This window comes from Mustelus asterias, unplaced genomic scaffold (genome assembly GCF_964213995.1).
Source record: "Mustelus asterias unplaced genomic scaffold, sMusAst1.hap1.1 HAP1_SCAFFOLD_560, whole genome shotgun sequence".
Taxonomy (NCBI): Eukaryota; Metazoa; Chordata; class Chondrichthyes; order Carcharhiniformes; family Triakidae; genus Mustelus; species Mustelus asterias.
Window position 1 is genome coordinate 184,220 of NW_027590510.1, and position 71,719 is coordinate 255,938.

General features: G+C 46.0%; 3 protein-coding genes and 1 pseudogene across 4 annotated transcripts; 3 read left to right on the top strand and 1 right to left on the bottom strand.

Annotated features, from left to right (window-relative positions):
- Positions 1-7,115: 7,115 nt before the first annotated feature.
- On the bottom strand, positions 7,116-11,199 carry LOC144487049 (uncharacterized; annotated as a pseudogene).
- Positions 11,200-13,330: 2,131 nt separating this feature from the next.
- Positions 13,331-15,727, top strand: LOC144487050 (uncharacterized). Its single transcript, XM_078205097.1, has 2 exons — positions 13,331-13,420; positions 15,200-15,727. Exons 1-2 carry the CDS (start codon positions 13,331-13,333, stop codon positions 15,725-15,727), a joined length of 618 nt encoding a protein of 205 aa, XP_078061223.1.
- Positions 15,728-24,297: 8,570 nt separating this feature from the next.
- Positions 24,298-28,373, top strand: LOC144487043 (uncharacterized). 2 transcript variants are annotated; one of them, XM_078205090.1, is made up of 2 exons: positions 24,298-24,457; positions 26,816-28,373. In XM_078205090.1, exons 1-2 carry the CDS (start codon positions 24,327-24,329, stop codon positions 27,582-27,584), a joined length of 900 nt encoding a protein of 299 aa, XP_078061216.1. In that variant the 5' UTR covers positions 24,298-24,326; the 3' UTR covers positions 27,585-28,373. The 2 variants fall into 2 exon arrangements, with proteins under 2 accessions (XP_078061216.1, XP_078061217.1); XM_078205091.1 differs by having other exon boundaries at positions 24,369-24,664.
- On the top strand, positions 27,931-56,417 carry LOC144487051 (uncharacterized; the record flags this gene model as incomplete). The annotated part of the gene is given in 4 exon segments (XM_078205099.1): positions 27,931-28,106; positions 41,781-42,622; positions 55,571-56,338; positions 56,341-56,417. Coding segments are annotated over 4 exon segments (1,863 nt in total), but the record flags the coding sequence as incomplete, so codon positions are not given.
- Between the last annotated feature and the right edge of the window lie 15,302 nt (positions 56,418-71,719).

Genomic DNA, 71,719 nt, shown 5'->3' on the forward strand with positions numbered 1-71,719 from the left:
CCACAGACTCAAACTTCACACACAGACTCAAACTTCACCACAGACTCAAACTTCACACACAGACTCAAACTTCACCACAGACTCAAACTTCACACACAGACTCCAACTTCATCCTCTGGACAACATCTGTGAGGAAAACACTTTCTTTCTCCCCCCCCCCCCCCCCCCCCTGGGAAATACAGAGACAGAGAAATTCTCTGGAACTGGAATTAGAGCCAAATATACTGAGGGGAAAATGTTTGTGATTTTGTGGAACCTGTTTTTATTGTCTGAGCTTTTTAAAGTGTAATTTATCTTGTCTATTCAAATACCGTTTCTCTCTTTGCATGATTTAGTGATGCTGATTTTAGATAAATTTCTGAAGTAAAAGTTTTTAAAATGTGAAACGGTGTCCTTCAATATTCCATTGGACTTTTCTGGAAATATGTTTACTTTTTAGGTTAATAACGACAGACATATGTCTTGTGTTGATAGAAGGTACATCTTGGTATATTTTTGTTTCAGTAATAAGATTCATGTATTGTTAGTTTTATTCTTGTTATATAATATAAAATCACAGAATCCCTACAATACAGAAGGATGCCATTCAGCCCATTGAGCCTGCACTGACAACAATCCCACCCAAGCCCTATCCCCGTCACCCCAAATATTTACCCTGCAAATGCCCCTGAAACTAGGGTCAATTTAGCATGGCCAATCAACCTAACCCGTACATCTTTGGAGTGTGGGGGTAAACCGGAGCACACGGAGGAAACCCACGCAGACACGTGGAGAATGTGCAAACTCCACACAGACAGTGACCCAAACCAGGAATCAAACCCGGGTCCCTGGAGCTGTGAGGCCACAGTGCTAACCACTGTGCTACCGTGCTGCCCTGCATATGTAGCTTTGTTATACATTTCCAGTCAAAGTGACATTCCAGTTCAGAAGGAATCAATTTGAAATCTTGAATCCATGTCAACTGTTTTTTGGAGAAATTCACTCAGTCCCATTCACCCTCTCTATCCCCTTAACCCTGCATATTAACTTCCTCATTGTCCATTTGATCTTATTTTGAACGCATTCGCCTTCACTTCCACCATCCTTACCGACCTCTTGCTGTCTAAATAAAGGTTTCTCAAATCCCCCTCCCACCATCTGTCTCATTAAGAAATGCTATACTGTCTACCACACATTTTTAGTCCAGTTATATGACCACAGAAATGAGACTTGTCCATCCTGAATTTCTATCCTGTACTGACAGTGATGATTTTTGTAAACCTCTTTGCAGAATAACAGAGGAGGAGGATTTACAGATTGAAATCTCAAAGCAAATATCAAGAATAATTGTTTGATTATTGGGACCAGAATATCATCGGCATTTGAGTCCAGGAGAAATGTTTCTCTCTTCTATCTGCTTCATAAGATTTTGAACATTGGTGTGACTGGAAAAGCAATGAGACACATGCAGCTAGACATTATACAGCCTGAAAGAACATCACCGTTTACAAAGGAGAGACCGTACACAAAGTCTGTGTGTGGACAACTCAGGAACCTAGAGAGACACAAGGACACTCGCACCATGGAAAAACTGTGGAGACTGTGGAAAGGGATTCAGATTCCCGTCGGAGCTGGAAATTCACACTGGGGAGAGACTGTTCACTTCCACTAAGTGTGCAAAGGGATTTACTAATTCATCCGACTTAATGACACACCAGTGAGTTCACACAGGGGAGAGGCCGTTCACCTGCTTAGAGTGTGGGAAGGAGTTCTCTTGGTCCTCCAATCTCCGGATACACCAGCGAATTCACAGTGGGGAGAGGCCATTTACCTGCTCTGAGTGTGAAATGAGTTTCAGTCGGTTATCTCAGTTGCAGACGCACCGGCGAGTTCACACTGGGAAGAGGCCATTCACCTGCTCTGAGTGTGGAAAGGGATTCTCTCTCTCTTACAACCTACAGATACACGAGGGAGAGACTGTTCATCTGCTCTGAGTGGGAAAGCATTCGCTACTTCATCTGACCTGCTGAGACACAAGCGAGTTCACACAGGGGAGAGGCCATTCAGCTGTCTAGAGTGTGAGATGAGATTTAATTGATTATCTCACTTGCAGACACACCAGCGAGTTCACAACAGGGAGAGGCTGTTCAACTGAGTGAGAAAGCATTCATTGATTCAGCCAACCTTCTGACACACCCGTGTCTCCATGCTGGGGAGAGCCCATTCACTGGGTCTGTGCAGGATGGCATTCACTCAGTTATCCAATCTGTTCAGATACCAGCGAGTTCACAAATGATTACAGGGACTGGATTCTGCTGTTATTGCTGCTGTTATTCACATCCAGAACTGAACCATGTTCACTCTGACAGTTTTATTTTTATTCAGTGTGGGACATGGGTGTCGCTGGTCAGCATTTATTGCCCACCTCTCGTTGCCCTTGAGAGGGCAGTTGAGTGTCAGTCACATTGCTGTGGCTCTGGAGTCATCGTCGGCCAGACCAGGTAAGAATGGCAGATTTCCTTCCCTAAAGGACATTAGTGAACCAGATGGGTTTTTTTCTGACAATCAACAATAGTTTCATGGTCATCAGTAGATTCTTAATTCTAGATATTTTTTATTGAAGTCAAATTCCACCATCTGTCATGGTGGGATTTGAACCTGGGTGCCCAGAACTTTAGCTGCGTTTCTGGATTACTAGTCTAGCGATAGTACCACTAGGCCATCGCCTCCCCAAAGTGGGACCATCGGAGGGTTTCTTTCTGCTGGACTGACTGGTCTCATGACTTTGCTTCCAGTGGGCTGATGCTCTTTGAGCTGCTCCGCCATTCAATATGATCATGGCTGTTATTAATATGTACAGAAAATTGTAATATTCTAAATAGGATATTCAGATGGTGATACATTTTCATTTCTTCCTGAGGAAGAGGTTTGTGTCTATCTGATCATTCATGTTTTAGAAATAAATTTTTAGTTTGAGAATTAGTATTTTTTAACGAAAGATAAATGAAAAACCTGGGTTGAGAATCTGACAAAAACACCTGAGGGAACTCGCAGTCTCAAGGCGTGGCCCATGTTTGCTTAAAAAGTCAAAACTGGAAGGGTAAGAACTGTGAAAGGGCAGCTGGACTGTTCCTCTCTGAGTCACAGTGAGACATTTCTAATTAAATACACAGAGGGAATTCCCTAAGTTTTGACATGTTCATTCAAAAAGATTGCAAATAATTTGATTCAGAAAAAACAACCAAGGGTTATTTGATTATTGTGGATACTGAAAATCACATTTCTGGATTGTGAAAAGCAGCTGGAAGTAGCACAATTAATGCAAGATTTGGGACATTTAGATCTTTACTGACCAGAATGTAGCAACTAATGCTGTAAAAAGGGGGCTGGGCTCAGCCTCTTCAGCTGGAGATCTGGAGACATTGGATCTGACATTTAATGTCCTGTCTTTATTAGTGAGGTGACTTCTTCTAGCAGACTCAGGGTTACATGTTTGGTTTTGAAACTACAAGTTAATTAATTTAAACATCTATTGGATATGCTAACTGGTCTCCGTTACCATGGAGATAAGTGATTCAGAGTGGAACCTTGGTTGGAATTCTGGGTAGTTCTCACAGAAACCAGGCAGTCTGCAGTGAGCTTGCAAACCGTCAGCTGTGGGACCAGAAGCTGTGAACTAGCTGTGGGAGCGGGAGCTGTGAGCCACGAGCCAGCTGTGGGAGCGGGAGCTGTGAACCAGCTGTGGGAGCAGGAGCTGTGGGAGCAGGAGCTGTGAACCAGCTGTGGGAGCAGGAGCTGTGAACCAGCTGTGGGAGCAGGAGCTGTGAACCAGCTGTGGGAGCAGGAGCTGTGAACCAGCTGTCGGAGCGGGAGCTGTGAATCAGCTGTGGGAGCGGGAGCTGTGAACCAGCTGTGGGAGCGGGAGCTATGAACCAGCTGTGGGAGCAGGAGCTGTGAACCAGCTGTGGGAGCAGGAGCTGTGAACCAGCTGTGGGAGCGGGAGCTGTGAACCAGCTGTGGGAGCGGGAGCTGTGAACCAGCTGTGGGAGCGGGAGCTATGAACCAGCTGTGGGAGCGGGAGCTGTGAACCAGCTGTGGGAGCGCGAGCTGTGAACCAGCTGTGGGAGTGGGAGCTGTGAACCAGCTGTGGGAGTGGGAGCTGTGAACCAGCTGTGGGAGTGGGAGCTGTGAACCAGCTGTGGGAGCCGGAGCCGAGAAGGTCATTTGGAACCAGGGATGTTCTCAATGTTTAAAGCCCTCAGCAAGAAGGCAGTGAAGTCCATGCTTGGATTGAGGAGTCCATGTTTTGAGTCAATTCTGAAATCTCAAAGGAAAGTTGGAGAGTTGTTTAGCCGAAAGCTCATCGAAGGATCCTCATGAAATCTTGGAGTCTGGAGAATAGCTGGAATATGGAAAGTTTGATTTTGTTTAAAAACCTGGAATCTTGTGATGGGTGTTTGGATTTCTCATTGAACGTTAATATTCTCAACCCGAATTATAACAACACACACAATATTTCAAAACTATTTGAAAAATATGGTCTTTATTTTGTACAAAGTATTACATTATAAGACACTCCTCTTCTAGGATCTACAGTAATTTCTTAGCTCGAGCACCAGTGAAACAGTCAATCAGACAATAAATGAATAAAAATTGTACTAATTGTCATCCCTTCTAAATCAGGAGGGTTATCCCCAGCACAGAGGGTCATTTGGAATTTTTCCTGCAGACCAATTAACAGGGATTATACTCTCCAACCACCTGAAGTGAATTCTTTACATGAACCGTCCAGGCCGGTGCAGTTACCAACTTGCAGTTTGGCTGATCAGCTCATATTTTCTGCAGCATTTCATCGATCACCGTGTGATTCCTTTCACAGAGTCCATCTTTCAGCTGCTGTGTTCCTGACCAGAATGTTCATGTGTTCACACACGTCTCAAAACTCATCATTCAGAAACTGAGCTGGTGCCGCAAAGTCTGACCATGTTTCATAGGCACCCATCGGATCATCTTTCTTGTAAATCACATCAATGAAACCTAATAAAAGATCCAAACCTTGATCAGTAGCCCACTGAAGGACATCCAGCTCAAAAAATGCTTTGTTGCTGATTTTCCTTTTGTTAGGAAGTGACAATGCCAAGGCCAGATCTTGTTTCCTCCTTGATCGGGATGTAACCCGTGTCCACATCGCCACTTCATTCTTCCACTGGTTGTAAGGTTCAGACTCCGAGAGCATCAGCAGGTAATCAGACCCTGACAATTCCCACTGCCTTTCAGTCATTTCTCACAAAAGCTGCTGGGATTGGAAGCTTCTGTCTGAAATATACTTTCCTTTATTTTCCAAACTTCACCATTAGACAAACATTCCCTGTTACCATGTTATAATCCCGACAGTTTTATAGTGAAGGAAGAAATTGGAGCTAATCTTTACTTGGAATATAATTAACTCCTAACTCTTTATACATACTTTCTTCATACACACTCCTATAATTATCCAATCAATGCCCTCTATCTACATATTTAAACAGAATTGATACAATTAACGCCCATAGTCAGGGCAGGGACCCGGGTTCAATTCTGGCCTCGGGTCACTGTCTGTGTGGAGTTTGCACATTGTCCCCATGTTTCATTAGTGACAGACAGCATGGTTTTGTAAGAGGGAGGTCGTGCCTTACAAATTTGGTGGAGTTTTTTGAGGAAGTGACAAAAACGGTTGATGAAGGAAGGGCCGTGGATGTCGTCTATATGGATTTCAGTAAGGCATTTGACAAAGTCCCACATGGCAGGTTGGTTAAGAAGGTTAAGGCTCATGGGATACAAGGAGAAGTGGCTAGATGGGTGGAGAACTGGCTTGGCCATAGGAGACAGAGGGTAGTGGTCGAAGGGTCTTTTTCCGGCTGGAGGTCTGTGACCAGTGGTGTTCCGCAGAGCTCTGTACTGGGACCTCTGCTATTTGTGATATATATAAATGATTTGGAAGAAGGTGTAACTGGTGTAATCAGCAAGTTTGCGGATGACACGAAGATGGCTGGAATTGCGGATAGCGAAGAGCATTGTCGGGCAATACAGCAGGATATAGATAGGCTGGAAAATTGGGCGGAGAGGTGGCAGATGGAGTTTAATCCGGATAAATGCGAAGTGATGCATTTTGGAAGAAATAATGTAGGGAGGAGTTATACAATAAATGGCAGAGTCATCAGGAGTATAGAAACACAGAGGGACCTAGGTGTGCAAGTCCACAAATCCTTGAAGGTGGCAACACAGGTGGAGAAGGTGGTGAAGAAGACATATGGTATGCTTGCCTTTATAGGACGGGGTATAGATTATAAAAGCTGGAGTCTGATGATGCAGCTGTATAGAACGCTGGTTAGGCCACATTTGTAGTACTGCGTCCAGTTCTGGTCGCCGCACTACCAGAAGGACGTGGAGGCATTGGAGAGAGTGCAGAGAAGGTTTACCAGGATGTTGCCTGGTATGGAGGGTCTTAGCTATGAGGAGAGATTGGGTAGACTGGGGTTGTTCTCCTTGGAAAGACGGGGAATGAGGGGAGATCTAATAGAGGTATACAAGATTATGAAGGGTATAGATAGGGTGAACAGTGGGAAGCTTTTTCCCAGGTCGGAGGTGACGATCACGAGGGGTCACGGGCTCAAGCTGAGAGGGGCGAAGTATAACTCAGATATCAGAGGGATGTTTTTTACACAGAGGGTGGTGGGGGCCTGGAATGCGCTGCCAAGTAGGGTGGTGGAGGCAGGCATGCTGACATCGTTTAAGACTTACCTGGATAGTCACATGAGCAGCCTGGGAATGGAGGGATACAAACGATTGGTCTAGTTGGACCAAGGAGCGGCACAGGCTTGGAGGGCCGAAGGGCCTGTTTCCTGTGCTGTACTGTTCTTTGTTCTTTGTTTGCGTGGGTTTATTCTGGGTGCTCTGGTTTCCTCCCACATTCCAAAGATGTGCGGGTTAGGTTGATTGGCCATGCTAAATTGCCCCTTTGTGTCAGGAGATTAGCAGGGTAAATATGTAGGGTTATGGGAGTGGAGCCTGGGTGGCATTGTGGTCGGTGCAGACTCGATGGGCCAAGTGACCTCCTTCTGCAATGTAGGGATTCTATGATTAAAAAGAAAAGGTCTCTAATCGGTGTGAACTTGCTGGTGTGTCAGCAAGTTGGATGACTGATTTAAACTTTCCTTGAACTCAAAGCAGGGGAATGGCCTCTCCTCAATGTGGACTTGCTGGTGTCACAGCAGATTGGATGAATCAATGAATCTCTTCTCACACACACAACACATTAATGGTCTCTCTACAGTATGAATACATTGGTGCATCAGCAAGTTGGATAACTGAGCGGATTCCTTCCCACACTCAGAGCAGGTCAGTGGCCTCTCACCAGTGTGACCACATTGGTATTTCAGCTGACTGGATGACTCAGTGAATCTTTCCCAAGGAGCAGGTGAATGGCATCTCCCTGTTGTGAATTCACTGGTGTGTCTGCAGGTTGGATGACTGAGTGAATCCCTTCCCACACACGGATCAGGTGAATGGCCCCTCCCCAGTGTGAACCCGCTGGTGTGTCAGCAAATGAGATGACCGTGTGAATCCCTTCCCACACTCAGCGCAGGTGAACAGCCTCTTCCTGGTGTGACTGCGGTGACTCACCTGAAGAAGGGGCTTGGAGCTCCGAAAGCTTGTGTGGCTTTTGCTACCCAATAAACCTGTTGGACTTTAACCTGGTGTTGTTAAACTTCTTACTGTGTTTACCCCAGTCCAACGCCGGCATCTCCACATCATTAGAACCTTCTGAAGCAGACAGAACACCATTTCTTTATACACGCTTTCTTCATACACACTCATATAATGATCCAATCAATGCCCTCCATCTGTACATACTTCAATTCAATTCTAGACTGAAAGACCAATGATATTCAGGTCCCTTTGAATTGAGTGAATGTGTCAGGTCTTGACGTGACGTTTGGTTTTGAGATTTCTGTCTGCAAATCTTCTCCTTCTCAAAACCTGTAAAAGGAATTTACAAAAGTCATCCCTGTCAGTACGGGAACAAAATTCAGAATTCACAATTTCATTTTTAGTTGCACATTCTTTCTGGACTTGTTCACCAAAAGCTGTAAATCTCAATCTCATACATTATCTCTACTCTTAAACTGCTGTACCTCATATATACCCTCCCAATTCTTGTGAAGGTGCTGATTGATTCTGACTGACAGACCCATGCTCACTGCTTCCTGACCTGGAGAACTAAAAACTTTGATGCAGACGGCTAGACTAAATGCAAAACATAGGTACAGATTCTGGAGGAAAACATGTGTTTAATCAACACTGCTGCATTACTTGATCAGAGATTGTCAGAGAGGACTTGATCAGAGAGGTCGGGAATGTAGCCCAATCCATCACGCAACCCAGTCTCCCATCCATTAACTCTGTCTACACTTCCCGCCGCCTCAGCAAAGCAGCCACCATAATTAAAGACCCCACGCATCCCGGACATTCTCTCTTCCACCTACTTCCGTCGGGAAAAAGTTACAAAAATGTGAGGTCACGTACCAACTGACTCAAGAACAGCTTCTTCCCTGCTGTCATTAGACTTTTGAATGGACCAGCCTTGCATTAAGTTGATCTTTCTCTCAACCCTAGCTACGACTGTAACACTACACTCTCTCATTTCCTTCTCTATAAATGGTATGCTTTGTCTGTACAGCGCGCAAGAAACAATACTTCTCACTGTATACTAATACATGTGACAATAATAAACAAAATCAAATCAAAAAATATTTACGACCATTTCATTAATAACTTTATTAAGGTACGGAGTGTTCACAAACACAAACTCACTGCTTATGAGGAAGGTGGAATTAGAGATGATCCAAGATTTCAACTGAACTGGCTGGACAATTGGAGGAAATAATCTTGTGAGATACAGGGGAACAGCGGGAGAATGGGACTGACTGGATTGCTCTACAGAGGGTCAGCACGGACTCGAATGGACATATTCTGTGCTGTAATGGATCAATGACTGGAAAGGTATGTCACGACAGTGCTATATTACAAACTTGAAATAACAATAAATGAAATTTATCACAGAACCATAAATAATATATCTAATAGGTACCTAAAAGCAAAACTAGACATAACTCTGTGCTACATAAAATTAGTGTCCCACAAAGAATCATAAATTTACACCAAAAATACACATACCTGTCATACCTTATTACTTTGTCCCCTTCAATGTCAGCCATTTCCTGGGGAAACCAACCCTTTAATCATGAACATTAGGAAACAGACCATCCTTTTAACCAGACAAATAAATGTGTCAAGCTGAGGGAGCAAAGGATGTCAATGTCTTTAAGAGAGAGAGAGAGACCTGGGCCAACCTTTCCAGAGTCTGCAGCCTCCCTGGATTCACTTCCTTTCCCTTCAGTTGCTGCAAGTCCCCAATTTCCCCCAGAATGAGAAAAGAAATGGAAAGGGGGAGAAAAGAAAGTGTTTTACTCACAGATGTGGCTGAGAGACTGTGAGTGCGCGAGAGAGAGAGAGACTGTGAGTGCGCGAGAGAGAGAGAGAGACTGTGAGTGCGCGAGAGAGAGAGAGAGACTTTGACTGGCTGCACTCAGTAAAACCATTGTCCTACAGAATGCAGGCTCCGTCTAACTCATCCCATCAAACTCTGCTGTATCTTGCCGTTGGCTGAAGTTTCACAAAACGTATTCTAAAAGCAAACTGCATCCATTTTATAATTCAAAACACATGTTTTAAATGAGGAATACTTGTTATTCAGTTAGAGCTGTCTTTTATAATGACAGCTCTCGTCAGTGCTTTAAGATCATTCACTCTTAAGTCAGTATTGTGTTAAAGTTCTCAAACATTGTTTGCTATTAGCCTAATTTAGCCCCACTACACTCAGTCTCCACATTTCCATGGTTTCTCCCCAATGTAACTTTTTTTATTCATTCATGGGATATGGGTGTCGTTGGCTGGCCAGCATTTATCGCCTATCCCTAGTAGCCCGAGGGCAGTTGAGAGTCAACCACATTGCTGCGGACCTGGAGTCACATGTAGGCCAGACCAGGACATTACAGAAGGAAATCTCCCCGACAACTTTTTCAACAATCAGCAATGGTTTCAAGGTCATCAGTAGATTCATAGTTCCAGATTTTTCTAATTGAATTCAAATTCCACCATCTGCCTTGGATTTGAACCCAGGTCCCCAGAACATTAGCTGAGTTTCTGGATTAATAGTCTAGCGACAATACCATGAGGCCATCGCCGCCCCTCTCGATTGTGATTGTGAACAGTGGTGTCCTTTCATGTTCAAAATTCTCTGCTTTTCTGGTTATGATCAATTGTGCGACTCCATCCAATCCTAATCTGATGTTTTGTGTGAGTTTCCTGACCCCTAATCCACCTCTTCTAAGACCAATTATGTTAACACCTATTAACAGAGCTGGAGCTATTTTTCAATTCTGCAGAAAAAGATCCAAATGAACATGGTTCAGTCTGAATATGGATGACAGCAAAATCCAATCACAATAGTTACTTGTGAATTCGCTGGTGTCTCAGCAGCCTGGATGAGGTAATGAATCCCTTCCCACACTGGGAACAAGTGAACGGCCTTTCCCCAGTATGAACCCGTTCGTGATGTATCAGCGTGGATGACTGCTTGAATCCTTTCCCACACACAGAGCAGGTGAACGGCCTCTCCCCAGTGTGAATCCGCTGGTGTTTCCGAAGGTGAGATGAGTGAGTAAATCCCTTCCCACACTGGGAGCAGGTGAATGGCCTCTCCCCAGTGTGAACTCGTTGGTGTTTCAGCAGATTGGCTGAGTGAGTGAATCCCTTCCCACACTGAGAGCAGGTGAACGGCTTCTCCCCAGTGTGAATTCGCTGGTGTAACGCTAGTTTGGATGATTGATTGAATCCCTTCCCACACACAGAGCAGGTGAATGGCCTCTCCTCAGTGTGAATTCGCTGGTGTATTGCTAGGTTGGATGACTGATTGAATCCCTTCCCACACACAGAGCAGGTGAATGGCCTCTCTCCAGTGTGAATTCGTTGGTGTTTCAGCAGCTGGGATGAGGTAGCGAATCCCTTCCCACACCAGGAGCAGGTGAATGGCTTCTCCCCAGTGTGGCTGCGCCGATGAGTTTCCAGCTGTGATGGAAAATCAAATCCCTTCCCACAGTCCCCACATTTCCATGCCATCATCCGTTTGTGACTGCAATAACAGTCTAAAAGGCCCGATGAGTGATTGAAGTCTTGTCCACACACACAACGTGCGTACAGTGTCTCTCAACTGTGAACAGTGCATTTTTCTTCCATGTTCAAAATACAATGACATTCAGGTTCTGATAAATTGGTGCCGGCTCCATCAGATTCTGATGTGATATTAGGTTTCAGTTTCCCAGCTGCAAATCCTCCTTTTTTGAAAACCTGTGAACTTGATTTAAAACAGGAAAAAGGGAATGAGAGAGAACCCACAAAAAACAAATCCATCAGTGTGAGTGCAGGACAGAAATTCCCCCCATTCTCTCCTCCTGCTCCAGGGTCAGTAAAGTGAGTTAAAGATGATTCTCATTAACAAACCCATTGCTGCATTTCCTTCCTGAAGCCACATTTGTCCAGTGGGGCCTGGCCCCGGGAGAAAGCGCTGCAGCTGCCGTTGTGTTGGGTGTTGAGGCGGTGCCGCTAGTTCCTTATTGGGGGTGTTGAAGCCTCCACTGGGTGTGTGGAGCCTCCCCTCCCACCCACTGCCCCTAACGCTGCCTCCGCTTCTCCGCCTCCTTCCCGCCTGAAGATCAGACAAACAAGCGCCAGTCCCTGGACATGAGCCGCACTGCGCATGCCCCACGTCACAATGCCCAGGGACTGGTTGGCGGCAGCTCTGGACCAATAGGAAAAGGGGGCGGGCCTGGAGGAACGAGCAGGAGCGGCTGGTCCTCCAACCAATCGGAGTGAATGAGGGGGTGGGATCTTAAGCATGCGCAGTAGCGCAGTAATGGCGACAGACAGACGGTTTTTATTCGAATCCACAAACGGTACAAGGAAAATTGCGGGACGCGGGGACGGTGGATCTGGCGGGTGGGTGAAGAGTTTTTGTAAACATGTTGTTCAGGCCCATCCCCAAAAAAGGATTTTATGTTTCGCGCCGAGCGGGGCCGTAAAGTCCATTGTTCGGCTCGGGTTAACGGCTGCCATCTTTATTGGAGGCAATGAGCAGCAGGGCTCATGCGTTCCGCCATCTTTGTAGGGGGCAAAAGTGTCAATGAGTGGGAGGGGCTTGTTCCCCATTGTTCAGAATGGAGACAACTTGTCCATCAAACTGCATCAACCCTCTGCCTCGGGTAATCTGACCCTGGTTTTTACACAGAGCCAGATGTTTAATTGATCAGGCAAAGTGGCAACATAACAAGGAAAGGAAGCAAATTCTGCTCTCCAGATCCCACTAATTATTTTAAATTTTAATGCTTATCTATTAGTCACAAGCAAGGCTTAGATTAACACTGCAATGAAGGTACTGTGAAATTCCCCTAGTCGCCACACTCTGACACCTGTTCAGGTCAATGCACCCTAACCAGCACTTCTTTCAGAATGTGGGAGGAAACTGGAGCACCCAGGGGAAACCCATGGAGATGCGGGGAGAATGTGCAATCTCCACACAGACATTGACCCAAGCTGGGAATTGAACCCGGGTCCCTGGCGCTGTAAAGCAGCAGTGGTAACCACTGTGCTACCGTGCTATTTGGAGGTCCTGCCCAATATGTCCAAAGATCTCCGCTTCAGTTCAATCTCATGAAGACCCGTGGCAGAAGCTCTCAACGCTGAGTAGACATCATCCTCAAATTGAGGAACAGATAACAGCAACTGGCAATGCGCAACAGGGCATGATTTTGATTTAATTGGATTTATTATTGTCACATGTACTGGGATACAGTGGAAACTATTTTTTCTTGTGCTATATTTGCAAAACATACCGTTCATAGAGTACATAGGGAGAAGGAAAGGAGAGGGTGCAGAACATAGTGTTACAGTTGTAGCAACGGTGTAGAGAAAGATCAACTTAATATCCCATTCAAAATCTGAAGACAGCAGGGAAAAAGCTGTTCTTGAGTCAGTTGGTGCATGATCTGACTTTTTGTAACTTTTTCCTGACAGAAGAAGGTGGAAGAGAGTATGTCCAGATACGTGCGGGCCTTGATTATGCTGGCTGCTTTTCTGAGGCAGTGGGAAATGTAGATGGAGTCAATAGAACAAAATCTGCCAGAGTCACTGTATTCATCAAAACCTAAATGAACGTATGTCTGTGAAAAAGATTCAAACATGTGTGAGACTGGAAATGGGGAAAAGCAATGTCATGGAGGGATTTGAAAAGAAAGATGAGAATTTTGAACTGAGTTGCTGCTCAAACGGGAGCCTGTGTAAGTCAGTGAGTCATTGAGATTCAGTGCAGAGATTTGGATGAACTCTAGTTTATCACAGCTTGAATGGAGGCTGGTCAGGATGTGAAAAATCGTCAAGTCTAGAGGTTATAAATGAATGAACGAGAGTTTCAGGAACATGTATTTGGACCAAGTCGAGTGATGGGAATTAGATTTAGGGTGGCACGGTGGCACAGTGGTTAGCGCCGTTGCCTCACATCTCTAGGGACCTGGGTTCAGTTCCCGACTTGGGTGACTGTCTGTGTGAAATTTGCACATTCTCCCTGTGTCTGCATGGGTTTCCTCCGGGTGCTCCGGTTTCCTCCCACAGTCCAGAGGTGTGGATTAGGTTGATTTTCCATGCTAAATTGCCCTTTAGTGTCCTGGGGTGCGTAGGTTAGAGGGATTATTGGGGTAAATATGTGGGGTTACGGGGATGGGCCGAGGTGGGATTGTTGTCAGTGCAGACTTGATGGGCTGAATGGCCTCCTTCGGCACTGTAGGGTTTCTATGAGATAGAAACTCATTCTTGGAGGTGGCAGAGATAAATGGTCAGAAACTCAGCTGGCAGCTCTGAAGAAGAGTTATAGGGACTCAGAACATTAACTCTGTTTCTTTCTCCACAGATGCTGCCAGACCTGCTGAGTTTATGCAGCATCTTCTGTTTTTATTTCAGTTTTTGCTTTTATTTCAGTGAAATAATTTTCGATCGTTGCAAACAGTCTGGTTCAGCCTCAAACTGTTGTCAGGGAGAGGGATGGAGTCAGTGGGTATGGAGTAGAGTTTGTAGTCGGGTCTTAATCTTCCCAATATTTAAATAGAGGAAATCTTTGTTAATCCAGTGCTGGATGTCAGACAAGTCAGGGTGGTGTGTGACCTGAATGAGAACTTGGAGTTGCTGCTGTTCACATACACTTGCTACCCTGACTCTTTGAGGTGCCAGAGGCTGAGATCGGGGAAATTCTCTCAAAGTTCTGGCAGAGGTTTAGATACATACAATCCATCACCTTCACTCATTCTGCTCCCAGCTCTCTGTCTCTCTTCTCTCGAGATCCAGACTATGTGAAAGGTTCACTTCCTGAAGGATATTAGTGAATCAGTTGGTTTTTTTATAACAATTTAGCAGCTTTCATGGTCATATTTTCCTCGTGCCGGCCCCACAAATTGCCAGATTCATTCAACTCTATTTCACAACCTGCCTTTGTGTTTTTGTGCGTTCTCTCACTCCCTTTTTTCTGTTTTGAATCAATTTCACAGAGTATTGGAAAGGTTCGCAGGCAGGAAAGTCAAACCAATCACCACATCACAATCTGCCAGAGTCACTCGATTCATCAGGACTTGAATATCATCGGCCTTTGAAAATGGAAGCAAAAAGAACCGTTCACGCCAGGGAGAAACCATGGGAATGTGGGGAATGTGGGAGGGGATTCAGATCCCCATCTGAGCTGGAAACTCATCGGCGCAGACACACCGGGGAGAGGCCATTCATCTGCTCCAATTGTGGGAAGCGATTCATTCAATTAATTTGCCTTCAGAGACACCAGCGACTTCACACCGGGGAGAGGCCGTTCACCTGTTGTGTGTGTGGGAAAGGATTCACTCTCTCATCCCACCTGCTGAAACACCGGCAGGTTCACGAAGACAAGAGAGAGTTTAAATGCTCCGACTGTGAGAAGAGCTTTAAAAACCCACACGCACTGAGGGAGCACCAGCTCATTCACACTGGGGACGCACCGTTCAGCTGCTCACTGTGTGGGAAGAGGTTCAGGACATCTCCCCACCTTCAGACACACCAACGAGTTCACACTGACAAGAGACCTTTCAAATGTCCAGAGTGTGAGAAGTATTTCAAAGGTTCTGGGGATCTGCAGCACCATCAACGTGTTCACACTGAGGAGGAACCATTCAGGTGCTCTCACTGCAGTACTGGGTTCAAGCAAGCATCTCACCTCACTGCACACCAGCGCACTCACACTGGGGAGAAGCCGTTCATCTGCTCCAAGTGTGGGAAGGGATTCGCTCAGTCCTCCAACCTGCTGACACACCAACAAATTCACACTGAGGTGAGGCCGTTCACCTGTTCTGAGTGTGGAAAGGGATTCGCACGATCATCCCATCTGCTGACACACCAGCGCATTCACACTGGGGAGAGGCCGTTCACCTGCTCCGAGTGCGGGAAGAGATTTACCAACTCATCTGCGCTGCTGACACACCAGCGAGTTCACACTGGGGAGAAACCCTTCACTTGCTCCATGTGTAGGAAGAGATTTAATCGATCATCCAACTTGGTGAAACACCAGAGAGTTCACAATTGACTGCACTGCTCTGATTCTGCTGTTGTTAATCAGATTCAGGACTGAACCTTGTTCATCACGACACTGGGGAAGTGTTGATGATGTTACTGCTAACTACAGTAACTGGGCTGGAGCTGATAGAACTTGCATTCACATAGCACCTTTCACAACCTCAGGACATCTCTGTGCACAGTCAGCCTCCACAAACAGCAATGTGACAATGAGCAGTGATCAGTTTGCAGTGAGATTGGGAGAGGGGTAATATTGGTCTCACCAGGGTGAACTCCCTGCCCTCCTTCCAAATAGAAGCCGTGTGATCTTTCATCTCTGCCTGACAGAGCAGGTGGGGCCCTTGGTTTAACATCCTCATATTAGTGAAGTGAAGAGCCTTAATTCTGAGACAATTGAAGAATAAGCAATTAAACAATAGTTGTACTTGTCAGGCTGGTAATATAACCTGGAACACAAAGGCTGTAATTCTTTATTATTATAAATAATGTGATTTTAAGTACACTGGTCATAAATCATGAGAACTGTCAAATTATGTTTTCCAGCCAATCTAGAAAAATAAGGTAGAGCTCACAAAACATTTATGTCTTTGACAAGTTACATTCAGTTGGGGAATGAATGGGACTTTACTCAAGCTGTCTCATTTATTGTACGAAGACATCAGGAGATAACAAAGAACAGTACAGCACAGGAAACAGGCCCTTCAGCCCTCCAAGCCTGTGCCGCGCATTGGTCCAACTAGATCATTCGTTTGTATCCCTCCATTCCCAGGCTGCTCATGTGACTATCCAGGTAAGTCTTAAACGATGTCAGCGTGCCTGCCTCCACCACCCTACTTGGCAGCGCATTCCAGGCCCCCACCACCCACTGTGTAAAAAACATCCCTCTAATATCTGAGTTATACTTCGCCCCTCTCACCTTGAGCCCGTGACCCCTCGTGATCGTCACCTCCGACCTGGGAAAAAGCTTCCCACTGTTCACCCTATCTATACCCTTCATAATTTTGTACACCTCTATTATGTCTCCCCTCATTCTCCATCTTTCCAGGGAGAACAAGCCCAGTTTACCCAATCTCTCCTCATAGCTAAGACCCTCCATACCAGGCAACATCCTGGTAAACCTTCTCTGCACTCTCTCTAAGCCTCCACGTCCTTCTGGTAGTGTGGCGACCAGAACTGGACACAATACTCCAAATGTGGCCTAACCCGCGTTCTGTACAGCTGCAACATCATACTCCAGCTTTTATACTCTATACCCCATCCTATAAAGGCAAGCATACCATATGCCTTCTTCACCACCTTCTCCACCTGTGCTGCCACCTTCAAGGATTTGTGGACTTGCACACCTAGGTCCCTCTGTGTTTCTATACTCTTGATGGCTCTGCCATTTATTGTATAAATGGATGCTAGAGGTGCCAGGGGCCAATCAGACAGTTAAGTTAATCAAATATAGATCAACACTGAGGCTAATTTGAGCAAATGAGAGTTGAGGGGGTAAAAATAAAGGTTTTGAGTGGCCACTCTGTTAACATATTATCCACCTTGTCTGATTATCATTTCACATCTTTGGCCTGATCAACCGAGGAAAGTTTTGAGAAGTCTGCTTCATTGTTAAAGATAAGCCTTCTCCTTTCTGCCAATTACTGTTAATTCGAACTTTGTTTTTTATCTTTCTAACTTTTTAACCTTTTAATGGTAAATAAATCTTCTGAATTTACCAATTAAAATATTCATTCTGGCCAGATAGATAAATCTTAATTGAAAATTGGGGATTTATTGCAAACAACCTCGACCCGATAAATCAACTTCGAAGTGCAATTGCTCCCCTGGATTTGGTGTCTCGGTGTAAGTGGTCCCTGGATTTTGTGTTTCCGTGTAAATGGTCCTTGGACTTGGTGTCTCAGTACAAGTGGGCCCCGCACTGCTTTCAGTCCAACTATCTATATTCCATCTTTCATTGATTTCAATGTAATGGAAACTGGGATTTGGAACCTGTCAGCATTTGAAAGATATTCACAAATAATTGGAGGATTTCTTACATTTGGGATCTTTCTCTGTTCTGTCCTCTCGGGATGTTAGATAACAGACTTTATCCTGTCAATATCCAGCTGGAGTATTGGGCCCTGATGTGTTTCCTTGTTTATATTGTTGACTCTAAATATTGAATCTTGTCGTTTCAGACAGAATATAGTTACTTGTTCTGGAGAACAGAGATAATATCATAGATTCAGAGCTCTCTATCCTGAGCAAGCCATTCAGTTGTGTCAAATTGCTACAGAAAAGTCAATGATAAAACTACACAGATCACCCCACATTGACCTAGGTTCCAGAAATGACAACAGCACACTGTTCCCAAGACAATCCTGCAAAGATTTCCTGGCTCACAGCTGGGGGCTTGTGCCAAATTTAGCAGAGATTTTCTGTAAGACCTGGGTTCACCTAAACATAAATATAAGACTTAACGTCAATTACAATTGTTGGACTCAGTTGGGAGATCTGATTTAAAAGGGACTTTCATTTTTAACGAGCTACAAGACCACACTTAGTACAAATATTGTTCCAAGCTTTACAGAATTTACTAAGTTAATCACATAAGTACAAAATGCAAAACTTAACCAAGGCAGTGGAAGCAGTCAGTTCACTTTGTAACGCTGGCTCACAACTTCCAGCCGACTGCGGCACTGTTTCTTGTTCTGTTGACTGTTGTCTACCTTCTTCCTGCTCAGCTTCTCTGAGCTGTGAACTGGGCAGCTGAAAGCTGATGCTTATTAACCCTTTCTAGACACAGCCCCTGTGCACGATCAATGGTGTTCCTGAACTCTGGTTCACCATGATCAGTCCCTGATTTATTTAGGTGGTGTGTAATCAGTTTCTGATTGGTTTACTGACCATTTCCTGCTATTTCCTGACTGGCGCTCTAATGTGTCAGTTACTTCCGGAGTTTGCCCCACATGCCTTTTCTGTGATTTCATTAAATTTTATGGCTGTATATTGAGATAATGGAGACCTAAAGATATCTTCTTTGTCCACTTATTTGAAATAAGCAAGTTTATGGTGTCAAATCCCAATGGTTAACATTTGGGTTTATTGTCTCAAATGTCTCATTGATGTGTCGAACTTTTATAGTTCTCATTGGGGCAGGTGACTATCAGTATATTTTGATTAAAGAAACTACTTGCTGGTTTTTGTAGTGACTGCAGTAAGAGTTTTAACAACACCAGGTTAAGGTCCAACAGGTTTATTTGGTAGCAAATGCCATTAGCTTTCAGAGTACTACTCCTTCATCAGATGGAGTGGAAATGTGCTCTCAAACAGGGCACAGAGACACAAAATCAAGTTTCAGAATACTGATTAGATTGCGAATCTCTACAGCCAACCAGGTCTTAAAGATACAGACAATGTGAGTGGAGGGAGCATTAAGCACAGGTTAAAGAGATGTGTATTGTCTCCAGACAGGACAGCCAGTGAGATTCTGCAAGTCCAGGAGGCAAGCTGTGAGACACAGGGGTTAACAGTTCCAGACCTTAGCTCATCCAGAGTTGATGGGATCCACAGCACTCTGTAATTAAACTATAAAAGTGTAGCTTTACACCGACCTAGGGTCATGTGATGTATTTCACTTGTCAAATAAGAACGCAGTTACAGACAAAGCCAGTTACATGAAACGAATATATTACAATTAAGCAGAATATCACAGCAGATTAATTGATTAATAAGCTTCAATTACTTGATTATTACACATAACTAAGCTACAAACTATTAAATATGACCATTCCTACAGTCGAACAGTCCAGTCAAGCAACAGGCTGACACAGTCATACTTTGAATCATATCTTACTGCCAATGTCTCACAGGAACAAGGAGCAGGATTCGGCGATTTGGTCCCTCGATTCTGCTCCACCATTTAATCAGATCAGGGCTGATCTGATAGTAACCTTAAATCTGCATCCTGCCTACCCCCAATAATCTATCACCCACTTGCTTGCCAAGAATCTATCGACATCTGTCGTAAAAATATTCAAAGACTCTGCTTCCACCGTCTTTTCAGAAGAGGTTCACGACCCTCTGAAAGAAAATATTTCACCTCATCTCCGTTTTAAATGTGCGAACCCTTATTTTTAAACAGGGACCCCTAGCTCTAGATTCTCACACAAGAGGAAACATCCTCTCCACATCAACCTGTCAAGACTCTTCAGGATCTTCTATGTTTTGATCAAATTTATCTTTAAACTCCAGCAGACACAAACCTAGCCTGTCCAAGCTTTACCCATAATCCACACATTTCTGACATTAGTCTGGTCAATCGACTGCTTCCAATGCATTTACATCCTTGCTTAAACAAGATGACCAATACTGTACACTGTACTCCAGATGTGGTCTCACTGGTGCTCTGGATAACTGAAGCATAACCTCCATATTTATGTCATCAATTACCCCCTCAAATGCTAGCTTTCCTAATTACTTGCTTTACCTGCTTACTAGCTGTTTGTGATTCATGCAAAAAACAAAGAACAGCACAGGAACAGGCCCTTCGGCCAACGCTGATCACATTGTCCTATCGAGACCAACCGCTTATATCCCTCTATTCCCGTCTGTTCATGTGTCTATCCAGATAAGTCTTAAATGTCACTAACGTGTCTGCCTCAACCACCTCACTTGGCAGCGCATTCCAGGCCCCCATCACCCTCTGTGTAAAAAGACTTCCCCCAACATCTGCACTGAACCTTTCCCCCTTATCTTGAGCTTGTGCCCCTTGTAATTGTCATTTCTGCCCTGGCAAAAATCTCCCAACTGTTCACCCTATCCACACCCCTCATAATTTTATAAACGTCTATCAGGTCGCACCTCAGCCTCCGTCTTTCCAGGGAGAACAATCCCAGTTTATTCAATCTCTAGAACACCCAGATCCCTCTGCGTCTCAGAGCTCTACAATCTCTCACCATTTAGATAATCTGCTTCCCTTTTATTCTTCCTGCCAAAATGTTCTGTCCTACCAGCAGTTCAAACCTGAGTAGAGGGAGCAGCACAGAGGTGTACAGTGCAAGTGAGTCATCCTGGGAGTCCTCAACTTGAAATTCTTTTTTATTCATTCGTGGGAAATGGGCATTGCTGGATGGCCAGCATTTATGGCCCAGTCCTTGTTGCCCTTGAACTGAGTGACTTGCGAGGCCATTTCAGAGGGAGTCACATGTAGGCCAGACCGGGTAAGGAGAGCAGATTTCCTTCCCTAAAGGGCATGAGTGAACCTGATGGGTTTTTTTTACGATAATCAACAATGGTTTTATGGTCATCAATAAATTCTTAATTCCAGATTTTTTTCATTGAATTCAAATTCCACCAACCGATGTGGCAGGATTCGAAGCCTGGTCCCCAAATCATTAGCTGAGTTTCTGGATTAATAGTTCAGCAATAATACCAACAGTCATCACCTCCCCTAGTTCAACATGGAGTGTAGGAGAACAAGTCAGGAGCAGCACTGGGCACCCTAAAACTGAGGTTCCAACCTGTAACATGGGACTATAAGCACGCTGAACAGCAGAAGCAGAATGTTCCAGGCAGGACCAAGCGATCCCACAAACAACGGATCAGATCAGAGCTGCAGTCCCCCCACATCCAGTCGTGAATGGTGGGGGACAATTAAACAAATCACAGCTCCAAAAACATCACCATCCTGAATGACTGGGGAAAGAAGTGGATCAGTGCAAAGAACTGTGATTTGTGTTTGGTGATCGCGGATGTGTTACTGATGCCTTCCATGGATTCCAAGGCCAGGAAAGACACTCTGGAAGGTGTGGGGAGTTGGAACTTGCCCAGGAGAGTAACTGAAGGTATGAAAACTGAAATAATCCAGAGTTAGAAAGGAGAAAAGGGCCACAAAAATGCAGCAATTAGTAACAAGACATTGATTAATCTTTTCTTGTCCTGGAGAAATGAAGGTCCCAGCTTTGTGTCTGAAATAATATTAGTTAATTTGACATTTATCCAGAGAATTAAACTCCAGCCCAGTTATAGCGATCACTAACATCAGCGAAAACACACCCCAACTGTCAGAATGAAGACTGTTCAGTCCTGGATGTGATTAACAGCAGAATCCAATTCCCCCAGACACTTGTCAATTTGCTGGTGTGTTAGAAGATGGGTTGACTGAGTGAATCCCATCTCACACTCAGAGAAGGTGAACGGTCTCTCTCCATTGTGAGTGTGTTGGTGTCTCAGCAGGTGGGATGAGTGAGAAAATCCCTTCCCGCACTCAGAGCAAGTGAACGGTTTCTCCCCGGTGTGAATGTGCTGGTGTGTTCGCAGGTTGGATGAGCGAGTGAATCCCTTTCCACAGTCAGAGCAGGTGAATGGTTTCTCCCCGGTGTGAATGTGCTGGTGTGTTCGCAGGTTGGATGAGCGAGTGAATCCCTTTCTACAGTCAGAGCAGGTGAACGGTCTCTCCCCGGAGTGAACTTGTTGGTGCCTAAGCAGAATACTGGAGGTCTTAAAGCTCTTCTCACATTCAGAACATTTGAAAGGTTTCTTATCCGAGTGAACAAGTTGGTGTGATCTGAGGCTGCTTAAATAAATGAATCCTTTTCCACACAAGGAGCAGGTGAACGACCTCTCCCCAATGTGAACTCGCTGGTGTTTCTGGAGGCTGGATAACAGAGTGAATCCCTTCCCACACACTGTACATCTGAATGGCCTCTCCTTGTTGTGAACTCGCTGGTGTATCAGCAGATCAGTTGTGGTTTTATGACTCTTCTCACATTCGGAACATTTGAAAGGTCTGTTATCAGTGTGAACCAGTCGGTGTGTAGCGAGGTGGGATAATCGTGTGAATCCCTTCCCACACACACAGCAGGTGAATGGCCTCTCCCCAGTGTGAGTGCGTTCGTGTTCAATGAGGTTCTGTGATCGTTTAAACAGCTTCCCACAGTGAGAGCAACTGAACTGTCTTGCAATGTGAACAATCTGGTGCTTGACCAGGTCCTCAGAGCTTTTAGAGTTGTTATCGCTGTCAGAGTGGTTAAAAAGCCTCTCTTCAATGTGAATTTGCTGGTGGGTCAGCAGGTGGGATGACTGAATGAATCCCTTCCCACACAGAGAGCAGGTGAATGGTCTCTCCCCAGTGTGACCGCGGCGATGTATTTCCAGCAGCGATGGGTAACTGAATCCCTTCCCACAGTCCCCACATTTGCATGGTTTCTCCATGGTACAGGTGTCCTTGTGTCTCTCTAGGTTAAACAATCTGTTCAAGCCTTGTCCACACAAAGAACTTGTGTATTATTTCTCAGTAAGGGAATCAAGAGTCATGGGGTTAAGGCAGGAAAGTGGAGTTCAGGATTATATCAGATCAGTGAATAGTGGAGCAGACTCAATGGGCCCAATGGCCTAATTCTGCTCCAAGATCTTCTCATCCTTTGGCTCTCTGCTGTGAATAGTGAGATTTTTAAAAACAATCAGGCTGTGTAACTGGTTAAAGCTCTTTCCACAGTCAGTTGACTGGAACACTCTCACTTGGGTGTGTGTGTAAGTCTTGGTGCTTTTCCAGTCACAGTGATGTTTGAAATCTTTCCTCATCGCCAAAACAGAAAAACATTTCTCCTTCCACATTTAAAGGTTGATGATATTCAGGTCCTGATGAATTGAGGGACTCTGTCAGCTCTTGATGTGATGTTTGGTTTCAGTTTCCCATCTGCAATTCATCGCCCTTGTGGACCTTGTAAAAGACATTGACAGAGTCAGTATCGTTGTCAGCACAGGACAGAAATTCAGAACAGACAATTCTAGTTTCTATGGAATATTCTTTTATCTTTTGTTTCCCCAATCTTGTGGTCCAATCAAACTTCCATCTCAACTAAACCAGAACTTTGTTTCCAGTGTCTATGAGACACTCTGTACCCTGAGTTGTGGAGTTTTCGAGTGTTCCAGTCAACACTGCACGATTCTTCTCCAGGACCACAAGAGCATGGACAAGACCACGGAAGAGCAGCCAACAGCTAAGTGACCCCATGTTGATCTACAAATCACTGTTTTAACCAGCCCCAAGAGCAGGTCCAGGAAAAGATCCTCTGACCTCCCAAGCCTCCTCCACATGGGCAGCCAATGATTAGGAGCGTGGGGCAGAATAGAAGTGTAACTAAAAGTGGAGAAGCAGCTCCTTCAGGGACAGCAACCTCTCACACTGAATATGTACATGGTTCATGGACTCCTGTAAACATCAGCTGCAGGCTGGAAGCGGGTGAAACTGTTTAGACACCTGTTGCCCAGTTTGGTGGGAGGCACGGTAACACAGTGGTTAGACCTGGCTTCAGTTCCCGGATTGGGTCACTGTCTGTGTAGAGTTTGCAGATTATCCCTGTGTCTGTGTGGGTTTCCTTCAGGTGCTCAGGTTTCCTCCCACAGTCCGAAAGATGTGCTGGTTAGGTGCACTGGCCATGCTAAATTCTCTCTGTGTACCTGAACAGGTGTCGGAGTGTGGCGACTGGGGGATTTTCACAGTAACTTCATTGTAGTGTCAATGTAAACCTCCTTCTGACACTCATCAATAATATTCACGCTGATGTGCTGGAAACTGGGACCCGGGAGGAACTGTAAAACCTAAGCCCCGCCCTCACTGTTGCGTCATGAAGACCCTGGCGCATGCGCCTCTCGCTGATCCAAGATGGTGGCCGTTAGACTGGACTTGGGTTTCGGGGGGAAAAAAGATCCGGAGCTGCAAACACAAATCTCAATCGGGGTTTGAGGCGCCCGCCAGGTGTTTAGAAACTCTTCTTCTCCAGAGCCGGCTCCATCGCTCCCTCAGAGTTTCCGCTTCCTTCCCCGTGGCAAAGAGACAAAAAGAGAAACTCACCCCATCGCCATGACTGACAGTGCGCATGCCCCAATACTGGGTGATAAGACGGCTGCGCAGTACCTTCCTCTGGTGTAAATAGAGGGCATTCACCACCGCGGCGAATGCTGGGTAAACCCTCCGTCATTGAAAGTCGTTATTATTGACCGGTGATATTTTTGCTGTGATGTGGAGATTGGGAGGAAGGTCGAAAAAGCTGTGCACAGATCCTTCATTCATCAGAAAGAACAGAAGTGGGAACTGGTGGATAATTTTGATTTATTATTGTCACATGTTATGGTTTACAGTGAAAATTATTATTTCTTGCGCACTGTACAGACAAAGCATTCCATTCATAGAGCAGATAGGAGAGAAGGAAAGAAAAGGGTGCAGAATGTAGTGTTACAGTCATATCTAGGGTGTAGCAAAAGATCAACTTAATATAAGGCAGCTCCATTCAAAAGTCTGATGGCAGCAGGGATTAAGCTGTTTTTGAGTCAGTTGGTACCTGATCTCAGACTTTTGTATCCTATTTCCCAATGGAAGAAGGTGGAAGAGAGTGTGTCCGGAGTGCGTGGGGTTCTTTTTTGATTTGATTTATTATTGTCACATGTATTAGTGTACAGTGAAAAGCATTATTCCTTGTGCACTATACAGACAAAGCATACTGTACATAGGGAAGGAAAGGAGAGAGTGCAGAATGTAGTATTACAGTCACAGTTGGGCTGTAGAGAAAGATCAAATTAATGAGAAGTAGGTCTATTCAAAAGTCTGATGGCAGCAGAGAAGAAGGTGTTCTTGAATCGGTTGGTACATGATCTCAGACTTTTGTATCTTTTTCTTGGTGGAAGAAGGTTGAAGAGAGTATGTCCGGGGTGTGTGACATTCTCGATTATGTTGGCTGCTTTTCCGAGGCAGCGGGAAGTGTAGATGGAGTCAATGGATGGGAGGCTAGTTTGTGTAATGAACTGGGCAAATGCCCCAAAGTTTTCCACAAACAGCAGCAAAATCCAACCACTTCAGTCAAATGTAAACTCAGAAGCTGGTGTGACTGAGTGAAGTATTTATTTGAGTAACTGTCAGGATTGTTTTCTCATGGATATTCCAAGTCATTTTTTAAATCATTCAATTGATTCTAGTCGTTGGCTAGACGAGCATTTATTGCCCATTCTTAATTGCCTTTGAAAAGCTGGTGGTGAGCTGCCTTCTTGAATCGCTGCAGTCTATGTGGCGTAGGTACATCCACAGTGTTGTTGGGGAGGGAATTCCAGGATGTTGATCCAATGACATTGAAGGAACAGTGACATATTTCCAAGTCAAGATGCTGAGTGGCTTGGAGGGGGACTTCCAGGTGGTGGTTTTCCCATCTGTCCACTGTCCTTGTCCTCCTGGATTGTTGTGGTCATTGGTTTTGTTTCTTTGTTTTCCTTTCATCTGCGGAATTTGCTACCCCAAAGTGCGGTGGATGCTGGGCAGTGAGTAATTTAAGGAGGAGTTGGACAGATTTTTAATTGGTAATGGGTTGAAAGGTTATGGGGAGAAGGCAGGAAATGGGGATGAGAAGCATATCAGCCATGATTGAATGGCAGAGCGGACCCGAGGGGCCGAATGGCCTAATTCTGCTCCGATATCTTATGAACTTGCAGGTTTCATACAGATTTGCAATATACAAAAAATTCTTTGGAAGTGGACATTACTGACAAGGCCCAGGTATCTGTAATGAATTACTATCACAGACAGTCATGTGTTGCCAATCGCCACTTGTCCTTTGTGATGGTGATAGTTGGCCTTCTTCTTGAACCTCTGCAGTCCATATAGTAAAGGTGCTCCCACAATGCAAGAGTATTAGAATTTGAACCCAGTCACATTGAAGGGACAGTGATATTTGTCCAAGTCAGGGAGTTGTGTGGTTTTCCCATGTCCCAGCTGCTCTGGTACTTCCAGGTGGGAAAGATTGTGGGTTGAGGAGATTCTGCCAAAATCCTGGTTGAGTTGCTGATGTATAAAGTCTCTCTCCGTCACCCTCCTCCCGACCTCTCCCTCTTCACGCACAAAGGCTGGATTCTTGTTGTAGGCTCTGAAGAGGTGGAGGGTTCCTTTCCCTCAGTGCATTGGTAAACAGTTTGAGGCTTTGTCACAATCCAGCAGCTTTCATATCCACTATGTCCTAGTCCCAATCCCACAATTTACCAGATTAGATCAACTCAGTTTCACATTTTGTCTTTGTATATTTATGGCTTGTCTCTCATGTTTCCCTCTTTCTGTTTTCAATTCATTTTTCAGGGGATTAGAAGGTGAGGAATTACAGACAATTGTAAATCAAGGATCACATCAAGATCTGACAGAGAGCTTTGATTCATCAGGATCTAAATATCATAGGCCATTAAACATGGAAGAAAAAAGCACCATTCACAGTGGGGAGAAACCATACACATGTTCTGTGTGTGGACAAGGCTTCAAACGATCGTCTGGCCTGTCAAGACACAAGCGCAGTCACATCAGGGAGAGACCGTATAAATGTGGAGACTGTGGGAAAGGATTCAATTACCCAGTTGGCCTGGAAAATCACCGACGCACTCACACTGGAGAGAGACCTTTTACCTGCCCTGTGTGTGGGAAGGGATTCACTCAGTCAGCTGGCCTGTTGATACACCAGCGCATTCACAGCAGGGAGAGGCAGTTCACCTGCTCCAAATGTGGAAAAGGATTTACTCAGTCATCGGCCCTGCTGATGCATTGGCACACTCACACAGGGGAGAGGCCATTCACCTGCTCCGTGTGTGGGAAGGGATTCACAGATTTCTCTGCCCTGCAGAGACACCAGCGAGTTCACACCGACAGGAGAGAGTTTAAATGCACTGAGTGTGGAAAGAGTTTTAAAACTCCACGCACACTGCGGGAGCACCAGTACATTCACACCGGTTCCACACCGTTCAGCTGCTCCCACTGCCAGAAGGGGTTCAGGACATCATTCCACCTTGTGGCACATGAGCGCATTCACACTGGAGAGAGGCCATTCACCTGCTCTGAATGTGGGAAGGGATTTAACTGATCATCCAACCTGCAGAAACACCAACGAGTTCACAGTGAAGAGAGACCGGTTAAATGTCCAGACTGCGGGAAGGGCTACAAAAGTTCTGAGGAACTGCGATGCCATCAACGTGTTCACTCTGACGAGAGACCGTTCACGTGTTCTCACTGCGGGACTGGCTTCAGGCGATCAGGCGACCTCACTGTACACCAGCGAATTCACAGTGGGGAGAGACCGTTCACCTGCCCTGTGTGTGGGAAGGGATTCACTTGTTTATCCTCTCTCACTTCACACCAACTTGTTCACACAAATGAGAGACCATTCAAATGTTCTGACTGTGAGAAAACGTCTGCTCGCACACCAGTGAAATCACTCTGAGGACAAACCGTTCACCTGCACTGAGTGTGGGAAAGGATTCACCCGGTCATCCATTCTGCTGAGACACCAACAAGTTCACAGTGAGGAGAAGCCGTTCACTTGTTCGATGTGTGGAAAGAGATTCACCCAGTCACACAACCTGGTGAGACACCAGCGAGTTCACCAGTGATCACAGGGGTGTGATTCTGCTGTTATTGCTGCTGTTAATTACATCCCAACTAAATAACGTTTATACTGATAGTTGGAGTTTTTCTGATGTAAATCAGCCCTGTTGGACTTGGAGAATGCCCCACAGCATCTCTCATTCATGTGTCAATAAATCTTCACGCCTGCAGGCCTTGTTTTAAATTTAAATCACTCAGAAACTGTATTGAACTAAAGATGAATAATAAACAGATCACAGTCCAATCCACCCCTGTGTGAATGTGCCGATGTATCAGCAGGCCGAGGACTAAAGTCTGTTTTGTAACTTCAGGATAAGGATTTGAAAGCTCTGAATGTTGGTTCTCTCATATGTAGGCTGGAGCTATTTGATAGGCAGGATGTTAATAGCTGTAAACTTGTCAGATGTCGAAAGAATTACTATTGGAGTAAACTCACCCATTTATAACCTCAGACTCTGGTCCCTAGTGTGATGAACAGGTAACACAGTGGAATAGCAGGATGAATATGTGGGGCTACGGGGATAGGGCCTGGGTAAGATGCTCTGTTGGAGAGTCGGTGCAGACTCGATGGGCCCTGTACCGTTGTGCATTTACCCTGCTAACCCCCTAACGTACACATCTTTGGACGCTAACAGATAATTTAACATGGCCAATCCACCTAACCTGCACATCTTTGGAATGTAGGAGGAAACGGAAGCACCCAGAGGGAACTCAGACACAGGGAGAACGTACACAGAAACCCACTGCTGTCAGGCAGCAGTGCTAACCACTGTTCCACCGTGCAGCCCTTCATCTGCTGCTGAATCCCACATCCACACATTACTGCCAGACTTGACAATTTCAACACATTCCTGACTGGTCTCCCACACTCTGTAATTTTGAGATAATCCAAAATGTCCCCATGTCTTGCAGACGCTTCCTCCATCTCCACAACCCCCTCTTCTAATTCTGGACCTCTGTGCAGCCCCTTTGCAATTCCTGCAGCATTGCTGGCCTGCGGACTAATGTATGGTTCAATCCCCATTCCAGCTGAGGTCGGTGTTGGAGCTGTCTCCTCACCCTGCCCAAGAGTGGATGGTAACGGCAGCCTGCTACTGACACAAACTGCCAGGGAAACAGCTCTGGATGACACATCAGCAGACATTTGGGGTTCCAAATGCTTGAAAACTGTTAACCTGTGTGAAATTGAGGTGTATTACAGACTAATTTAAATATAGGATCAGTGTCATTGCTTATTTCCTCACTGCTATAAACAGCGGAATTCTCACTTTGTAAACCTCAGCTTGAAGGAATAAAGTGAATAAATTGGGATATTAACTTTTACCATTATCCATCTGAAGCCAATGGACTCCCTTTTCCCCGCCCTGATGTGACACTGAATCTTCTTAGGTTTGAAGAAGAAACTTAACCTCAGAGCACTGGGCGGTACAGTGGCCCAGTGGTTCGCACTGCTGCCTCACAGTGCCAGGGATTTGGATTTGATTCCCGGCTTGGGTCACTGTGCACATTTTCCCCGTGTCTGTGGATTTCCTCCGGGTGCTCCGGTTTCCTCCCACAGTCCAAAAGATGTGCTGGTTAGGTGCATTGGCCAAGCTGAATTCTCCCTCAGTGTACCCGAACAGGTGCCGGAGTGTGGCGACTCGGGGATTTTCACAGTAACTTCATTACAGTGTGAATGTAAACCTACTTGTGACTCATAAATAAACTTTACTACTGGCCTCAGTACCCGAGACCTGGCAGGATGGCAAGAATGGCCTGGGGCTCCAGTGAGGTGTACTGGAGGGGCTGGAGTGGGCAAGAGGTGACACTGGGAGGAGCAGCAGCTGGGAGGCCTACAGCGACCTCTGGTGGACAGGAGGGGATGATGTGGAGATGCCAGCGTTGGACTGGGGTGAACACGGTAAGAGGTCTCACAACACCAGGTTAAAGTCCAACAGCTTTATTTGGTAGCAAATACCATTATGGTTAGGTGCATTGGCCATGCTGAATTCTCGCTCAGTGTACCCGAACAGGTGTACCCGACTCAGGAGAAACCTGACAGTTTAAAAGTGATGTGGAGATGCCGGCATTGGACTGGGCTGAACACAGCTTTTGCGCAGACTGCACTGCTGCTGTTTCCCCTCCTGTAAGAAGTCTCACAACACCAGGTTAAAGTCCAACAAGTTTATTTGGTAGCAAATACCATAAGCTTTCGGAGCGCTGCTCCTTCGTCAGATGGAGTGGAAATCTGCTCTCAAACAGGGCACAGAGACACAAAATCAAGTTACAGAATACTGATTAGAATGCGAATCCCTACAACCAGCCAGGTCTTAAAGGTACAGACAATGTGGGTGGAGGGAGCATCAAACACAGGTTAAAGAGATGTGTATTGTCTCCAGACAGAACAGCTAGTGAGATTCTGCAAGTCCAGGGGGCAAGCTGTGGGGGTTACTGATGATGTGACATAAATCCAACATCCCGGTTGCGGCCGTCCTCATGTGTGCGGAACTTGGCTTTCAGTTTCTGCTCAGCGACTCTGCGCTGTCGTGTGTCGTGAAGGCCGCCTTGGAGAACGCTTACCTGAAGATCCAAGGCTGAATGCCCGTGACTGCTGAAGTGCTCCCCCACAGGAAGAGAACAGTCTTGCCTGATGATTGTCGAGCGGTGTTCATTCATCCAAAGTCCAAAGACGTGCGGGTTAGGTTGATTGGCCAGGTTAAAAATTGCCCCTTAGAGTCCTGAGATGTGTAGGTTAGAGGGATTAGTGGGTAAATATGTGGGGGTAGGGCCTGGGTGGGATTGTGGTCGGTGCAGACTCGATGGGCCGAATGGCCTCCTTCTGCACTGTAGGGTTTCTATGATTTCTATGATCCGTTGTCGTAGCAGTTTAAAAGTGGCCAACTCTGGCTGCTGGCTGATAAAAACCTCCCAGAAGGTTCGGCAGGACAAACATAACCTGTCGGTGGACTGTGCTAAGAGAAAAAAAGGTGAGAGCCCCCTGAATATGCAAGTGGCCAAAAAGGCAGACGCACCAGTGATCGAATCATCAGAAGGACAAAGGACAGTAAACAGACCAGCAGGGAGTCAATGGCCACAGAAATCGGCCCATCCACAGAAGACATTGAAATAACGACCCACGGGGGTTCACGGCAGTTCCAGCCTTTTGTGTGTGGACTTGACTAAATTAAACTGAAACTGCCGGTGATCGAAAGCCCCATTGTCCTTGAAAATCACCTACGGGGGCAGGGAAGGTGTTTTTGTCAAATTGAGCTGAGAGTCAAACAAGCAGAACCAAGCTCTCTTCCAGAATCACAAGCAGGGACACAGACAAGCAGGACCAAGCTCTCTTCCAGAATCACAAGCAGGGACACAGACAAGCAGGACCAAGCTCTCTTCCAGAATCGCAAGCAGGGACACAGACAAGCAGGACCAAGCTCTCTTCCAGAATCGCAAGCAGGGACACAGACAAGCAGGACCAAGCTCTCTTCCAGAATCGCAAGCAGTGACACAGACAAGCAGGACCAAGCTCTCTTCCAGAATCACAAGCAGTGACACAGACAAGCAGGACCAAGCTCTCTTCAGTTTCGACCCTGCACTAAGACATTTGAGCCGACCACAAAGGAACCCCTTTTAGAATTGTGAGTATCCCAGCCAACCTTGTGAAGCTCCCGAGGATAGGATAGAGGTTGAGGCAAGGGGAGGGGTGGTGTATTGTAATTTTAAACTTCAGTAATACGTTGTACCCATTAGCATTTCTCCCATAGTGCAGTATAAAGTATAAGTTTTATTCCTGTGTGGTGGGGTATTGAAGAGGTTGATTTTATTATTAAATAAATCACTGTAAGTTTTGAAACTCGTTTGGAGTCCGTCTTGCCTCTTGTTCTCTCATCAGTGCACTCTGACGAGGTCACAGTTTCAATATCCCTTACCATAAATCCGGAGTCTGGAACCGAGGGTGATCTGAGTGATTCGAACCCGCTCACTCAAAGGAGACTGCTGGTCAGGAGATAAAGAACAGAGTCTCTCTGTTCTCTCTCTTGGAGACCTACTCGAGTGGAGTGGGTGCAGGGTGGCCGTTGTCCCACCGACAAGGGAGAGAATCACTCAGGCCTTGGTGGCGGTTTTGGGATGGCTGTGTGATATAAGTATCAGGTTACCGGTCAGGTATAAACGGTGAGCCTGGTTCAGCGCTCTCTCCTGTGGACTTGCCCCAGTGCAGCATTCCCCAGCCTTTGAAATTTCAAGGCCTGTAAGAGAGAGACACTCACAGCTATCGGCAGACCCTCAAACATCGGCCTGTAAGTGGAGTAACAAGGAAGATCCCGCTACATCCCTCCCTCCAATAAGAACCATTCACTGAGCACAGCAGTTTCACCCTCATTCCCACAGTCTGTATTCCAGCCTTTATCACATCCACTCTGCTCCCAGATACTTTACACCATTAGATATTACAATTCAAACTTTATAATCTCTACAATTTACTATTTGTTCAAGGAGATTAGGGCGGCATGGTGGCACAGCGGTTAGCACTACTGCCTCACAGCGCCACGTACCTGAGTTCAATTCCTGGCTTGGGTCACTATCTGTGCAGAGTCTGCATATTCTCCCTGTGTCTGCGTGGGTTTCCTCCGGGTGCTCCGGTTTCCTCCCACAGTCCAAAGATGTGCTGCTTAGGTTGACTGGCCATGCTAAATTGACCCTAGTGTCAGGAGGATTAGCAGGTTAAATATGTGGAGTTACGGGGATAGGGCCTGGGTGGGATTGTGGTTGGTGCAGACTCGATGGGCTGAATGGCCTTCTTCTGCACTGTAAGATTCTACGATTCTATGAGTTCACAAAATTAAAGTTAAAAGTTAAATTTATTTATTAGTCACAAGTAAGGCTTACATTAACACTGCAATGAAGTTACTGTGAAATTCCCCGAGTCGCCACACTCCAGCACCTGTTTGGGTCAATGCACCTCAATAGCGCATCTTTCAGACGGTGGGAGGAAACTGGAGCACCCGGAGGGAACCCACACAGACACGGGGAGAACGTACAGACTCCACACAGACAGTGACCCAAGCTGGGAATTGAACCCGGGTCCCTGGCACTGTGAGGCAGCAGTGCAGACAGACAGTCAAGAAATCATCAATTCCACTCCCACCCAGAGCGATGGGGATATATTTAGAGTAACAGTTTTAACAACACCAGGTTAAAGTCCAACAGGTTTATTTGATAGCAAATACCATTAGCTTTTGGAGCGCTGCTCCTTCGTCAGATGGAGTGGAAATCTGCTCTCAAACAGTGCACAGAGACACAAAATCAAGTTACAGAATACTGATTAGAATGCAAATCTCTACAGCCAACCAGTTCTTAAAGATACAGACAATGTGAGTGGAGGGAGCATTAAGCACAGGTTAAAGAGATTCGTATTGTCTCCAGACAGGACAACCAGCAAGTCCAGGAGGCAAGCTGTGGGGGTTACTGATAGTGTGACATCAAGCCAACATCCCGATTTAGGCCGTCCTCATGTGTGCGGAACTTGGCTATCAGTTTCTGCTCAGCGACTCTGCGCTGTCGTGTGTCCTGAAGGCCGCCTTGGAGAATGTTTACCCAAAGATCAGAGGCTGAATGCCCATGACGCACTTCAGTGGTCACGGGCATTTGTCAGGAGAGAAAAGTGCTGACGTTTCGAGTCCAGATGACCCTTTGTCAAAGACTGACCTCTGAAGAATTGAGAAAGGGAGGTGGAGAAGAACAAAATGAAAGATCTGCAAACTGACAAAATGTTTCACGGCCCAAGACCAAAGCGAGTGGTAATGGGACAAATAAAGATACAAAAGATGTTCTGGATGAGGTGTGAATAGCTGGTGAGCGATAGTCTGAATGTAAAGTAAAGAAAACAAGTGGGAAATGAGGTGAAAAAAGCAGCAACGAAACACAGAACACAATGGGGGGAGAGATTGTGGTGTAAAATTGTTGAGCTCAGTTTTGTTCTGAAGGCTGTAAAGTGTCTCTTTCAGTTGCGGGAAATAATATATTTCCCAGTTCCGATGACAGGTCACATTCAGTCTGTTTCTCTCTCCACAGAGGCTGCCTGACTTGTTGAGTATTTCCAGCCAAAAGAGAAAACGCTGGAAAATCTCAGCAGGTCTGGCAGCATCTGTAAGGAGACAAAAAGAGCTGACGTTTCGAGTCCAAGTGACCCTTTTGACAAAAGCAGCAATTTGCTGTGAACTGGGCCGGGTTGAGGTTTTGAGTGACAGTCCTGGGGCGATATCAGGACAGGAACAGCCACAGATTCCCCCTTTTCCCTGGGACATTTCACTGGAGCTGTGTTGGTGAGTGTTTGTAATCTCTGTCTCACTGTCTCGGTAATGGGGGCAATTTCCAGCGTTTTCCGTTTGATGTCAACCAGAGAATGTGGAAGAATTGTCACACCCGAAACAGATGTCTCTTCCTCGGGACACCCCAGCTCGGGTCTCGTTGGGGGGGAGGAGGGGGAGGGGCGGGGGAGTTGGGGGCGGGGGCGGTGGGTAACGTTCACAATTTTGTGTTTATGTCTGGTGCGAATAATACTTTGGATTAAACGGAGAAGTTTTTTAAACTGAGGAGAGTAACTGCATTTGGGCGCTGACTTTAAACAACATTAACAAGCCCGGGCTGCTGGAGAAACATTTAGGGATTTGTGAGCAGTCAGTTCCGGCTGGTTTGAAGTGAAATCCTGTCGGTGCTGCGGCAAATCTGAACTCAAACCAGACAAACTGGAACCGCTGGGCTGGAGATTCCGGGTGTTGGGATGTGGGAGCTGGGGGAGGGGGAGATGGCGCTAAAACTCTGAGCCTGAGTTTCGAGCGGGATGTGAGCGGGATAAAGGGAAGGAATGACAGGGTTAATGTGGGAGTCAGGGACAATAGCAGAAGGTGGGAAGCTCTGGAAAGGAGCACGGAGGGTAAAGGCCATCAAAGAATGCGTGTTTAAATGAAGATAAAAGCAAAATACTGCGGATGCTGGAATCTGAAACAGAAAATGCTGGAAAATCTCAGCAGGTCTGACAGCATCTGTGGAGAGAGAATGGAGTTAATGCTTCCAGTCTGGATGATCACAGATGCGATCAGACCTGCTGAGGTTTTCCAGCACTTTCTGTTTTTGATTAACTGAAGGTTCAGCAGGGAAAGAAGCAGCGAACTGAACACACTGAACCCAGGGGGAGGGGGTGACCCAGGATAAGCTCAGTGAGGCTCTGCAATGTCCATCAACACATCCACATTCAGACCTTAGAGAGCCAAGGGGGAGGGGAAGGAGAAACTATTTGGGGCACAGCAGGAGGTCACCCCTCCCCCCCACTCTGTGGTTCCACAGACCCTCCCACACCTGGGCAGGGTTGGCTCGAGGTGCAGGAAGCTGCAAGCTGAGAGGCTGAGCTGTGAACTGGGCCGGGTTGGGGGTTTGAGTGACGGTCCTGGGACTATTTCAGGACAGGAACTGCCACAGATTCCCTCTTTTTCCTGGGACGTTTCAGTGGAGCTGTGTTGGTGAGTGTTTGTAATCTCTGTCTCACTGTCTCGGTAATGGGGGTGGGTTGTAGATTGCTGTGGGTGTTAGACTAAATAACCTCTCCTCATGCTGCCAGTTCCAGTCTGCAGACTCCATTTCTCAGTCCAGTTTGCTGCTCTGTCTCTCTGTACTTTGCTGCAGTGCTCCACATTCTGAGCAACATCCAGCTCATTGTTATCACCCGAAATTTGCGGCAAACTCCCTTCACTGTGACACAGCGGTTAGCACTGCTGCCTCACTGAGTCTGGGTTCGATTCCAGCGGTGGGTGACTGTCTATGTGGAGTTTGCACAGTAAGAAGTCTCAGAACACCAGGTTAAAGTCCAATAAGTTTATTTGGAATCAAAGCAAATCACTGCGGATACTGGAATTTGGAACTATGTTCTGTGGAACATCGTTTCCTCACTTGTTCCTGTGCAGCAGTAAATCCTCATCCTGAACACTTTCCCTCTTTCCTGTCCTGCCACCAACTCCCACACTGACCAACCAGCTCATATTTCAATGGATTGTCCCGTGTTTGAGTCCAGTGTGCCAGGCTGCATGGCGTATGGGCGCTGTTTCACCCATAAGATGGATGTGTGCAGCACCCTCTTCCAACTGTTCTGGCTGCCAACCAGCCCGTGCCCACCCACACAGCTCCAGCAGCACCGCACACAATACTGCTCACCTGCTCCGACAGACTCATGAAGGATGTCCTTTCATTTTCTCTGAGAGAGTTGGTCAGCCTGGCAAACCCAGTGTGAAATATCTTCACAAATCTTTTCTCCCACCTTCTATTCTGGCTGGGTTCAGTTCTCTTTTGTACAGATTGAAAATAAAATCAATTATTTTCTCTCCTGGTCCCTTGCAGGGAGCTGCAGCTTTTTACTGGGGGTGTTGGGGCCTCCAGCGGGTATTTGTGAATCCTCCCCGCCCACCTCCCAGGGTTTCCTTCCTTCCCAGAGATCAGAGTCCTCATTGATTTGAGGCCAAAGTGTAACCTCTTATTTATTGTCCCCCTCCCCCATCCTCTGATGTGAACCATCCTCCAGTGGCTGAGCCAGGATGGGGCCGTTAACCTGGGCCTGTTCCCGGGAGGGAGAAGCCCCGCAGCTGCAAACCAGGGAGCTGACAATGATTCTGAAGGGTTTGCGGATCCACAAAGTGTTTCCAAATCCTCCCAGCCACCGCCTAACGCTGACTCCGCTTCTCCGGGACAAACAAGCGCCAAGGACAGCAATGAGACTGCGCATGCTCCACATCACAATGCCCGGGGCTGATTGACAGCAACTCTGAACCAATAGGAAGAGGGGGCGGGGCTGGAGGACCGAGCGAGAGCGGCTGGTCCTCCAACCAATCGGAGTGAATGAGAGGCGGGGCCGGGCTGCGACTGAAGCATGCGCAGTGCAGGTAATGGCAACGGACAGACGGTTTTAACTTGGAAACGAGATCAATACGAGGTAGAGGGCGGCGCGCGGGGAATGATAAATGTGGCGGGTGGGTGGAGAGACTTTGTAAACATGTTGTTCAAACCCAAACCCCGGAAATGAACTTCCCGGTCCCCCCCTTTGTACCAAATGGAGCGGCAGCTTGTAGTGTTAGACCCGGGCTGACTGCCGCCATTGAGGCTGCATGTGGGAGGCCGGCAGGGATTGTGATTGGAGAGTGAAGCCCTGATGTCACAATGGAATGGGTGAGTGTGACGTCACAATGGAATGGGTGAGTGTGACGTCACAATGGAATGGGTGAGGGTGTGACGTCACAATGGAATGGGTGAGGGCGTGACGTCACAACGGAATGGGTGAGGGTGTGACGTCACAATGGAATGGGTGAGGGTGTGACGTCACAATGGAATGGGTGAGGGCATGACGTCACAACGGAATGGGTGAGAGTGTGACGTCACAACGGAATTGGTGAGGGTGTGACATCACAATGGAATGGGTGAGAGTGTGACGTCACAATGGAATGGATGAGGGTTCCAGATGAGCTGAGACTGGGCTGGAGTCGGGCGATGACACTGACATGTGGCCCGGTGGCACAGTGGTTAGTGCAGCTGCCTAACAGCGCCAGGGACCCGGGTTCAATTCCAGCCTCGGGTCGCTGTCTGTGCAGAGTTTCTACATTCATAGAATCATAGAATCCCTCCAGTGCAGAAGGAAGCCATTTGGCCCATCGAGTCTGCACCGACCACAATCCCACCCAGGCCCTACCCCCACTATTTACCCACTAATCCCTCTAACCTATGCATTTTAGGATTCCACGGGGCAATTTTTAACCTGGCCAATCAACCTAACCTGCACATCTTTGGACTGTGGGAGGAAACCGGAGCACCCGGAGGAAACCCACGCAGACACGAGGAGAACGTGCAAACTCCACACAGACAGTGACCCGAGCCGGGAATCGAACCCGGGACCCTGGAGCTGTGAAGCAGCAGTGCTAACCACTGAGCTACCGTGCCGCCCTCATTCTCCCCGTGTCTGTGTGGTTTTCCTCCGGGTGTTCCGGTTTCCTTCCACAGTCCAAAGATGTGCTGGTTAGACGGATTGGCCATGATAAATTGCCACTTGGTATCAGGGGGATTAACAGGTAAATATGTGGATAGGGCCTGGATGGGATTGTTGTCGGTGCAGGCTCGATGGGCTGAATGGCCTCCTTCTACACTGTATTTTATTATTCATTATTATTAATTACTATTAATGCTTCTATGAATGAAGGTGGTCTTGATGATGATGTGGACATGTGGCTGGAAGCTCATCTTGGGATGAACTATTTCACCCTGGTTGTGAACAGCCTGGTTCAGCCTCAGACAGTTGCCAGGAGGAGAGATAAAGTTGTTGGCGAGGGAGTGGAGTTTGTAGTGGGGACTGAACACAATGGGTTCAGTCTTCCCAGTATTTATATGAAATAAATTTCTGTTCTTTCAGTACTGGATGTCAGACAAGTCAGGATGGTGTGTGAGTTGGAGAGGAACTTGGAGCTGATGGTGTTCACAGGGTTTGGAAATTCTGTCAAAGTTCCTGTTGAGTTGTAGATGTATAAAATCTCTCTCCTCCCCTCCGCCTCTCCTACTTCTCTCTGTTTCCACTCAGAGTGTGGAGATGCCGGCGTTGGACTGGGGTAAGCACAGTAAGAAGTCTCACAACACCAGGTTAAAATCCAACAGGTTTATTTAGTTGCATAAGCCACTAGTTTTTGGAGTGCTGCTCCTTCATCAGGTGAGTGGGAGTTCTGTTCACAAACAGGGCATATAAAGACACAAACTCAATTTACAAGATAATGGTTGGAATGCGAGTCTTTACAGGTAATCAAGTCTTAAAGGTACAGACAAGGTGAGTGGAGAGACGGTTAAGCACAGGTTAAAGAGATGTGTATTGTCTCCAGCCAGGACAGTTAGTGAGATTTTGCAAGCCCAGGCAAGTCGTGGGGATTACAGGGAGTGTGACATGAACCCAAGATCCCGGTTAAGGCCGTCCTCATGTGTGATTGACAGATCCATGCTCACTGCTTCCTGCCCTGGACGCAGAGAACTGAAAATTTCCATGCAGGCTGCCAGACAGATAAATAGAACACAGAACATCGAACAAAGAACAGTACACCACAGAACAGGCCCTTCGGCCCACGATGTTGTGCCGAGCTTTGTCGACATTACTGGAGTAAAAATGTGTGGAATACACAGACCGAATTCACTTCATTCCCTTCAGTTGCTGCAAGTCCCCAATTTCCCCCAGAATGAGAAAATAAATGGAAAGGGGGAAACATTGATTTCCTCCCAGATGTTGCCCAGAGGAGGAAGTTTCACTCTGAAGCTCATTGGACAACTTCCGCATTGTGACGTCACGAGAGAGCCCTGCCTGAATCAGCCAATAGGAATCACTCCGCTCCGCGGTGACGTCTCTGGGTTCCAGTGTGCAGGCCCGGGTGCCCCGCCCCCACCCATTGTTCCCCTCCCCCTACACCACATCGAGCCAAGGTTTCCAGGCAACCGGCTGATGGCTCCGGCCAGAGCGAGAAGCTGCTCGGTGAGCTCCCCCTCCCCCCGGCCCGGGACTGCGCATGTGCGAGGGAGAGGGGAAGCTGCGCATGTGCAGGGGAGAACCCACCCTCTGATCTTCATGATCAGGTGTTGACCAATGGGAAGAGTTGGAGGACTGGAAGGACTCTGGACTTCCAGCCAATCAGAGCGCAGGCTTTGTGTGAATGAAGATTGATCTTCAGACAGACTCAAACTTCCTCCTGTCTCAAACATCTGTGAGTAAAACACTTTCTTTTCAACCCCCTTTCCATTTCTTTTCTCATTCTGGGGGAAATTGGGGAGTTGCAGCAACTGAAGGGAAAGGAAGTGAATCCAGGGAGGGTGCAGACTCTGGAAAGGTTGGCCCAGGTTTCTCTCTCTCTTAAACCAGAAAATGATCCATTTCTGCCCACTGTTTGCTGTTAGCCAATCTTCTACCACGCCAATATGTTATCCCCGCAGCATGAATTTTTATTTGCTGCAATAACCTTTCATGTGGCACCTCATCAAATGTCTTCTGGAAATCTAAGTACAGCGCATCCACCAGTTTCCCTTTATCCAATTCCCGATGGGGAATTTTATAAAATTGAACAACACATCAACTATCTCACTCTGTTAAGACCCGAGAATGAAGCCCAGCAGGACCCGAGGACAAGTCAGGGAATTCCCTGGGAATTGTGCTTTTTCAGAGTTCATCCCACACTTCTGTTTTCTGATTTCCAGCTGTTTCTGAGTTTGAACTGTATCCTCTATTGTGAACACCGAGGCAAAATACTTGTTCAATTCATCTCCCAGCTCCTTATTTTTCATTATCAATTCCTGGACTCACTTTCTATTAGACAGTTAAGAAATGAGGTGGAGCAAGTGACTGAAGTGTCAGTCAGGGAGCACTATTGGGAGCACCAATAGTTTCAAAATAGTTCTGGAAAAAAATAGGGCAGATCCACAGGTCAAGGCCCTAAACTGGAGCAGGGCCACTTTTGTGGGCATTAGGCAGGATCTAGCAGATGTCGATTAGGTGAATTTGTTTGAAGGGAAAGGAATGACTGGCAAATGGGAGGTTTTAAAAGTGTGATATCAAGAATCCAGGGGCAGTATATTCCTGTTAAGATGAAGGGAAAGAATGGTAAATTTAGGGATCTCTGGCAGACAAGGGACATTGAGGCTCTGGTCAGGTAAAAGAAGGAAGCATACATTGGGTTTAGGCAATCGGGGACAAGTGAATCACTCTGACTATAAAAAGTGTAAGAAAATACTGAAGAGGGAAATCAGGAGGACAGAAAGAGGGTCTGATATGGATCTGGCAGGTAAGATTAAAGAAAATTCCAAGAGGTTCTTTTGCTGTATTAAGAGTAAAAGGGTGGCTCGAGAGAGAATAGATCCCCTTAAAAATCAGTATGGCCATCTGTGTGTGGAGCCACAGGAGATGGGTGAGATTTTTAATGAATACTTCTCCTCTGTGTTTACTGCGGAGAGCACCATGGGTGCGAAAGAAATAAGGGAACCAAGTGGTGATGTCTTGGGCACACGCATGTTACTTGGGAAGGAGGTATCTGCAGCCTTATAAAAGCAAATTACTGCGGATGCTGGAATCTGAAACCAAGAGAGAAAATGGTGTTTCTTGTCTAAATGACCCTTTGTCAAAGCTCTGAAAAATCAGTTCTTTTCTCTCCATACAGGTGCTGCCAGACCTGCTGAGAATGGGGAGAGAGTGTGTGGGATGGAGACTTACAGCTTTTGGGGAATGAGAGAGGAAAGAATGTTCCATAGAAATTGTCTGTTCTGAATTTCTATCCTGTACTGACACTGATGACTTTTGGAAACTCATTTTACAGGATATTGAAAGAGGAATCACAGGCCGAAATCTCAAATGTCACGTCTCGATCTGACAGAGTCATATTCCTTGGGACCTCAATATCATCGGACTTTGAATCCAGAAGGAGAAATAATTGTCCAGTCTGTCGATTTGAAAAGAATTGAAATGTCAGTGTGAGTGAAAAAGTATCAACACTCTGACACACTTGAGTGAGAGTGTTCCAATGCACTGACTAAAGAGCTTTAACCAGTTACACAGTCTGAATAAATATCACACCATTCACAGCGGGTCGAGACTGTAATCTTGTTCTGTGTGTGGACGAAGTTTCAACTAATTGTCCACCCAAGAGAGAGGCAAGGACACCTGCATCATGGAGAAACCATGGAAATGTGTGGACTGTGGGAAGGGATACAGAGCCCCATCAGAGCTGGAAGTTCATCGGCGCAGCCACACTGGGGAGAGGCCATTCACCTGCTCTCAGTGTGAGAAGGGATTTAATCAGTTATCCAGCTTACGGACACACCAGCGAGTTCACACTGGGGAGAGGCCATTCACCTGCTGTCAGTGTGGGAAGGGATTTACTCGGTTATCCCACCTGCGGACACACCAGCGAGTTCACACTGGGGAGAGGCCATTCACCTGCTCTCAGTGTGGGAAGGGATTCACTCAGTTATCCAGTCTGCAGAGACACCAGCGAGTTCACACTGGGGAGAGGCCGTTCACCTGCTCTCAGTGTGGGAAGGGATTCATTGAGTTATCCAGCCTGCAGAGACACCAGCGAGTTCACACTGGGGAGAGGCCGTTCATCTGCTCTCAGTGTGGGAAGGGATTCACTCAGTTATCCAGCCTGCAGACACACCAGCGAGTTCACACTGGGGAGAGGCCATTCACCTGCTCTCAGTGTGGGGAGGGATTCACTTGGTCATCCAACCTGCAGTCACACCAGCGAGTTCACACTGGGGAGAGACCATTTACCTGCTCTCAATGTGGGGAGGGATTCACTCGATCATCCCACCTGCAGAGACACCAGCGAGTTCACACTGGGGAGAGACCGTTCACCTGCTCTCAGTGTGGGAAGGGATTCATTCGGTCATCCCACCTGAGGATACACCAGCGAGTTCACACTGGGGAGAGGCCGTTCACCTGCTCTCAGTGTGGGAAGGGATTCAGAGTTTCATCCCAGCTGCTGAGACATCAACAAGTTCACGAGTGATTCCCGGGGTAGGATTCTGCTGTTATTGTTTCTGCTCTCAGTTGCATCCAGGACTGTATTTTGTTCATTCTCACAGTTGGTCAATGGGAAGGGTCAGAGGGTTTCTTTGTGCTGGACTGGCTGGTCTCAGCCTCCAGTGGGCTGATGCTCTTTGAGTCTTTTTGTGAATACCTGGTTTCAAATGTCACAAGGATCACAGAGTGACAGGGTGTGAGGAAGTTTCGAGATATTTAGTCAGAAGAAAACAGAGGTTGGCAGTGCAAAGGTACATTTCTGAATGGAGGGCTGTGACAAGTGACATTCCTCAGCGATCAGTGCTGGGACTTTTGATGTTTGTAATATATATAAATGATTTGGAGGAAAATGTAACTGGTTTGATTGGTAAGTTTGTGGACGGCACAAAGGTTGGTGGAATTGCGGATAGCGATGGGGACCGGCAGAGGATACAGCAGGATATAGATCAGTTGGAGACTTGGGCGAAGAGATGGCAGATGAAGTTTAATCTGGATAAATGTGAGGTAATGCATTTTGGAAGGTCTAATACAGATGGGAAATATACAGTAAATGGCAGAACCCTTCAGAGTATTGATAGGCAGAGGGATCTGGGTGTACAGGTACACAGGTCATTGAAAGTGGCAATGCAGGTGGGGAAGATAGTCAAGAAGGCATACGGCATGCTTGCCTTCATCGGCCGGGGCATTGAGTTTAAAAATTGGCAAGTCATGTTGCAGCTTTATAGAACCTGAGTTAAACCGCACTTGGAATCTAGTGTTCAATTCTGGTCACCACACTACCAGAAGGATGTGGAGGCTTTGGAGAGGGTACGGAAAATATTTACCAGGATGTTGCCTGGTGTGGAGGGCATTAGCTATGAGGAGAAGTTGGAGAAACGTGGTTTGTTCTCACTGGAACAACGGAGGTTGAGGAGGGCAACCTGATAGAAGTCTACAAGATTATGAGGGGCATGGACAGAGTGGATAATCTGAAGCTTTTTCCCAGGGTGGAAGAGTCAATTACCAGGGGCATAGGTTTAAGGTGTGAGGGGCAAGGTTTAAAGGAGATGTACGAGGCAGGTTTTTTACACTGAGGGTGGTGGGTGCCTGGAACTCGTTGCCGGGGAAGGTAGTGGAAGCAGATACGATAGTGACTTTAAGATGTGTCTTGACATTGCTCCACCAATGACCCTCCCCCCATCATAAAGTCGAAAGCGGAGCTGTTCATTGATAACTGCAGTACTCATGGCTGAGAATGATACCAGGGATGAGGATTTTGTTTTATTCTTTCAGGGGATGTGAATGTGACTGGCAAGGCCAACATTCATTGCGCATCACTGATTGCTCTTGTAAAGAAAATGAGCCACTTTCTTGAATTGCTGCAATCCATCTGGTGTAGGTATACCCACAACGCTGTTAGGGAGTTCCAGGAATTTGATGCAGTGACAGAGAAGGAATGGTGATTGATTTTCAAGTCAGAATGGTGTGTGATGTGGAGTACAATTTACAGATGGTGGCATTCCCATACGCTGGCTGCACTTGTTTTTCAAGTGGTAGAAGTTAGGGTTTGGAACATTGAAGAAGGGAAAGGGTTAATGTTTTTTGTACTCAATGTATTTTGTGCCTAAAAGGTTGAACTTTGTACCTGGAATGTATCACAAACATAGCCCTTCCTTGTGGCGAGCCTCCTTTTTGTTTATATTGCTCCTGGTAGTAATATAAGCCATTTGTTCATGTCTTTCAGCTTTTACTTTTAGTATAAGCTATTTGTTCATGGTTCCCTTGCTTGTTTATATCATTCTGATAAAACAGACAGTTAAATATAGATGTTAGGGGATAAGTCTTTCTTTCTCGTAGGCTTGTGTATGATTTAAACAAAGGAAGCAAATGGTAGAGTGTGAGAATGGCCATTTGAAGGAGGACTCCCACTGGGACAGTTGCACTCAGTCACTCAGTCACTTCAAAGGAAACGCTGCGGGAAGAGCAGGGGACCAGAGGTGACACCTTGGCTTCGACTACCAGGAGAATTGTGCTTTATGACCCAAGGATACCAGATGGTCTCTAACCATGATCCAGAGACTATCAGAAGCTGTTAAAGGAACTATAATTTATGATCAAGGACTGTTAACTGGACTTTGCTTCATGACTTGTATTGGGAACCCTGATGTATAAATATCCATGCTTCTTGTGTTCAGAGAGAACTTTGGCTTCCGCTTTCAAGGGGTCAAGTTCTCCCATAAGCTTATGAGAATAAAGCATGACTGTATTTTGACTCATACCAGCCTATAGAGGTATATTTTCCGACTTCAAACATGCTGTGAAAACAGCCTTGGTGATTTCTTGCAGTGCATCTAATATGTGGGATGCACTGCCACCATTGTGGGCTAATGGTGGAGAGTGAATGTTTAAGGTGGTATTTGAGATGCTGATCAGGCGGGCTACTTTGTCCTGGATAGGATCTACAAAATTGTTGCAGATACACTCATCCAGGTAGGGAATATTCCACCTTACTCCTGATTTATACCTTGTGAATCATGGCAAGCCTTTGGGGAGTCATTAAGTGAGTAACCTGCCACAAAACTCCCAACCTCTGATCTGCTCTTGTAACCACAGTATTTAAATGACTGGTCAATGGTAACCCCAAAGTTATTGCTGGTGGGACATTCACTGATGGTAATGCCATTGAATATCAAGGGAAGATGGTTAGATTTTCTTGCTGGAAATAGATATTTCCTGATAATTATGTGGTGTCAGTATGAATTGACAATCAGCTCTAACCTGAATGTTGTCCGGGTCCTGCGCTGCATGCGGGCAGCTTCAGTATTCAGAGTTGTGAATGGTAATATACACTGCAATCATCAGTGAACATCCCCGTTTCCGACCCTACGGTGGGGAGACGGTAATTAATGAAGCAGCTGAAAATGATGAGGCCCAGGAGACATGAGGAACAACAAAATATATTTATATCGCGCCTTGAAATAATAAAACATCCAAGGAGCATTGTAAAATAAAGTATGATATTGAGCCACAAAGAAGATACTCGGTTAGATGACCAAAAGTTTGGTCAAAGTGGTAGATTTTAAGGGGTGTGTTAAATGAGTTAAGCGAGGTGGAGAGTTGGAGACGTGTAGGGATGGTATTCCAGAGGTTGGAGCCTAAGCAACTGAAGGTAGAGCTTGCACTGGTGAAGCAAGGTCAGGGACAAACTAAAGACCAGAATTAGAGCAGTGTAATATATTGAGGGTTGTGGGGCTTATAGGAGATTATAGATATTGGGACAGGCAAGGTCATGGAGTGATTTGAAACCAAGGATGAGAATTTTAATATTAAGTTGTTGCTTTACTGGGTGGATCATCGTGCACAAGGGTGATAGTGGAACAACACTTAATGTGAGTTTAAACATGGCCAGCAGAGTTTTAGATGAACCCTGCAGTGACCCTTGCAGTGATGACTGACCTCCAACAACCACAGCCATCCTCGTCTGTACCTGGTATATCCCCAACCGGTGGAGAGTTCCCCCCCCGAATCCCACCGACTCCAACCCTTAAAAGGTGAAGGGGGAAAAGTTTGTGCGGAACCGTTAGAAATGGCGGAGCTGCTTAATGAATACTTTACCTCGGTATTCACGGTGGAAAGGGATCTGGGTGGTTGTACTGCTGGTTTGCGGTGGACAGAAAGGATCGAGCATGTGGACATAAAGAAAGAGGATGTGTTGGAACTATTGAATGGCATCAAGGTTGGTAAGTCGCCGGGACCGGATGGGATGTACCCCAGGTTACTGTGGGAGGCGAGGGAGGAGATTGCGGAGCCTTTGGCGATGATCTTTGCATCGTCGATGGAGACAGGAGAGGTTCCGGAGGATTGGAGGATTGCAGATGTGGTCCCTATATTCAAGAAAGGGAACAGGGACAGCCCGGGAAATTACCGACCGGTGAGTCTAACCTCAGTGGTTGGTAAGTTGATGGAGAGGATCCTGAGAGACAGGATTTATGATCATCTAGAGAAGTTTAGTATGATCAAAAGTAGTCAGCACGGCTTTGTCAAGGGCAGGTCGTGCCTTACGAGCCTGGTTGAGTTCTTTGAAAATGTGACCAAACACATTGACGAAGGAAGAGCGGTGGATGTGGTCTATATGGACTTCAGCAAGGCGTTCGATAAGGTCCCCCATGCAAGACTTCTTGAGAAAGTGAGAGGGCATGGGATCCAAGGGGCTGTTGCCTTGTGGATCCAGAACTGGCTTGCCTGCAGAAGGCAGAGAGTGGCTGTGGAGGGGTCTTTCTCTGCATGGAGGTCAGTGACCAGTGGAGTGCCCCAGGGATCTGTTCTGGGACCCTTGCTGTTTGTCATTTTCATAAATGACCTGGATGAGGAAGTGGAGGGATGGGTTGGTAAGTTTGCTGACGACACCAAGGTAGGTGGTGTTGTGGATAGTTTGGAGGGATGTCAGAAGTTGCAGCGAGACATAGATAGAATGCAAGACTGGGCGGAGAAGTGGCAGATGGACTTCAACCCGGATAAGTGTGTGGTGATCCATTTTGGCAGAACCAATGGGATGAAGCAGCAGTATAAAATGAAGGGTACCATTCTTAGCAGTGTAGAGGATCAGAAGGACCTTGGGGTCCGGGTCCATAGGACTCTTAAATCGGCCTCACAGGTGGAGGATGCGGTCAAGAAGGCGTACGGCGTACTGGCCTTCATTAATCGAGGGATTGAGTTTAGGAGTCGGGAGATAATGCTGCAGCTTTATAGGACCCTGGTTAGACCCCACTTGGAGTACTGCGCGCAGTTCTGGTCACCTCATTACAGGAAAGATGTTGAAGCCATTGAAAGGGTGCAGAGGAGATTTACAAGGATGTTGCCTGGATTGGGGGGCATGCCTTATGAGGATAGGTTGAGGGAGCTTGGTCTCTTCTCCCTGGAGAGACGAAGGATGAGAGGTGACCTGATAGAGGTTTACAAGATGTTGAGAGGTCTGGATAGGGTAGACTCTCAGAGGCTATTTCCAAGGGCTGAAATGGTTGCTACGAGAGGACACAGGTTTAAGGTGCTGGGGGGTAGGTACAGAGGAGATGTCAGGGGTAAGTTTTTCACTCAGAGGGTGGTGGGTGAGTGGAATCGGCTGACGTCGGTGGTGGTGGAGGCAAACTCGTTGGGGTCTTTTAAGAGACTTCTGGATGAGTACATGGGATTTAATGGGATTGAGGGCTATAGATAGGCCTAGAGGTGGGGATGTGATCGGCGCAACTTGTGGGCCGAAGGGCCTGTTTGTGCTGTGGCTTTCTATGTTCTATGTAACCCTGCGTCGGTCCCTTTCTGCCAAACTCAGTCAAATGATGTCTTGATGGATTTTCTTTGTTCTTTTTTTTGTTTTTTTGTTTTCTTTGAGAAAACAAAATTTTCTTTGTTCTTCGTTCTGTTTGGAACATCCCAAATGCCCATCCAATTTCCTTTGTAATTGTTTATTGTCTCCACTTCCTCCACCCTCGTAGGCAGCGAGTTTCAGGTCATTACCATTCGCTGCATCAGAATATTCTTCCTCACATCTCCCCTCCCCGCTTGCATCTCTGACCCGAAACAAGAAATCTGTGTCCCCCTCGTCCTTGTCCCTTCAGCTAATGGGAACAGCTTTTCTTTGTCCACCTTATCTAAACCTGTCAGAATCTTGTCCACCTCTATCAAATCTCCCCTCAACCTCCTTTGCTCCAAGGAGAACAACACCAGCCTGACATTGACAATAAAGAACAAATGAACAGAATATGTTCCTGTCTAAAATCAAATGGGAATGTTTAATTTCTGTTTTAAAGATATTGTGAATATATTGTCCTGGACAATAAAGGAATCAGCTATAACTGAGCAAGAAGAAAACAGTTTCAATGTGGAATTGAGTGGAATATTCTCTCTGGATTTAAACAATGGAGGAACTACAAACATGGAAGAAAATAAATTTCAAAATGTGAACTCTGTACAGACTGTTTTCAAAATAGAACTTGAAAATTCACAAATGAACAGCAATGAAGACTCTCCTTTTGCAGGAGGAACTTTGGACTATAATTATTGTAAGAAGAAAACCGTCAGAAAAGACTGCAAGCAGTAATTTCCATCTTCAGTGGACTGAGATTCCTGGACATGGAACCCAGCAGTGTGCTGTTACCAAGCTGGACTTGTGAATGTGAAGTAGACAATGGAGGGATTATTGTGTCTATTGCAGGTTATAAGATAGATCAACACAGGAAAACAGTGGATTTAGGAACAGGAGGAGGCCATGTGGCCCTTCGAGCCTGCTCCACCATTCAATAAGATCATGGCTGTTGTTAAGATATACAGCATGTTGTATATTGTAATATTCTAAATGGGATATTATGAAGGTGATACATTTTCATTTCTTCCTGTTTTTGTTACAAAAATCTAATTTCATAATTCCTATGTTTTAGAAATAAGAATTAGTTGCAAGAATTGCTTTTAAAAAATGGAAAACCTGGGTTGAGAATCTGACAAAAACACCCTCAGGGAATTCGCAGTCACAAAGCATGGCCCATGTTGGTTTAAGAAGTCAAAACTCGAGAAGTAAGAACTGTAAAAAGTCAGCTGGATCTTTTAGCTGGAGACATTGGGTCTGACAATTATTGTACTGTTTTTGTTAGGTTCATTCTTCATGCAAACCTCAGGAAAAAAGGTTTAGTTTTGAAGCTAAATATCTGTCAGATATTCCACCTGGTCTCTGTTACCATGGAGATATGTGATTCAGGGTGGAGCCTTGGTTAGAATTAGACCATAAGATATAGGAGCAGAATTAGGCTATTTGGCTCATCGAATCTGCTGTGTCATTCGATCATGACTGATAAATCTCAATCCCATTCTCCTGCCTTTTCCCCGGAACCTTTGAGTCCTTTCCAATCAATGACCTGGTTCCAGCGGACAGTCTGCAGTCAGCTTGGAAGCCACCAGTTCTGGGACCAGGAGCTGTGAACCAGCTGTGGGACTAGAAGCCTAGAGGACCGTTGGAAACCAGGGGTGTTTCCAACATTTAAATGCCTCAGCAAGAATGCAGTGAAGCCCATGTTTAGACTGAGGAGTCCACAGTTTGAGAGCTTAAAGGAAAATTGGAGGCTTGTTTAGTGAAAAGATAATGGATGGACTCCCATAAACTCTTGGCCTCTTTTTAGGTCAAACCGAATAAACAAACTCAAATTAAGTCAGGACAAAGTAAAAGGGGCAGCTCCCCAAAAGGAGGGGGAACAGCCCGAACAAAAATCAAAGTACAAAGGAAACTTAAAAACATCAAATTAAAATGTGATTATCAGGGTCGATAACGCACCCCAACCCCTGCGGTGCCCAGCGGGCACGGAAGGCATCAACCGCGCCCGTGGACACCGCATGCTCCCTCTCCAGGGACACCTGGCTGTGAATGTACCCGCAGTAGAGGGGCAGACAGTCAGGATGGACGGCCTCCTCGATCGCCCGCTGCCTGGGGAGAATATCTGGTGTACTGGGGAGAATTAAAGTGAATTGTGGAGAGCTTTGACATACCTTTGGGATGGTCCTAGGACCAGAAGTGAATGAAACTTCAAGCTATCATTAAGTATAAAGAAACTCTTGGGGTGAAGTAAAAAAATAGAACTCGGTTTATATCATAAATCTTTATTGAGTGTAGTATTCAATTTGTAGTGTTGTCTTTTTAAATTTTATTTAAACATACAGTAAAGTTTGTTTTTGTTTAAAAATGTGGAATCTTGTGATGTAATTCTTTCAGTTAATCACTGGGTGTTCGAATTTCTCTGCAAACGTTAACAGTCCTGACCGGGATCGCAAAAATTCACACAAACAGTGTTTCAAAACAAATTGAAGAAAAAGATGGTTTTTCTTCTTCAACCCAAATGTTACACATGAAGAAACCCTCTTCTGGTATCTCCAATAATTTGTTGCTTTGAGCAATTCTTTTCATGGAACAATCAGATAATTGATGACTGAAAATGGAACTAATTGTATCCCTTTAAAGCAGGAGGGCGATCGCCCGGCACAGAGGGGAATTGGGGATTTCTCCCATAGACCAATTGACAGGGATTCTACCCTCCAACCACCTGAAGTGAATTCTTTACATGAATCATCCGTGCCAGTGCAGTTATCAACTTGCAGTTTGGCTGATCAGAAAATGCTTTGTTGCTGATTTTCCTTGTGTTAGGAAGTGACAGTGCCAAGGCCAGATCTTGTTTCCTCCTTGATCGGGATGTAACCCGTGTCCACATCGCCACTTCATTCTTCCACTGGTTGTATGGTTCAGACTCCGAGAGCATCAGCAGGTAATCAGACCCTGACAATTCCCACTGCCTTTCAGTCATTTCTCACAAAAGCTGCTGGGATTGGAAGCTTCCGTCTGAAATATACTTTCTTTTAGTTTCCAACCTTCACCATTAGACAAGCATTTTCTGTTACCTTGTTATAATCCTGACAGCCTTGGGGTGGAGTCAATCTTTATTTGGGACAGATTTGTTCACAGAATCAAACATTACAGGTTCAACTCTGACTCCAAGCTATATTAGTGAGTCCCACTTTTTACCTGCTCATTATAACTATCTAATCAGTGCCCTCCATCTGAATAAACTTAACCTTAACTTATTGATATAATTAACAGCCACAGTCAGAGCATCCAAAAGATCACTAATCGGTGTGACTGCCACGGTGTGTCAGCAGTTTGGGTGAACAAGTGAATCCTTTCCCACACACTGAGCAGGTGAATGGTCTCAGTTTGGAAACGAAGGGAAAATAAAATTTCAGGCAGAAGCTTCCAATCTGGTAGGTTTTATGATAAATCGCTGAAAGTGAGTGGGAATTATCAGGGTCTCTCCCCAGTGTGAATTCCCTGATGTTTCAGTAGGTCAGATGATGTTTTGAACCTCTTTGCAGTGAGAGTGCCTGAACGGGGTCTCCTCAGTGTGAATGCGCTGGTCGACCCTGAGGCAGGCTCAGGTTTTAAAGCAGCTCCCACAGTCAGAGCATTTAACAGGTTTCTTATTGGGGGAGGTGCCTCAGTATTCCAGCAGACTGGATGATTCACTGAGTCACTTTCCACACACACATCAGATGAATGGCCTTTCCCCAGTGTGTAATCCTGTGTGTCTCAGCAGACTAGATAATTGAGTGAATCCCTTCCCACACTTGGAGCAGATAAATGGCCTCGGCCCAGTGTGAATGCGTTGGTTTGACAGCGGGAGGGATGAGTGAGTGAATCCCTTCCCACGCTCTGAGCAGGGGAACAGTCCCTCACCCGTGTGAAATCGCTGGTGGTTCTGCAGGGTAGATGACTGAGTGAATCCCTTTCCACACACACAACAGGTGAATGGTCTCTCCCCATTGTGAACCCGCTGGTGTGTCAGCAGGGCAGACGAATCGCTGAATTTCTTCCCACACTCAGAGCAGGTGAATGGCCTCTCCCTGATGTGAAGTCGCTGGTGATTCCTCAGGGTGGATGAATCACGAAATCCCCTTCCAAACTCAGAGCAGGTGAACGGTGTCTCCACAGTGTGGCTGCATCGAAGGGTTTCCAGCTTCGAGGGGCAATTGAATCCCTTCCCACAGTGCCTACATTTCTATGGTCTGAGTGTCTTTGTACATCTCCAGGTTCAGATGAAGGTTTGACCCCACAGTTAACACATACATGGTCTCTCCTCACTGTGAATCCTTCGATCTTTTCCAGGCTGTGTAACTGGTTAAAGCTCTTTCCACAGTCAGTTCACTGGAATACTCTCACTCGAGTGAATGTGTCTCAGTGATTTTCCAGTCACACTGATGTTTAAACAGTTTGAAGGGACAGACAAACATTTCCCATTCTAGTTTCAAATGCCGATGGTATTCAGATCCTGAATAATTGGGTGACTCTGTTAGATCCTAACGTCATGTTTGTTGAGATTTGTGTCTGTAAATTCTCCCCTTCTAATAGCCTGTGAAAGAAATTCACAAAAATCAATGCTGTCAGTACAGGATAAAAACTCAGAACAGACAATTCTAGTTTCTGTGGATCATTCTTTCCTCTCATTCTTGAAAATGTGTAAATCTCCATCCCAAACACTCTCCCTCCATTCTCACTTTGCTGGACCTGAAATAGACATTGTCCTGAGGGTGCTGATTCATCCTAATCGACAGATCCGTGCTGACTGTTTCATGTACAGGACACATATTCCTGAAATCTTCACACGGGCTTGTGTCTAAGCATATAAAAAAATTGCATATTTAGTGAACTAAAAATGTATGCAATATTCAGAACTCTATTACATGATTAGAGATACAGATGGGTGCGGAAGAACTTGACTTGGGGAGCAAGCAATCATGTTCTGGAACTCACTGATGATGAGAGTGGTGGAAGTGGAGACGACCAGTGATTTCAAAATAAAATTGGTCGGGCACTTGAAGGAATTAAACGTACTGGGGAACAGGGATATCGAGGAAAAATGGCACTGAGTGGATTCCCCGACAGAGACTTGGCACGGACTCAAGCTGCTGAATTGATTTATCTTGTGCTCTGCTGACTCTTTGACTGGAAAATATACAGTGTAGTTACAATACTATTCTGGAATTAAACAACATCAACTGTAATACAAATCCATAAATAATATACCTAATATGCACCATATAGTAAGAAGTATCACAACACCAGGTTAAAGTCCAACAGGTTTATTAGGAATCACAAGCTTTCAGAGCACTGCCCCTTCATCAGGTGAGAAGGAGCAGCACGCTGAAAGCTCGTGATTCCAAATAAACCTGTTGGACTTTAACCAGGTGTTGTGAGACTTCTTACTGTGTTTACCCCAGTCCAACACCGGCATCTCTACATCATATGCACCAACACCAGACATATCAATGTTGTTACGATCCTCATGATCACCTTATAATAAACACATTCCCACAAATCCCAATGGAATAAACTGAAAGACAATGTTTCATTTTTTTAAAAATTTACTTTAAAAATTAATCTAAAATTAACATCACTGATCATGCATTAAGAAACACTATTTGAATAGACAGGATAAATTACACTTTAAAAAGCTCAGACAATAAAAACAGGTTCCACAAAATCACAAACATTTCCCCCTCAGTATATTTGGCTCTAATTCCAGTTCCAGAGAATTTCTCTGTCTCTGTATTTCCCAGGGGGAGAAAGAAAGTGTTTTCCTCACAGATGTTGTCCAGAGGATGAAGTTGGAGTCTGTGTGTGAAGTTTGAGTCTGTGTGTGAAGTTTGAGTCTGTGGTGAAGTTTGAGTCTGTGGTGAAGTTTGAGTCTGTGTGTGAAGTTTGAGTCTGTGGTGAAGTTTGAGTCTGTGTGTGAAGTTTGAGTCTGTGGTGAAGTTTGATTCTGTGTGTGAAGTTTGAGTCTGTGGTGAAGTTTGAGTCTGTGGTGAAGTTTGATTCTGTGTGTGAAGTTTGAGTCTGTGGTGAAGTTTGAGTCTGTGGTGAAGTTTGAGTCTGTGTGTGAAGTTTGAGTCTGTGGTGAAGTTTGAGTCTGTGGTGAAGTTTGAGTCTGGTGAAGTTTGAGTCTGTGTGTGAAGTTTGAGTCTGTGGTGAAGTTTGAGTCTGTGGTGAAGTTTGAGTCTGGTGAAGTTTGAGTCTGTGTGTGAAGTTTGAGTCTGTGGTGAAGTTTGAGTCTGTGTGTGAAGTTTGAGTCTGTGGTGAAGTTTGATTCTGTGTGTGAAGTTTGAGTCTGTGGTGAAGTTTGAGTCTGTGGTGAAGTTTGATTCTGTGTGTGAAGTTTGAGTCTGTGGTGAAGTTTGAGTCTGTGTGTGAAGTTTGAGTCTGTGTGTGAAGTTTGAGTCTGTGGTGAAGTTTGAGTCTGTGGTGAAGTTTGAGTCTGTGGTGAAGTTTGAGTCTGTGTGTGAAGTTTGAGTCTGTGTGTGAAGTTTGAGTCTGTGTGTGAAGTTTGAGTCTGTGGTGAAGTTTGAGTCTGTGTGTGAAGTTTGAGTCTGTGTGTGAAGTTTGAGTCTGTGGTGAAGTTTGAGTCTGTGTGTGAAGTTTGAGTCTGTGGTGAGGCTACAAACAGAAGCTGTTCTGTTTCAAATCAAACTGCGGGACTTGGAAGAAAATGATGGGAAGAGATTTTGCAAAGTCCCCTCCCCCACTCCCTCAGCTGGCAGCCCAGCGCGCAGGCGCAGAGAGCGCTGAGCCCAGCTGTCCGGAGCAGGCGCAGAGAGCGCTGCTGAGCCCAGCTGTCCGGAGCAGGCGCAGAGAGCGCTGCTGAGCTGAGCTGTCCGGAGCAGGCGCAGTGCGGCTGCCGCCAGCGGTCGCTCTCGATCTCTTTTTGGAGCCGCAGGAGAGAGAGGGGGGAGGGGGAGCTCACCGAGCGGCTTCTCGCTCTGGCCGGAGCCGCCAGCCGGTTGCCTGGAAACCGTGGCTGGAGGAGGTGCAGGGGGAGGGGAACAATGGGCGGGGGCGGGGCTCCCGGGTCCGCGAGCCGGGCCTGCGCCTGGAACCCCGACACGTCACTGCGGAGCCGAGTAATTCCTATTGGCTGATTCAGGCAGCGCTCTATTGTGACGTCTCAATGCGGAAGTTGGCCACTGAGCTTCAGATTAAAGCTTCCACTTCGATTTGAAAAGACTTCGGCCATCAGTGAGTGGAAAAGCAGCAACACCCTGCCACACCCGAGTGAGAGTGTTCCAGTGCACTGACTAAAGAGCTTTAACCAGTTACACAGCCTGAATAAATATCACCATTCACAGCAGGGAGAGACTGTACCCGTCTTCTGTGTGAGGCTTCAACTGATTGTCCACCCAAGGGAGAGGCAAGGACACCTGCACCATGGAGAAACCATGGAAATGTGCAGACTGTGGAAAGAGATACAGAGCCCCCTCTCTGCTGGATGCTCATCGGCGCAGCCACACTGGGGAGAGGCCATTCATCTGCTCTCAGTGTGGGGAGGGATTCGCTCTGTTGCCCAGTCTGCAGTCACACCAGCGAGTTCACACTGGAGAGAGACCGTTCACCTGCTCTCAGTGTGGAAAGGGATTCACTGTGTTATCCACTTTGCAGAGACACCAGCGAATTCACACTGGGGAGAGGCTGTTTATCTGCTCTCGGTGTAGGAAGGGATTCAACCAGTTATCCAATCTATGGACACACATGCGAATTCATACTGGGGAGAGGCCATTCATCTGCTCTCGTTGTGGGAAGAGATTCACTCGGTCATCCGACCTGCGGACACATCAGCACGTTCACACCGGGGAGAGGCCATTCACCTGCTCTCAGTGTGGGAAGAGATTCACTCGGTCATCCGACCTGCGGACACACCAGCACGTTCACACCGGGGAGAGGCCATTCACCTGCTCTCAGTGTGGGAAGAGATTCACTCGGTCATCCGAGCTGCGGGCACACCAGCGAGTTCACACTGGGGAGAGGATGTTCACCTGCTCTCAGTGTGGGAAGAGATTCATTTGGTCATCCGACCTGCGGAGACACCAGCGAGTTCACACTGGGGAGAGGCCATTCACCTGCTCTCAGTGTGGGAAGGGTTTCAGTCAGTTATCCACCCAGCAGAAACACCAGCAAATTCACACTGGAGAGAGGCCGTTCACCTGCTCTCAGTGTGGGAAGAGATTCACTCAGTCATCCCACCTGCGGAGACACCAGCAAGTTCACACTGGGGAGAGGCCATTTACTTGCTCTCAGTGTGGGAAGGGTTTCAGTCAGTTATCCAACCTGCAGAGACACCAGCAAATTCACATGGGGAGAGACCATTCACCTGCTCTGAGTGTGGGAAGGAATTCACTCAGTTATCCCACCTGTTGAGACATCAGTGAAGTTACACTGGGGAGAAACTGTCCACCTGCTCAGTGTATAAAAAGTGTTCAGAATTTCATCACAGCTGCTGAGGCACCAACAAGTTCACAGAGGTTGGATTCTGCTGTTATTGTTTCTGCTCTCAATTACATCCAGAACTGCATTTTGTTCATTCTCACAGTTAGTCAATGGGGAGGGTCGGAGGGTTTCTTTCTGCTGGACTGGCCGGTCTCACAACTTTGCCTCCAGTGAGCTGATGCTCTTTGAGTCTTGTTACGAATACCTTGTTTTAAATTTCACAAGGATCACACAGTGACCGGGTGTGAGGAAGTTCAGAGATATTTAGTCAGCATTTCTGTTTGAAACTCCCCCAGATGCCCATCCAATTTCCTTTGTAATTGTTTATTGTCTCCACTTCCTCCACCCTCGTAGGCAGCGAGTTCCAGGTCATTACCATTCGCTGCATCAAAATATTCTTCCTCACATCCCCCCCTACATCTCTGACCTGAAACTTTAAATCTGTGTCCCCCCTCGTCCATGTCCCATCAGCTAATGGGAACAGCTTTTCTTTGTCCACCTTATCTACACCTGTCAGAATCTTGTCCACCTCTATCAAATCTCCCCTCAACCTCCTTTGCTCCAAGGGGAAACAACCCCAGCCTGACATTGACAATAAAGAACAAACTAACAGAATATGTTAATACCTGAAATCAAATGGGATTGTTGAATTTTTGTTTTAAAGATATTGTGAATATATTGTCCTGGACAATAAAGGAATTGGAATAACTCACCTTGGGAGTGGTTGAATGGAATATGTCAATCTGGTATCCACCTACAGTCCTGTGAAAGTCTGGAATGTGTAGCTGGAAATCCCTCCCTAACAGCACTGTGGGTGTACGTACACCTCAGGCATTGTAGCAGTTCAGGAAGGCAGTGTTGGGGTTGACCACGGCCGAGGCAGCTACATACAGCCACATATTCTGTTATAATTGAAGGACTGCAGATTGAATGTGAGGCATTATGGGACTGGACTATCTTGACCACATTCCTGTGACTGCTCAGTTACTGCAATCACGGACCATTAAAGCTGCTTAGCAGGGCCCTGACAGAGAACCTGGTGAGAATATTTACTCAGAATGAGTTAGAATTAAACTTATTCCAGGACCGGCTGGTGTTCAGCGGCTGAGATTCCCGAATCTGTGAAGAGGAGGTCTGACCAATCAACAAACAGTGGCAGATAGTTGGTTAAGAAGTTAAAAAGCGTTCTCAGGCATTGTTTAAATTATTTTATCCCAAATTTGTGATAAGAACTATGAGGGACATGTGACCCGTTAGTCGGTGAAGTAACGGTATACTCCAAATAGCACTGGACTGAAAAGCAGACCTCTGAGAGTAGATTCTAATGGTTATAAACTGACCCAAGCATGGCCAGTGAAAAATCAGAACTTGAGTGGGGACCGGACAGGTCTCTTACCTGCTATTTGGAAACTAAGAACAAGAAACTTATCGATAAAATTATTAGAGAATAGAGGCAACATTTCGAGTCTGGAAGACATTTCATAACAGCTCTTATAAAGGGTCATCCATACTTGAAACATTGGCTCTATTCTGTCCCCACAGATGCTGTCAGACCTGCTGAGACTTTCCAGCATTTTCTGTTTTTGTTTCAGATTCCAGCATCCGCAGTATTTCACTTTTATGATGAAATTATTAGTTCTGATTGGAATCCCCACGACCCTCCCGCAAAACAGAGGGAGTGGTGGCAAAAGGGGAAAAAGGATAAGGATGATAAAGTCTGGGTTCTGATTCTCCGAGCCCACGTAGAATCAACAAAATGAATGAAGCAGTTTGTAAAGAACTGAAGTTACCCATCCCTAACAAAAACTGATCAAATAAAAATAATTAGGTTATGGAATACAACAAAAAAATTAAGAGCTGAAGTTTACAATCGAGTTTGTTTTGATTTTTAAACTTGTGTAAAGTGGTATTATTGTGGGCCAATTTTTTTCTGCTCACTCCCCATCCCTTTAGGTTCTGTAGAAAAGTTAACCCTTTCAGCAGACAGTTCATTTGTTTTCAAATCATCTGAAAACTCGTGTCTATTTTAGTTTATAATTGAAGATTTATGGGAATTGGCTAAGATAGGCTTTCGGCACTTTTAAAGTATAAAAAAGTGGTCTTGAAAAGGCAATTTGGTAGAGAGAGGTGGAGGGAGAGATGTTTCCAGAGAGGTGTGGAGAGCTGTTGGTTTTACAAGTTATCCATGTTTTCGGAGCGGTCACTTCATGTCCTGGTCTGAGAGGGATGGAGAGAAGTCTGTTCAATTGTTAATGTTAAACTTTCTCTATTAACTGTTAATCGATACTTTGCCTTTTATCGTTCTGACTTGTTACATTTTTAATGGTTAATTAAATTTCTGAATTCACCAATTAAATTGTTCTTTCTTGCCATATGGTTAAGACACTGGAACCTGGTGTGATTTACGATTGGGGAGGTTATTGTAAACAAGAGAACCCCCATAAATCTTAGTTCAAATAAATCAAAGTTCTGACAAATGGAATGTTATCCTTTATTCCGAGAGAAATTGAACATAGTAGTAAAGATGTTCTGCTTCAGTTATACAGGGCGTTGCTGAGACTGCATCTTGAACACTGGGTGCAGCTTTGTCTCATAGAAACATAGAAAACTACAGCACAAAACAGGCCCTTCGGCCCCACAAGTTGTGCCGAACATATCCCTACCTACCTATAACCCTCCATCCTATTAAGTCCCATGTACTCATCCAGGAGTCTCTTAAGTTCGCCTCCACCACCACTGACGGCAGCCGATCCCACTCGCCCACCACCCTCTGTGTGAAAAACTTCACCCTAACATCTCCCCTGTACCTACCCCCCCAGCACCTTAAACCTGTGTCCTCTCATAGCAGCCATTTCCACCCTGGGAAAAAGCCTCTGAGAGTCCACCCAATCTATGCCTCTCAACATCTTATATACCTCTATTAGGTCTCCTCTCATCCTACCTCTCTCCAAGGAGAAAAGACCAAGCTCCCTCAGCCTATCCTCATAAGGCATGCCACTCAATCCAGGCAACATCCTTGTAAATTTCCTCTGCACCCTTTCAATCTTTTCCACATGCTTCCTGTAATGAGGCGACCAGAACTGAGCACAGTACTCCAAGTGGGGTCTGACGAGGGTCTTATATAGCTGCATCATTATCCCCAGAGTCCTAAACTCAATCCCTCGATTGATAAAGGCCAGCACCCCATTCGCCTTCTTAACCACCTCCTCCACCTGCGGGGCCGATTTTAGAGTCCTATGGACCCGGACCCCAAGGTCCTTCTGATCCTCTACTGTACTAAGAGTCTTTCCCTTTATATTGTACTCCTTCATCCCATTTGACCTGCCAAAATGGACCAGTACGCATTTATCTGGGTTGAAGTCCATCTGCCACTTCTCCGCCCAGTCTTGCATCCTATCTATGTCCCTCTGTAACTTCTAACATCCCTCCAGACTATCCACAACCCCACCAACCTTCGTGTCGTCGGCAAACTTACCAACCCATCCCTCCACTTCCTCATCCAGGTCATTTATGAAAATGACAAACAGCAAGGGTCCCAGAACAGATCCATCTATTCATAATTGAAGATTTATGGGAATTGGCTAAGATGGTCTTTTGACATTTTTAAAGTATAAAAAAGTGGTCTTGGGAAGGCAATTAGGTAGAGAGAGGTGGAGGAAGATATGTTTACAGAGAGGTGTGGAGAGCTGTTGGTTTTACAAGTTATCCACGTTTTTGGAGCGGTCACTTCATGTCCTGGTCTGAGAGGGATGGAGAGAAGTCTGTACAATTGTTAATGTTAAACTTTCTCTAGTCACTGTTAATCGACACTCTGTTTTTTATCTTTCTGACTTGTTACATTTTTAATGATTAACAAACTTTCTGAATTCACCATTTAAAGTATTCTTTCTTGCCATATGGTTAAGACACTGGAACCTGGTGTGATTTACGATTAGGGAGGTTATTGTAAACAAGAGAACGCCCATAAATCTTAGTTCAAATAAATCAAAGTTCCTACAAATGGAATGCAATCCTTTATTCTGAGAGAAATTGAACATAGAAGTAAAGATGTTCTGCTTCCGTTATGCAGGGCGTTGCTGAGACTGCATCTTGAACACTGGGTGCAGCTTTGTCTCCTATTTAAGAAATGATACAAATGCATTGAAAGTGGTTCAGAGGAGGTTTAATAGATTGCTTCCCAATTCTTGACCCTCACAGGATAAATTTTGTCCGATTTTCCTTGTCTTCAGCTCTGACAAAGGGTCATCCTGACTCAAAATGTTGTCTCTATTCTCTCTCTACAGATGCTGTCAGACTTGCTGAGATTGTCCAGCATTTTCTGTTTTTGTTTCAGATTCCAACAACAGCAGAATTTTGCCTTTATACCAATTCTTGTTAGATAAGGGAATCAAAAGTATCGGGTATAGCACAAGAATGTGGAACTCCACACAAGTAGATCAGCCATGATGTAAATAAATGGTGGAGGAAACTCAAAGGGCCAAATGGCCGACTTCTGCTCCGATGTCGAATGTTGGTCACAAATTCCTGAGAATTGTGAAACAAGGCTGGAAGATTCACCTTGCTTGTGTGAGTGGGAAAATGTCCAGGAGAACCATCACTGTGAAGGACAGTTCTGGGATTAAAGGTTGCCAGACTGGAAAAGGAAAACAATGGAAATAAACCCTTGGGGAGTGAAGAATCACTTTGGGCTGGTTTTTGGAGAAAGAGTGTGAACATTCCAAGGCAGGGTAAAATATGACCATTGAGTGGGATATTTAATGGTGTTAAGAGTAAAAGGGCAAAGTTTAATTTTACAGTTTAAGGGCTATGTTCCCTATAAAAAGTGTTTAATCATTGTTGCCTCCAGTTTGTTGGAGTAAACATCAGAAAACTTGAAGTTTTGTCGTGTGAATCTTTAATTTGTTTACTGGGTTTAGAATTCATTTTTTAAAAATTGTTGATTGTCAGAGATGTTAACAGTTCATTTAAAGCCACACGTTTCGACGTCCCATTTGAGCCTGGGGCACCTTTCTGTCTCTCTATTGCTCGTGTCAATGACAGCCAGGCGACGGAGCTGAGGGCTGAGTTTAGCTGAGAATAATGGGGCCTACGCCCCAGTTGGGAAACTGCCCTGGGCGTCGCACTAATTGAGGGACAGGGAGGTGCTGGAGGACTGAGTGGGAAATGGGCCTCCAACCAATTGTTATATCGGTCACTCAGAGCTAAAGAGAAACCCGTCTCTTTAAATACAGATACAGGGAAGAGGCTGCACTGAAATCTGTCCCTTTTAACCTGCACAGAAGCAGGAGGCTGAGAATGACAGGCTGCAGGAGGAGTCCATTCAGCCCATCGTGCCCCTGCTATCTCTTTGAAAGGACTCTCTGATTCATCCAACTGCTCTGTTCTTTCCCCACAGCCCTGCAAATTCTTCCCATTCAAGTCTTTACCCGTTGGGAAGATTCTATTGAATCTGCTTTCAGGCAGATCAGAACAACTCGCTGTGTCAAAAAATAAAATAAAATCTCATCTCCCCCTCTGGCTCCTTTGCCAATTACCTTAGAGGGAGTCACTTTCTGTTAAAGAGCCTGCCAACCCCTCTCACCTGCTTTCCCGAAAGTGCATCAATATAGTCAGAAAAAGTCCAGCAAAATCAAATTTTTACTGATAAAAGTTTATTAATGAAACAGAACTTGGTTAAAAACAAACAGAAAATGACTTGAGGATCAAAGACAACCAGAATAAAAGGATGTTCACAATGTTCTGGACACAAATGGTTTCTCTTTAATTCACCTGCAGCCTGTTCCCTGCCCTCTTTGTGGAACACCTCCGCTCAGTCCACAAGCATGACCCTGACCTTCCGCTTGCCATTAGAATTCACCACCTTGTTCTCACGCTCACATTTCTGTCCTCGGCCTGCTGCAATGTTCCGGAGAAGCCCAACACAAGCTGGACAAACAGCCCCTCATCTTCCGATGAGGCACTTTACAGCCTTCTGGACTCAGCATTGAGTTCAACAACTTCACACCCTGAACTCTCTCCTACATTTTGATTTGTTGTTTTTTGCCGAGTGCCAGTCTGCATCTTGTTTTCATGTTTTTTTGCTTCCAGACAGAGCTGTCCTTTATTCTACCATTCACACTTACTCTGGGCCAATGCTTTGTTTCTTTACGATGTGGAGATGCCGGCGTTGGACTGGGGTAAACACAGTAAGAGTTTTAACAACACCAGGTTCCTGTTGGACTTTAACCTGCTGTTGTTAAACTTCTTATTGTTTCTTTACAACAACCATTACCTCTCCCTTTGCCTTTTGTTCCGGGACATTTTTGTCATTTAATCTCACCCGCCCTCTAACCAATCCCTGACTTTCCCTTTTGTTCTCCCTGCCCCTCCCCCCTTTCTCAGCAGCATCAAACCCATCACATTTCTCCCTCTCTTTAGTTCTGAAGTAGAGTTACATTGGACGTGAAACATTAACTCTGTTTCTCTCTCCACAGATGCTGCCAGACCTGCTGCGTTTTTTCAGTTCTTTCTGTATTTATTTTAAATCTACCTTAGTCGTAGGAAAAGCACTCTTTACTATCCAGGATAAAAAAATGTCCTTCATCAGTTTTTGTGGATCATTTCAGTGGAAATGTGCTCTCCCAGGCTCAAAGAGCATCAGCCCATTGGAAGCAAAGTTGGGAGACTGGCCAGTCCAGCAGAAAGAAACCCTCCGACCCTCCCACTTCACCAACTGTCAGAATGAACACTGTTCAGTCCTGGATGTGATTAACAGCAGCAATAACAGCAGAATCCAACACCAGTAATCACTTGTGAATTCGCTGGTGTCTCAGCAGGAGGGATGAATCACTAAATCCTTTCCCACACTGAGAGCGGGTGAATGGCCTCTCCCCGGTGTGAACTCGCTGGTGTTCTCGCAGGTTGCATGAATCACTGAATCCCTTCCCACACAGAGAGCATGTGAACGGTTTCGCTCCGGTGTGAACTCGCTCATGTTTCCGCAGGTTGGATGAAGTTCTGAAGCTCTTTGTGCAGTGAGAGCAGCTGAACAGTCGCTCCTCAGTGTGAATGCGCTGGTGGGACACCAGATCCTGAGACCTTTTGAAGCCACTCCCACAGTCAGAGCATTTAAAGGGTCGCTCATTGGTGTGAACTCGCTGGTGTTCCCACAGGTAGGATGATGTTGTAAACCTCTTTGTGCAGTGAGAGCAGCTGAATGGTCTCTCCTCAGTGTGAATGCACTGGTGGACCAACAGTTGGTGAGAGCTTTTGAAATCTTTCCCGCAGTCAGAGCATTTAAAGGGTCGCTCATTGCTGTGAGTGACTTTGTGTCTCTGCAGGCTGGATGACTGAGTGAATCCCCTCCCACACACTGAGCAGGTGAATGGCCGCTCCCTCGTGTGAACTCGCTGGTGATTCCGCAGGTGGGATGATCTTCTAAATGTCTTTGAGCAGTGAGAGCAGCTGAACGGTCTCTCCACAGTGTGAATGCGCTGGTGATCCATCAGATCCTGAGACCTTTTGAATCCGCTCCCACAGTCAGAGCATTTAAAGGGTCTCTCGCTGTTGTGAATGACGTTGTGTCTCTGCAGGCTGGATGACCGAGTGAATCTGCTCCCACACTCGGAGCAGGTGAACGGTCTCTCCCCAGTGTGAACTTGCTGGTGTCTCAGCAGATTGGATGACAGAGTGAATCTCTTCCCACACACAGAGCAGGTGAACGGCCACTCCTCGGTGTGAACTTGCTGGTGTTTCCGCAGGTTGGATGATGTTTGAAACTGCTTTGTGCAGTGAGAGCAGCTGAACAGTCCCCCCTCAGTGTGAATGCGCTGGTGTGACAGCAGGTGGGATGACCTTCTAAACCTCTTTGGGCAGTGAGAGCAGCTGAACGGTCTCTCCCCGGTGTGAATGCACTGGTGGGACACCAGATCCTGAGACCTTTTGAAACCAGTCCCACAGTCAGAGCATTTAAAGGGTCTCTCATTGGTATGAGTGAGATTGTGACTCAGCAGATTGGATGACCGAGTGAATCCCTTCCCACACACAGGGCAGGTGAATGGCCGCTCCCCAGTGTGATTGTGTCGATGTGTTTCCAGCTGAGATGGGAAACTGAATCCCTTCCCACAGTCCCCACATTTCCACAGTTTCTTCCTGGTGCGGGTGTCCTTGTGACTCTCCAGGTTAAACAATCAGTTAAATCTCACACAGAACACGGGTACAGTCTCTCCCCGCTGTAAACGCTGCGATGTATTTTTAGGCTGTGTAACTGGTTGAAGCTCTTTCCACACACAGTGCACTGGAACACTCTCACTCGGGTGTGTGTGTGTCTTGGTGCTTTCCAGTCACACTGATGTTTAAACCTTCTGAAGCAGAAAAAACAGAAATATTTCTCCTTCTGGATTCAAAGGTCGATGATGTTGAGGTCCAGATGAATTGAGCGACTGTCAGATCTTGATGTGATGTTTGGTTTGGGATTTCCGTCTATGGATCTTCACCTTCTGATATCCTGTAAAGGAGTTGCAGCAGAAATCACCATCAATACAGAATCAAAATTCAGAACGAAAATTCAAGTTTCTGAGGAACATTCTTTCCCCACTCATTCCCCTAAATCTGTAAGTTGGTTAAGATACAGGGGGTTGTGATTGGTCATGTTCTTGACCTTGCTGCCTGTGAGGGGAGTCAAGCAGAGATGGTCAGTAATTTTGAATGTGATTGGATGGGTGCTGCAGGGTTACAGAATGGGACCCACTCCAGACTGACAGAATTGCTCGGCAGGGACTGGAGTTGTCCAATGAACTCCTCCTGTGCTGTAATGACTCTGACTGGAAATATATGATGTAGCTACAGTACTATATTACAAGACTAGAAATAATAATAAATGTACTTTATTGCAGAACCATCCGATATTTATCACATAACAACACTGGTCATATTTCTGTCCTCAGAGTTTTAAAGCACAGCAAGAGGCCCTTTGGCCCATCGAATTTGTGCCAGCTCTCAAGCATCGATCTGTTCTAATCCCACCTTCCACCATTTGGTCAGTAGTAGCCTTGTAAGCTATGGTATTTCAAGTGCTCATCTAAATGCTTCGTAATGTTGAGCGTTCCCACCTCTACCACCCTTTCAGGCAGTGAGTTTCCAATTCCACAACCCTCTGGGTGAAAATCTTTTCCCTCAATTCCCCTCTAAATCTCCTGCCTCTCACCTTAAATCTGGAAGTTGACCCAGCGACTAAGGTTACTTGAACTAAGGGTTCATATTTTTGTCCACCCCAATCAGGGCCCCCTCAGCCTTCTCTGAATTAGGGAGAACAATTCCAGCCTCACCAGCCTCTCTTCATGGCTGAAACTTTCCAGCCCAGGCAGCATCCTGGTGAATCTCCTCTGCACCTTCTCTAGAGCAATCACATCCTTGCTAAAATGTGGCGATCCGAATTGCAGACAGTACTCTCGCTTTTTATACAGCTCAATCATAACTTGCTTGCTCGAATATTCTATGCCTTGGTTAAAAAAGGCAAGTATCCCATATCCTTCTGAACCACTTTATCAATTTGTCCTACTATCTTCAGGGTCCTATGGACATGCGCCCCAAGGTCCCTCTGGTCCTCTGTACTTCCTGGTGTCCTATTGTTCATTGTCTATTCCCTTGCCTTGTTCATCCTCCCAAAACGCATCACCTTGGACTTTAGGGGGTTAAATTACATTTGCCACTGTTCTGCTCATCTGACCAGCCCGTCCATATCCTCCTGTAATCTAAGGCTTTCCTCCTCGCTATTTACCACCAATTTTTGTATCATCAACAAACTTACTGATCGAACCCCCACATTCAGGTCCACAGGAAGCTCCACGCGGCCATTGATACAAGGCCCGGACTCTGATTGGCTGGAGGACCAGCGCCCATCCGGTCCTCCACACGTTGCCATTGGTCAATCTGCCGCATATAGACAATGAGAGGGCGGAACCCGAGCCCACGTGGGGGTGGGCGGGGCTTTGACCGCCAGCCATGCTGAGCTGGTGTCTAATCCGCAGTGTGCTGCTTCTGTAACCAGTGATATTGCTGCCAATGGGACACTGTGTGCTGGGAACGCCCCTCTAAGTCATTGTGACGGCACAATGGAGCCCTGCCTGAATCAGCCAATAGCAATCACTCTGCTTCGCGGTGACGTCTCCGGGTTCAGGCGCACGGACCCGGGAGCCCCGCCCCCACCCATTGTTCCCCAGTCTGTACATTCCACACATTTTTATTCATTTGTGGGACACGTCCCTGGCTGGCCAACATTTATTGGGGTAACATTTATTGCCCATCCCTTGAAACCCTTGGAGGACATTTGCGAGTCAAACACATTGCTGTGGCTCTCGAGTCACATGTAGAACAGGCCCAGTAAGTATGGCAGATTTCCTTCCCTAAAGTACATTTTAATGCACTTAGATTTCCAGATGGCATTTGATAAGGTACCACATCAAAGGTTATTGCAACAAATAAAAGCTGTGGGGATAACATACAATCACAGAATCCCTACAGTGCAGAAAGAGGCCATTCGGCCTATCGAGTCTGCACCAACCACAATCCCACCCAGGCCTTACCCCCATTTCCCTACATATTTTACCCACTAATCCCTCTAACCTGCGCATCTCAGGACTCTAAGGGGCAATTTTTAACCTGGCCAATCAACCTAACCCGCACATCTTTGGACTGTGGGAGGAAACCGGAGCACCCGGAGGAAACCCACGCAGACACGATGAGAATGTGCAAACTCCACTCCGAGCCGGGATCAAACCCAGGTCCCTGGAGCTGTGAAGCAGCAGTGCTAACCACTGTGCTACCGTGCCACCCCATCATATTGGCTTGGATAGAAGATTGGATAGCTAGCAGGAAACACTCAGCATATGTAGGTCGTTTTCTGGTTGTCAAGATGTAATGAGTGCTGTCACAGGGTATAGTGCTGGGGCTCCAACGTTTTACAATTGATATAGATGACTTACAAAGAACAAAGAAAATTACAGCACAGGAACAGGCCCTTTGGCCCTCCAAGCCTGCACTGACCATTCTTCCCAACTTAACTAAAACCCCTATCCTTCCGGGGACCATATCTCTCCATTCACATCCTATTCATGTATTTGTAAAGACGCCCCTTAAAAGTCACTATCGTATCTGCTTCCACTACCTCCCCCGGCAGCAAGTTCCAGGCACTCACCACCCTCTGTGTAAAAAAACCTGCCTTGTACATCTCCTTTAAATCTTGCCCCTCGCACCTTAAACCTGTGCCCCCTAGTAATTGGGTCTTCCACCCTGGGAAAAAGCTTCTGACTATCCACTCTCTCTGCCTCTCATAATCTTGTAGACTTCTATCAGGTCGCCCCTCAACCTGCACATTCTCCTTGTGTCTGCGTGGGTTTCCTCCGGGTGCTCCGGTTTCCTCCCACAGTCCAAAGATGTGCAGGTTAGGTTGATTGGCCATGCTAAAAATTGCCCTTAGTGTCCTGAAATGCGTAGGTTAGAGGGATTAGTGGGTAAATATGTAGGGATATGGGGATAGGGCCTGGGTGGGATTGTGGTCGGTGCAGACTCGATGGGCCGAATGGCCTCTTTCTGTACTGTAGGGTTTCTATGATTCTATGATTCTCTGTCATTCCAGTGAGAACAAACCAAGTTTCTCCAACCTCTCCTCATAGCAAATGCCCTCCATACCAGGCAACATCCTGGTAAATCTTTTCTGCACCCTCTCCAAGCCTACACATTCTTCTGGGAGTGTGACGACCAGAATTGAACACTATATTCCAAGTGCGGCCTAACTAAGGTTCTATAAAGCTGCAACATGACTTGCCAATTTTTAAATTCAATACCCCGGCCGATGAAGGCAAGCATGCCATATGTCTTCTTGACTACATTCTCCACCTGCATTGCCACTTTCAGTGACCTGTGTACCTGTACACCCAGATCCCTCTGCCTATCAATGCTCTAAAGGGTTCTGCCATTTACTGTATATTTCCTATCTGTATTAGACCTTCCAAAATGCATTACCTCACATTTGTCCAGATTAAACTCCATCTGCCATCTCTCCGCCCACGTCTCCAACCAATCTATATCCTGCTGTATCCTCTGATGGTCCTCATCGCTATCCGCAAATCCACTCACCTTTGAGTCGTCTGCAGACTTACTCATCAAACCAGTTACATTTTGAGGGACCTTGTCAAAGGCCTTACTGAAGTCCATGTAGACAACATCCATTGCCCTACCCTCATCAATCATCTTCGTCACTTCCTCGAAAAACTCAATCACTTTAGTGAGACACGACCTCCCCTTCACAAAACCATGTTGCTTCTTGCTAATACGTCCACTTGTTTCCAAGTGGGAATAAATCCTATCTTGAAGAATCCACTCCAATAATTTCCCTACCACTGATGTAATGCTCACCAGCCTGTAATTACCTGGCTTGTTCTTGCTACTCTTCTTAAACAAAGGAACAATATTGGCTATTCTACAATCCTCTGGGACCTCCTCTGTATGTGGAGATGCCGGTGTTGGACTGGGGTAAACACAGTAAGAAGTCTCACAACACCAGGTTAAAGTCCAACAGATTTATTTGGTAGCAAATGCCATTAGCTTTCGGAGCACAGCTCCTTCGTCAGGTGGAGTGGGAGATGTGCTCACAAACAGGGCACAGAGACACAAACTCAATTTACAGAATAATGATTGGAATGCTAATCAAGCAAATCAATGCTAATACAGCTCATCAAATCTTAAAGGTACAAACAATGTGAGTGGAGAGAGCATTAAGCACAGGTTAAAGAGATGTGTATTGTCTCCAGACAGGACAGCTGGTGAGATTTTGCAAGTCCACCTGACGAAGGGGCAGCGCTCCGAAAAATAGTAGCATTTGCTACCAAATAAACCTGTTGGACTTTAACCTGGTGTTGAGAGACTTCTTACTGTGTTTACCTCCTCTGTAGCCAGTGATGATACAAAGATTTCTCTCAAGGCCCCAGCAATTTCCTCCCTTGCCTCCCTCAGTATTCTGGGGTATATCCCTTTAGGCCCTGGGGACTTGTCTACCTTAATGTTTCTCAAGAATCCCAATACCTCCTCCTTTTTGATCTCAACATGACTCAAACTATTCACACACCCTTTCCCAGACTCATCATCCACCAGGTCCTTCTCTTTGATGAATACTGACGCAAAGTACTCATTTCCTCGCCATTTCTTCTGGCTCCACGCATAGATTCCCTCCCCTGTCCTTGAGTGGGCCGACCCTCTCCCTGTTGCTCTTTATATATGTATAAAAAGCCTTGGGATTTTCCTTAATCCTGCTGCCCAATGCTTTCTCGTGACCCCTTTTAGCCCTTAGACTGAGGTGAAAGGACTGAGGGGATGGTTGCTAAATTTGCTAATGGCATAAAGATAGGTAGGAAAGTTGTGAAGATGACATAAGGAGACTACAAAAATATGTATTTTTATTTCTTTAATTTCTTTTTCTTTGTGTTTCTTCATTTTTCTTCCCCCCTCCCACTCTTTCCCCCTACTTTATTCCCCTTCCCTTACCTTTTCTCCCCCTTTGCTAAATCTTACCTCATCCCATTCATTCCACCCACCCCCCACCCCCCCGCCCCACAAATCCCAAACATCTTCATTTTAGCTTCTCTGGCTTTTGGCCATTCACACCCTATATTCTCTCTGTGGACAGCTATGAGCAGTCTTTTCCCCTGGTTTCTGTGGCTATGATTCATTTCTAATTCCCTCACCCGGCAGTATAAACATCTCCCACTTTCTCTGCCTTTTAGCTTTAACAAAGGGTCATCTGGACTCGAAACGTCAGCTCTTTTCTCTCCTTACAGATGCTGCCAGACCTGCTGAGATTTTCCAGCATTTTCTCTTTTTGGTTACAAAAATATATAGATATGTTAAAACAGGGGCAAAGATCTGCCAAATGGAATATAATGTGGCAAAAAGTCAAATCATCCATTTTGGCAGGAAGAATAAAAGAGAAGCTTATCATTTAAATGGTGTGAGATTGCAGAGCTGGGATTGCAGAGGGATCTGGGTGTCCCAGTGCGTGAATCACAAAAGGCCGGTATACAGGTTCAGCAGGGAATTGGGAAAGCTAATGGAATGTTGCTGTTTATTGCGAAGGGAATTGAATAAAACAGTAGGAAGGTTATGCTTCAGTTATACAGGATATTGGTGAAACCATCTGGAGTACTGTGTACAGTATGGCTCTCACTTAGGAAAGATGTAAACACATTGGAAACAGCTCAGAGAAGGTTTACTGGACTAATACCTGAAATGGCTGGTTTGTCTAATGAGGAATGATTGGACAGGCTAGGCTTGTATCGACTGGAGTTTAGAAGAGTAAGAGGCGGCTCGATTAAAACAAATAACAGGAGAACGTCTTCCTCTCAGAGGGTCTGAATGTCTGGAACTCTCTTCCTCAAAGGGCAGTGGACGCAGAGTCTCTGAATATTCTGAAGGCAGAGCTGGATAGATTCCTTAATAAGCAAGGGGCTGAAAGGTTATCGGGGGGTCGGCGGGAATGTGAAGTTGAGGTTACAATCAGATCAGCTGTGCACATATTGAATGGTGAAGCAGGCACGAGGGACGTACCCCTGTTCTGAATGTGCACATTCATCTGTTATCACATCCTGTACAATAGATTGGAGCATTTTCCCTCCGGCTGATGTCAGGCTGATGGGTCTGTGGTTCCCCGTTTTCTCTCTCCCTCCTTAAACAGTGGGGTTTCATTTACCACCTTCCAATCTGCAGCAACCATTCCACAATCTATAGAATTTGGAAAGATGACCACCAATGTATCCACTATCTCCACAGCCACCTCTTCCAACACTCTGGGATGTAGATCAGCAGCTTTTTGGGGATTTATTCACTTCCAACCCCATTAATTTCTCCAGTGCTACTTTTTCACTGATACTAATCTCTTCCAGTTCCTCATGCTCACTACTCCCTCTGCGTGCTTTGCGAGGCTTCCAAACAGTATTGCGAACAAAATATCTTTAAACTTCCCAACACCCTTTCACTCTGTGATCCTTGAGAAATCCAAAGCCAGATATTCGCAACAAGGTTAAAAGATTATCAGCCACTGGAGGCAAAGTTGTGAGACCGGCCAGTCCAGCAGACAGAGAGCCTCCAATTCTCCCCAGTGACCAACTGTGAGAATGAACAAAATGCAGTCCTGGATGTAACTGAGAGCAGAAACAATAACAGCAGAATCCAACCCCTGGAATCACATGTGAACTCGCTGGTGTCTCCGCAGGTT

Coding starts and splice junctions, on each gene's coding strand:
- LOC144487050 (XM_078205097.1), top strand. CDS start 13,331: ATGGGGAAAAGCAATGTCATGGAGGGATTTGAAAAGAAAGATGAGAAT. Junction 13,421..15,199: donor ACGGGAGCCTGTGTAAGTCA/GTGAGTCATTGA, acceptor CCCCACCTTCAG/ACACACCAACGAGTTCACAC.
- LOC144487043 (XM_078205090.1), top strand. CDS start 24,327: ATGAAGACCCTGGCGCATGCGCCTCTCGCTGATCCAAGATGGTGGCCG. Junction 24,458..26,815: donor GGGTTTGAGGCGCCCGCCAG/GTGTTTAGAAAC, acceptor TTCATTTTTCAG/GGGATTAGAAGGTGAGGAAT.